The sequence below is a fragment of the Haliotis rufescens genome, unplaced genomic scaffold (genome assembly GCF_023055435.1).
Source record: "Haliotis rufescens isolate VD_foot unplaced genomic scaffold, xgHalRufe1.0.p SCAF_8, whole genome shotgun sequence".
NCBI classification, from domain to species: Eukaryota; Metazoa; Mollusca; class Gastropoda; order Lepetellida; family Haliotidae; genus Haliotis; species Haliotis rufescens.
In genome coordinates this window covers 45,752,810-45,824,898 of record NW_025964372.1, presented here as the reverse complement: position 1 = coordinate 45,824,898, position 72,089 = coordinate 45,752,810, and the positions used below count along the sequence as shown (strand labels likewise).

The 72,089-nt window shown below is 40.7% G+C and overlaps 4 protein-coding genes across 6 annotated transcripts; 1 reads left to right on the top strand and 3 right to left on the bottom strand.

Moving 5' to 3' along the window:
• Window positions 1–18,297: 18,297 nt before the first annotated feature.
• Window positions 18,298–25,484, bottom strand: LOC124143571 (monocarboxylate transporter 12-like). 3 transcript variants are annotated; one of them, XM_046512593.2, is made up of 7 exons: window positions 25,218–25,484; window positions 23,790–23,891; window positions 23,217–23,312; window positions 22,752–22,895; window positions 21,706–22,569; window positions 21,008–21,058; window positions 18,298–18,963 (listed from the first exon to the last, which is right to left on the bottom strand). In XM_046512593.2, the coding sequence occupies exons 2-7, from the start codon at window positions 23,887–23,889 to the stop codon at window positions 18,749–18,751; spliced, it is 1,470 nt and encodes a 489-aa protein (XP_046368549.2). In that variant the 5' UTR covers window positions 23,890–23,891; window positions 25,218–25,484; the 3' UTR covers window positions 18,298–18,748. The 3 variants fall into 3 exon arrangements, with proteins under 3 accessions (XP_046368549.2, XP_048245629.1, XP_046368550.1); XM_048389672.1 differs by lacking the exon at window positions 25,218–25,484 and having other exon boundaries at window positions 23,217–23,301; window positions 23,790–23,892; XM_046512594.2 differs by lacking the exons at window positions 23,217–23,312; window positions 23,790–23,891.
• An 8,301-nt stretch (window positions 25,485–33,785) lies between these two features.
• LOC125376964 (monocarboxylate transporter 12-like) lies at window positions 33,786–36,606 on the bottom strand. Its single transcript, XM_048389660.1, has 4 exons — window positions 36,468–36,606; window positions 35,404–36,282; window positions 34,820–34,870; window positions 33,786–34,028 (listed from the first exon to the last, which is right to left on the bottom strand). Exons 1-4 carry the CDS (start codon window positions 36,583–36,585, stop codon window positions 33,829–33,831), a joined length of 1,248 nt encoding a protein of 415 aa, XP_048245617.1. The 5' UTR covers window positions 36,586–36,606; the 3' UTR covers window positions 33,786–33,828.
• Window positions 36,607–43,198: 6,592 nt separating this feature from the next.
• LOC124143608 (monocarboxylate transporter 12-like) lies at window positions 43,199–49,312 on the bottom strand. The gene is made up of 6 exons (XM_046512634.2): window positions 49,249–49,312; window positions 48,026–48,121; window positions 46,767–46,910; window positions 45,703–46,581; window positions 45,117–45,167; window positions 43,199–44,325 (listed from the first exon to the last, which is right to left on the bottom strand). The coding sequence occupies exons 1-6, from the start codon at window positions 49,271–49,273 to the stop codon at window positions 44,135–44,137; spliced, it is 1,386 nt and encodes a 461-aa protein (XP_046368590.2). The 5' UTR covers window positions 49,274–49,312; the 3' UTR covers window positions 43,199–44,134.
• Window positions 49,313–54,011: 4,699 nt separating this feature from the next.
• LOC125377034 (polycystic kidney disease 2-like 2 protein) lies at window positions 54,012–68,554 on the top strand. Its single transcript, XM_048389830.1, is given in 3 exon segments — window positions 54,012–54,078; window positions 67,709–67,992; window positions 68,276–68,554. Coding segments are annotated over 3 exon segments (630 nt in total).
• The last annotated feature ends 3,535 nt before the right edge of the window (window positions 68,555–72,089 follow it).

Here is a 72,089-nt window from a genome sequence, read left to right as displayed (position 1 = left end):
TTGTCAGCACGATGTTGAACAATGCATATGGAATCCCGTTAACGCACTATTTTTGTACCCATTCTTGGGTAGTGAAATGCATTGGGCTTGCATAAAAGTAAACTTTTGCATGGAATGCATGCTTTTCTGTAGCAGTTGTGTTTTTGTTACATGATTGCATACATGTACTACAGTATTGAAAACCAAACGTTACTTGTTTGAAAAATACACTAAAATATTGGTGTCACAGGAACCTTTGTTGTTGAGTATATTTTCGACCACTCGCAACTCAGGCGCCATATCAAACAAGCATGGATTCATTGTGCAATCGCGCAGACCGCTTATTCATACTTCGTATCTTATGACGATTTGTTTAATAGTTTAAACCTAATTTATAAAAAGCTTGAAACGTGATATAATTGGGCAATTTTAATTCTTGAACTTGAAAGCTCAAGACGTGTGAAGTGGGCTTTATTTAAAATTTTAATTAAAACAAGGAAACAACAGGCAAACCTTCACAGGTGAAAGTGGTGAGGTGAAATTGGGTTTAACGTCGCGTCCAAGATTATTGCACTCATATAGCGACGTACATGTACATGTGTGTGTTTGTGTGGCTGCTTGTACTAGTCCGGACTGATGCCGATTTATAGTGCTAGCCCACTGAGATACCAAGCCGCAGTTTAACATGAATACCCCACTCAGACACAGTATACTGACTCCGAGCCGACCAGTCCTTGTTTTAGCCCCTTAATGTCGAGTGCCAGACAGCGTAACAACAAGTACCATCTTTTAACGTCTTTCGTTATGACGCGACCGGGGATTAAACCCCGGACCTTCCGCTCTCCGGGCGGACGCTCTACCACTAGACCACGGAGGCGGTCCACAGGTGAAAGAAGGAAATATTATTGTATTAAGAGTACAGGTATCATGCAGATCAAGAGACAGAATTACGAAAATATGAATTACCTTATTTAATTATTGTTAAAAAAAGACATACGTGATAGTTTATTTCAAGGAAAGTTTGTGAAAAGGAACAGGGAAAGTTTGATATAAATAATGATCATAGATAAATAAAACTAAAGGAATTATTTGTCATACTTCAGCAGTTTCTGAGAGAACGTGTCCCCATTTCACGCAGTATGCACTCCGTTGAAAAGCACTTCGTGGCCGTGGATAATTAGATATTACTAAAAACGTATATTAATGATTGAACTAAGTAAAAAAGAAAATAATTAAAACTTTTTAAAACAGCAAAACATTTTGTCATTCAGAAATCGATTATCTAAACTAGTGTCCAAAAGAAACGATACCACCTGTTTGCAACGACATAAAAGAAAAACTAAACAATGCAGAAGTTAAGGATTGGTGTTATGCTTTTGAGAAATCCTTTCACAACATCTGTACAAAAATTTCAATTCAATAACATCTGTACAACCAATATGACAAGCCTTTAAAGATGGGTGGGGTCGAAAAATGAACATTTCGTTAGAGCACTGATCACGGAAACAACGAGAAATGTCACACCACACGTCTCAAAGTCAAGTCAGTAGCGGGTATGTCCACCGTGAGCATCAATACATGCCAGAACACGCCTACGGACTGATGACGTCAAACGTCTGATGACGTTGGGAGTGATGCGTTGCTATTCCTCGAGGAGACATCGTTCCAAGTCCTGTACGTTGACTGGAGGCACACGGCGACGTCGGATTTGCCGATCGAGGTGGTCCCATAAGTGCTCGATGGGATTCATGTCCGGTGAACATGCGGGCCATGGCAAAACCTGTACGTTGGCGTTGGCAAGGAAGTTCTGTGTCAATCTTGCTGTGTGTGGCCTTGCATTGTCATGTTGGAAAAGGAGTCCACGAGGCTGTTGCTGAATAAAGGGCACCACAACAGGCCGTAGGATGTCATCAAGATAACGCTGTGCATTCAGGTTTCCACGAATTACGACAAGCATCGTTTTGACGTCACCACATATGCCACCCCAAACCATTTACCCTCCACCTCCAAACGGCCGGACCTGTTGGATACAGTTAGGCGCCAAACGTTCACCAAATCGTCGGTATACAAGCTGCCGTCCATCGTTTCTGAAGATGAGGAATCTGCTCTCATCAGAGAACATAACACGTGCCCAGTCCCGCCGTTGCCAACGTCGAACTCGCCTGGCCCAGATCTGTCTGTTGTTCCGGTGTCGAGGCGTCAGGAGCGGTCCGCGGTAGGGATGACGTGGCCGGATACCATACTGCCGTAGTCTCCTGTAGACGGTCTGTCGACTGATCCTGTGTCCCAGTGCTGTAGCCGCCGTGGACGTCGCTGTTACGGTGCGGTTCCTCAGGTGTAATACCCGGATGTAACGATCTTCACGGGGCGTGGTTACTCGTGGTCTTCCACTCCTGGGCCTGTCCGACGTCTGACCTGTCTGACGTAACCGCTGCATCAACCTGGTGATAGTGATGCGTGCGCAGCCCAACCTTCTGGCGACGTCGACGTGTGACGCTCCTTGTTGGACCATTCCAACGGCTCTCTCTCTCTCGATGGCTGTCAAACGTGGCATATCTTGTGTTCTTTTTGTTGCTGTGATATCAACGTGTCTGATCAGCCGTTTTATACAGTTTTTCTGCACGTGCAGAACATGCTAGAGAGGGAAATGTCACTTTCACGAAATTTACGTTTTTTCCCGGAAGTGATCACGTGTTCCCGGTATTTTTTATCGACTATGCTGTGTTTGGGATGTGCAATACGAATTGGCATGTTTTCATACTTGACAATTCACTTAGTAAAAAACAATTTTGAAAATAAGTTGGTATCGTTTCTTTTGGACACTAGTTTATTTATTTAATTAATTTTGTGTAATAACTATTACTGTTTATGTTTTTAAATCAACAATTCGAGATTCTAATCTACATATATGGCTAGAAAATTAAAAAACGGTATTAGTCAAGCGACAAACAGTCACATTTCTTGCCCGTCGCTGTGGAAATCTTCCCAATCGTGATGTGCTAGATCTACGTTCGAGTTAAGATCAGTATTATCAAAGAGAATATTAATATTTAGAAACTGACACCACTTCTGTCAATATATACGACCACAACATTAGATCAGCTGTTTGATGTGACGTCGTCCACTTCACAACACACGGGGCGGTCGGGTAGCCTAGTGGTTAAAGCGTTCGCTCGTCACGCCGAAGACCCGGGTTCGATTCCCGACATGGGTACAATGTGTGAAGCCCATTTCTGGTGTCCCCCGCCGTGATATTGCTGTAATATTGCTAAAAGCGGCGTAAAACCGTATTCACTCACTCACTTCACAACACCCAAGGTCAAAACACGCGCACCTGTCTGGACGACAAATACACAGCGGCGGAAAATCACCGAGCGTCGGTTAGCCTACACAAATAACATTGCACACCATAACGTCATTAAACGAACAAAACTAAGCGTTTACTCATTGCTGAAAGTACAGGTCACTTATTAAATAAAAGTTAAAGACTTGCGATAGATTATCATACGATAATCGAGAGAAGGGGAGACCGGGAACAAATGTCGTTGTTGTTCTTGTTGTTTAACGCCACGCTCAACAATATTCCAGCTATATGACGGCGGTCTGTAAATAATCGAGTCTGGACCAGACAATCCAGTGATTGATACCATGAGCATCGATCCACGCAATTGGGATCGATGACATACATCAACCTAGTCAGCGAGTCTGACCACCCGATCCCGTTAGTCGCCTTTTACGACAGGCATAGTCGCCTTTTTATAGTAAGCATGGGTTGCTGAAGACATATTCTACCCCGGATCTTCACGGGTCGGGAACAAATGTAACACGGGACATTTGTAACAAGGGCCATTACTCTCAGGAGAAAAGCTATAATAGCAAGCGTTAGGTAATGTAGAGTTACTTCCCTTAGCCTTCCCACCAAGGCCATCTAGTCATGATGGAGCGGTCACCACAAGTAAAGAAGCAGTGAACAAAATTCAAATTTTATGCAGGCTAGTAAAAAATTCACAAATGAATACTATATCAGCAAACCAATCATAGCGCCATTATAACAGTTTCAATGAAAGGAGTGCGTGAGTATGGTTTTACGCCGCTTTTAGCAATATTCCAGCAATATCACGGCGAGGGATGCCAGAAATGGGCTTCACACATTGTACCCATGTCGGGAATCGAACCCGGGTCATTGGCGTGACGAGCGAACGCTTTAACCACAAGGCTACCCGACCGCCCTTCAATGAAAGGAATTAACACCAAACTTTACAGCACATCGTATCCATAAGCAGTTAAGTCAAATGCAAGAAGGCATTGCTGTCATCATTTAGAAGGCTTGATGATATTTTCAGTAATTGCATTATGTTTGTAAAGCGTGTACCATTGACAGAAACTGGGGCCGAGGTACCGCATTTGAAACCGACCTTGACACAATTTGTTTAACTTTAAGGCGTTAACGCCGCACTCAGCAAAATTCCAGCCATATAACGACGGTCTGTAAATAATCGAGTCAGGACCAGACAATCCAGTGGTTGACATCATGAGCATCGATCCACGCAATTGAGATACGATAACATGCATCAACCAAGTCAGCGAGCCTCACCGCCCGGTCCCGTTAGTCGCCTCTTACAACAAGCATAGGCATTCCTCGCTTCCTCTCGATAGGTTAACAAGATAACTCGGGAAACGAATAAAATGAATCATGTTTTTTTCAAAATGCACTCGAATTTAATGACAGTTGTTTAAAAAAACGACGAATGTGTTGAGGCATTTTATTCATGTTTTCACCAGTTCACCAGTTTTAAAAGACAAATTATTACAACCATTGCTAGTTTGGCTATCATAACAAAGCCCGTTACACAAAATACACCTGACAGGTACATTGCATGCTGCTCATTAACAAATTACGTAAATGAATGAATTATTACTAAAGATACCAAACTACAGACTAAAGTTGATTCTTCTCTCATGCTGGTGCCTCTCTATGGAACTCTCTTCCCTTCAGCCTCAAAAGTGCGGCTAGTATCACTGTGTTTAAGTCTGGACTCAAAAGAAACCTTTTTGAAAGCTACAACTGAATGTGTACATTTTTACTATCTTACTGTACCCTCTCTGTTGTATATATGTACATATTGAGCATTAATAACTGAAACTCGTAACAAATACTGGTACGTTTTTGTTACCCCTACCTGTGTCTGTCTGTCATTCGAAGACATACTGCAGACCGTTAGCGTTTCTGGGTGGGTTTTTTTTCAATTACACAATTGTGGCAGTACGATATTGAAATCCTACTTTGTGCGAGTGAGAAGGTTTTACGCCGCTTTTAGCAACATTTCTGCAATGGAGGAAGTGCATCAGAAAGGCTTCATCCATTGTACCCATATGCCGAAAAGGAGTCCTGGTCTTCGAGACACAAGGCAACATATAGCCCACAATATACAACAGAGAGGGTACAGTATATATCACATGCGTATTATGTCACCATGACCTGTGAACAACTAATGTGTCGAGGTGTTCTATGCATGTATACACCAGTTCGGGCAGGCTTTCAACAGACCCATTATTGCAGCAAGTATTGATTTGGCTATCGAACAGAACCTGTTCAATGAAAGAGTGAGCTGAAGAATATTTAACTCACACACATTTGACGGAATTAAATAAATTGTTACTATAGCTTGGCGGTGAGTCTGTAAGATTCGGACACAGCGATGGGCGGTGTGGGCAAGCGGTCTAAAGCGCCAGGCTAGCAAATGCGAGGTGCTGAGATCGTATCCCGCTAGTGACCACGTTGTTGTTCAACATTTGGACCAACAATGTTTACAGATCTTTATGGTGTTCTCACTACCGCGAGTTTACCGTACACCCATACATGTACACCCTGTGCGCCCAAAAGAACTCATTTATCCGATGGTAGGCGAACAGATGGTGGAAACACGTTCATACACCCGAAACACAAACATTAAACGCGTGGTGTCCCCCTGGGCAAGTCACTTCGTTCAAGTGTGCGTCTGTTCACCCAGCAAGGTTGGTTGGTTTGTTGTTTAACGCCGCACTCAGCAATATTCCAGCTACATGACGTCGGTCTGTAAATAATCTAGCCTGGACCGGACAATCCAGTGATTGCTGTCATGAGCATCGATCCACGCAATTGGGATCGATGACATGCATCAACCAAGTCCCACCCGATACCGTTAGTCGCCTCTTACAACAAGCATGGGTTGCTGAATATTCCACCCCGGATCTGTACGGGAAGGAATGGGTACCCGACATGTGAAGGGGAAATGAAAAACCCTCCAGCGCCCGTAGGCAGCTTGTGTGGTACAAAAGAGAGCTGAGAATGATAACTGGAAAACATACGGATCCACTTGTCAGGGAACAAATAGACCGCATTTCAGCAGATACTAGTATATAAAAATGTACACTAAAGTATATCAATAACATTGTGAGGAGTGAACATGTACCTTAAAACCAGGTGTCCTCAACATCTGCTTGATCCCGTAACACAGTATGAAGAACGCATTCTCCCTCCTTTGCCTTTTTACACCGGCCTCTTCACCGGCACATGTCTGCTACTAACTTCAAACCTATCTCTCGTTGTTATGAGTGTGAGTGAGTGAGTTGGGTTTAACGCCGCTTTTAACATTATTCCAGTTATATCACGGCGTGTCAGCTTAATGTGGGAGGAAAGCCCGAAGTGATGCAGGTCTAAGACGTTTACCATTTCGGTGAAACCCACGAGCACGGGTATGGTGCTGACAAACCTAGAAACATAATTGGGGCGAACCGGGATTCGAACCCACAATCATAGGTTTCTGGCGTGTCCAAGGGACGCAACTCTGCGTAGCGAATCGCGGCGCCTTAGACGACTGGGCCACCCGTGCCCCCTCGTTGTTATGAACATAAAACAGGAGAACAATGACATCTCACGCAAAGTACGAACCAACTGATCGTAAAAGGAAGCTACAATTATTTCGATCGGCCAAGTGCAAAGTATTTATGTACGAAAGGACTAATTCTGGTAAAGGCTATTATCATCTTCTTTTGACGATATAGCAACTCATTAAAATCAGAGTACAAGTTAGCGAGTCGTTAAAACGAAGTCTCGTTAAAAGAGACGATAAGCCACTTTAATAAGACACCAAAGGATCAATCATTTGATATGGGGGCGGTCGGATAACCTTGTGGTTAAAACGTTCGCTCGTCACGCCGAAGACCCGGGTTCTATTCCCAACATGTGAAGCCCATTCCTGGTTTACTCCGCCGTGATAATGCTGGAATATTGCTAAACGCGGCGTAAAATAAAACTCACTCACTCAGGGGATAATTGTTTTTGGAACAAAGTGTATTCCCCGCTGTTTTGTAAATATGTGTTTGTTCCTACTTTTTTAGAAAACAATGCGTGATTTTATGACCGCCTCTGTTATTACTGGCATATTTCCTAAGAAACATCATGAACAGTACTATTCCCATTATACGTCTTTGTTAAAGTTTTAACTGCCTTTATACTACAAAAGGTTCAATTAATGTTCAAATGTAACAATTTTAGATAACGATTTCCTATATGACGGCGGTCTGTTATTAATCGAGTCTGGCCCAGACCATCAAGTGATTGGATGTTTAGGTGATGTGGGAATATATACATGGATGGTTAGGTGATGTGGGAGTACGTACATTGATGGTTAGGTGATGTGGGAGTACGTACATGGATGGTTAGGTGATGTGGGAATATATACATGGATGGTTAGGTGATGTGGGAATATATACATGGATGGTTAGGTGATGTAGGAATATATACATGGATGGTTAGGTGATGTGGGAATATATACATGGATGGTTAGGTGATGTAGGAATATATACATGGATGGTTAGGTGATGTTGGAATAAATACATGGATGGTTAGGTGATGTAGGAATATATACATGGATGGTTAGGTGATGTGGGAATATATACATGGATGGTTAGGTGATGTAGGAATATATACATGGATGGTTAGGTGATGTGGGAATATATACATGGATGGTTAGGTGATGTAGGAATATATACATGGATGGTTAGGTGATGTGGGAATATATACATGGATGGTTAGGTGATGTAGGAATATATACATGGATGGTTAGGTGATGTTGGAATAAATACATGGATGGTTAGGTGATGTAGGAATATATACATGGATGGTTAGGTGATGTTGGAATAAATACATGGATGGTTAGGTGATGTGGGAGTACGTACATGGATGGTTAGGTGATGTGGGAATATATACATGGATGGTTAGGTGATGTAGGAATATATACATGGATGGTTAGGTGATGTGGGAATATATACATGGATGGTTAGGTGATGTAGGAATATATACATGGATGGTTAGGTGATGTGGGAATACGTACATGGATGGTTAGGTGATGTGGGAATACGTACATGGATGTTTAGGTGATGTGGGAATAAATACATGGATGGTTAGGTGATGTGGGAATATATACATGGATGGTTAGGTGATGTAGGAATATATACATGGATGGTTAGGTGATGTGGGAATACGTACATGGATGGTTAGGTGATGTGGGAATACGTACATGGATGTTTAGGTGATGTGGGAATAAATACATGGATGGTTAGGTGATGTGGGAATACGTACATGGATGGTTAGGTGATGTGGGAATACGTACATGGATGTTTAGGTGATGTGGGAATAAATACATGGATGGTTAGGTGATGTGGGAATATATACATGGATGTTTAGGTGATGTGGGAATACGTACATGGATGGTTAGGTGATGTGGGAATACGTACATTGATGGTTAGGTGATGTGGGAATAAATACATGGATGGTTAGGTGATGTGGGAATATATACATGGATGTTTAGGTGATGTGGGAATAAATACATGGATGGTTAGGTGATGTGGGAATATATACATGGATGTTTAGGTGATGTGGGAATACGTACATGGATGGTTAGGTGATGTGGGAATACGTACATGGATGGTTAGGTGATGTGGGAATACGTACATGGATGGTTAGGTGATGTGGGAATACGTACATGGATGGTTAGGTGATGTGGGAATAAATACATGGATGGTTAGGTGATGTGGGAATACGTACATGGATGGTTAGGTGATGTGGGAATATATACATGGATGGTTAGGTGATGTGGGAATACGTACATGGATGGTTAGGTGATGTGGGAATATATACATTTGCTCGTCAACGGTATAAGGATCTATACCGAAATGTCGCGTTTTACAGTATTAGAGAAGTTGTTATCCATAAAGTTGTATCCACCTTGTCATCCGTGAACTTCTAAGTAATGCCTAAGTAATGGATGTGCCAGACGAACTGGGGACATCTATACAATGGATGTGCCAGACGAACTGGGGACATCTATACAATGGATGTGCCAGACGAACTGGGGACATCTATACAATGGATGTGCCAGACCAACTGGTGACATCTATACAATGGATGTGCCAGACGAACTGGGGACATCTATACAATGGATGTGCCAGACCAACTGGGGACATCTATACAAGGGAAGTGCCAGACCAACTGGGGACATCTATACAATGCATGTGCCAGACCAACTGGTGACATCTATACAATGGATGTGCCAGACCAACTGGGGACATCTATACAATAGAAATGCCAGACCAACTGGGGACATCTATACAAGGGAAGTGCCAGACCAACTGGGGACATCTATACAATGGATGTGCCAGACCAACTGGTGACATCTATACAATGGATGTGCCAGACCAACTGGGGACATCTATACAATGGATGTGCCAGACCAACTGGGGACATCTATACAAGGGAAGTGCCAGACCAACTGGTGACATCTATACAATGGATGTGCCAGACCAACTGGGGACATCTATACAATAGAAATGCCAGACCAACTGGGGACATCTATACAAGGGAAGTGCCAGACCAACTGGGGACATCTATACAATGGATGTGCCAGACCAACTGGTGACATATTTACAATGGATGTGCCAGACCAACTGGGGACATCTATACTATGGATGTGCCAGACCAACTGGGGACATCTATACAAGGGAAGTGCCAGACCAACTGGGGACATCTATACAATGGATGTGCCAGACCAACTGGTGACATCTATTCAATGGATGTGCCAGACCAACTGGGGACATCTATACAATGGATGTGCCAGACCAACTGGGGACATCTATACAAGGGAAGTGCCAGACCAACTTGGGACATCTATACAATGGATGTGCCAGACCAACTGGTGACATCTATACAATGGAAGTGCCAGACCAACTGGGGACATCTATACAATGGAAGTGCCAGACCAACTGGGGACATCTATACAATGGAAGTGCCAGACCAACTGGTGACATCTATACAATGGAAGTGCCAGACCAACTGGGGACATCTATATAATGGATGTTCCAGACCAACTGGGGACATCTTGCAACATAATAAAGACATAACGGCTTCATAAGCTCATAAATTGAAAATAATCAATACCATCCATAAATTCTAAAGAAAAGGGGATCTATTTCACCATATTGTTCGGGATGCAATTGATTTTCTTGCCTTGAACTTTCCCATAGGCCTGCATTATTAGATGGCTCTCATAGCCTATCAAATTATTTGCAGACCACTGGGATCCTACCAATAGACTTGAAATGTAAGTCAATTAAAGGTCACACGAGAGTGTTCTCTGACCCTCTTCATTGCAAATATGGCAATGAGTCGCCATTTTGAAAAGTTGCTAACATCTGCTCATCATTGCCAGGGGTCCACAGTGAGTGATGTTTCTACTATAAACCCCCCTCTGCTGCCATAGCCTCATCAAACGTAACTGTTGCATCATGTCTGAGCACTACTGGCTGTTTATAGTGGTCTAATGTCAAGCCTACAACGTAACAGGCATAACCTGAAGATGCGAGTTTTGTCATTTTCTCCGTAGATGATTCTACCTGGAATGACATTACCGGTAAATATGCATAACCGAAATAGCAAACCTCGAGCTGTTTCTTGGTATCTCTGCAGAAGAGCCAGTAATTCAATTTTTTTTTATCAAGAGATTAGGAATATGGGAGATGTTCTTTTAAGAGGATCGCGTTGTTAAATCCATGAGTGTGAGTGAGTGAGTTGGGTTTAACGCCGATTTTAACAGTATTCCAGTTATATCGCGGCGTGTCAGCTTAATGTGGGAGGAAAGCCCGAAGTGATGCAGGTCTTAGACGTTTACCATTTCGGTGAAACCCACGAGCACGGGTATGCTGCTGATAAACCTAGAAACATGATCGGGGCGAACCAGGATTCGAACCCACAATCATAGGTTTCTGGCGTGCCCAAGGGACGCAACTCTGCACAGCGAATCGCGGCGCCTTAGACGACTGGGCCACCCGTGCCCCCGTTAAATCCATGAATATAGTTGGGACATACATGGGTCGGCATGATCCTCAAGCTTATTTTTTTGTGATTTGAATGGGGAAGACTTTCCCTTCTCATATCTAAAGATGTTAAGAGAAATATTGTTTTCGAATTCAAACTCGGAGACACTCAACTCTTGACAGGGATTCTGTGAAATCCAGGTTACCAATCTATTGTTTGTATTTAGCAGTGCGTTCATCATGGTTGTTCCATGGGTTCCATGGCTGCCAACGTAAAACAATTGTTATCCGTATTCTGAACGTTAAAGATAGCATATTTAGCTCTTAGATTCACAGTAATGTGGGTTAAACTAGACCCTCTATGCCGTTTGTGACAATGTGTTCAATCAAACTGTATAATTCCGTACGTCCCGATGTGCTTTAAATTGCATCCGAAATATATATAATATGCTCCCCAAAACAAGAAACGCAAAAGGGATAAAAATGGTTACTGAAATAGCATTTTAGATGATGTTGGTGTTTTCAGAAAAGATTTGGGAGATGAATGCCATGAAGAATGAGATGGAAATTCGATTCAGATGTTTTCAGGGAGAAAAACATGCAAAATTGACCACAACGCAGCCAAGTGCTAACCATGTCACCAAGACACACCCATTCACTGCACGTGTAACATGCTTCCATAGGCATTAAAAGCGCAGGGTTTTCACTCGAGTGGCAATTGTTGTTGACGCGCACTTTAAATGCAGAACTATGCCATGACTCAGCGAAGCAGAGAGAAACAAAGCGATCTTGAAGATGCTGCCGCACAATCTGACGATCCTGACGTCGGGTGGTGACCCTTGGTCTTCCACTACGTGGTCGGTCATCTGTAGTGTTGGTTGTACCGTTGCTGGAGCCTATATATGGTCCTTACGTGGACTTGAAATGCATTGGCTACATGCCGGGCGGTTTGTCCAGCTTGCAATCGTCCATGGGCTTGGTGTCGTTGATTTCTTGTCAATCTTGGCATGTGGTAGCAATTCAATAACGAATGATTGTTATCCGATCTTGGTGGACTTTTTATAGGGCAAGAAATGTGAGAACGCATGTGCATTTCAATTTGCACGGAGTAACCATGGCCGCTGCCGTGATGCGTTTCGGCGATCGGTTTTATCTTCATCTGCTTCATCTGCTGAACATACAAACAGAAAGTGGTTGTCGTTGTTTTGAGGTTATGGCAAAGTCTTTGAGAATATAGTTAATACCTTTGAAAAATTCCATAATAATAAGACCCGTGCAGAATATGTCTTCAGTAACCTATGCTTGCCGTAAAAGGCGACTATACTTGTCTCGTAAGAGGCGACCAACAGGATCGGGCGGTCAGGCTCACTGACTTGGTTGATGCATGTCATCGTATCCCAAATGCGTGGATCAATGTTCATGATGTTTCTCACTGGATTGTCCGGTCAAGATTCGATTATTTACCCAATCGCCGTCATATAGGTGAGTGCGGCGTTAAACAACAAACAAACAAACCATAATCATAAGAAATATCCGATAAATACTGAATCCATCGACGATTTCGACTGTATCATTGGCATGTTTTTATAGTTCACTATTAAATAGTGATGACGATGTTTGCGAATAGGTGAGCATATCCTGCTCCAACTGTTCACCTGACAAATTACAGGAACATCGAGGACTAGTCCATATAGAGATAATTTGTGTTACTGATTTGTGTTTGGGGAATGTCGTCCACATGTACATGTCTACCATTAAACGTCTTGAAGGGTTTACTAAGGCCTTGAATGTTGTAACCTTGATCAAATCTTTTTGAATCGTATGGCCTTCTTTGAAATCTTCGAAGAAAGAACATGCCCTCAAAAGATGACGAAGTGTAATGCAGACTCCAAAGGCTGCCAGACTATCGCTTGCCATAAAGGGGAAGTTGACCATTAAAACATTAAAGTCATCCCTCTTGTTGTGGATAGTTATTTGTCACACTGAATATTTATGCACAGATCTTTTGAAACCGATTAGGCGGTGAAGAAATGTTCCTGATGTGGAACAGATGACCTGCAAGTGTTTTGCATTGTTTTTTAAGTAACTTTGTTATTCAATAACCCTACGGGAATTAATCTGTTACATGTTTTGTCAACACAAAATAGTGGGCTTTTTAATTCTTTATAGCTCTTTTAATTTGTCAAAAAATCAACTATATTGTAACATTATAAAACGATGTGTCCATACTTACTACGATTTCAGTGTAAACATTATCTCAAATATAACCAGTCGTTATGTCCGATGAAATAAAGGAAAAGCATTAATAGCTGGAATATTGCTGATGGCGGCGTTAAAAAAAACACCAAAAAAAACAGAATCACTTGATAAGATAAAACAATGAATGATCGATTTCAGCTCCAAAGTCACCCTGTCGCTGAGTGGGATGCTTCACTGGCCTCAGGCCACATTTATTTTTCGTCTTTGCTGCCTACAATGACATGACAGACCAACATTATTAATACCTGTCCTAGGCTGTTCCCCTGTTGCATGCTGACCAATTGCAACATGCCACTTGTAACTCAAACCGCAAAGTATCGGTCTGGAACAAAATTTTGATTTCGCAGTAACCACTGTCCACAATGGTCACCGGAATAGCTGTGGAGAGATGCGTACCACGGACACGTCATAAACCTATGATTGTGAGTTCGAATCCCGGTTCGCCCCGATTATGTTTCTAGGTTTGTCAGCACCATACCCATGCTCGTGGGTTTCACCGGAGTAGTAAAGGTCTGAGACCTGCATTACATCGGGCTTTCCTTCCACATTAAGCTTACACGCCGCGATATAACTGGAATACTGTTAAAAGCGGCGTTAATCCCAACTCACTCACTCACTTTGTTTAGGCACCACACTGCATTTCAGTAAATGGTACTTACATTCAGACGTATCCTTATTCACTGTGATGCCTTTGCAGCAGGGCTTTCTCGTCGTGAATGCAGGTACGAGAAAGATATACGTGTACAGGATGATTTACGTATGGCCAGATGGTAATCGATTATACAAAATGTCACAACCAGATGTTACTAAACCTGTAATAGGAGATTGCTCGCTAATTTAACTTTATGTATATGCTTTATTTGTCGGTTAGAATAATTATTTACTGAGCAGGTCTGTTTAACAGAACTAATAAAACGTATACAAATTCACTGGCAGCTGTTTATGGTATTATCGCCAATATTAGAATCATGTTGTTTCAGCGCAACGTGTGTTTAGTTTGGGTCCACGTACGCTTGAAGCTTATGGCACAGAAAATAACACTATAAATGACAACTGTTTCTATAAATACACATTTATCAGTAGTTAAGAACACCAAAGCCTCATTGGTATAATTTTACCTTTTGGAATATTTACGTTTCGACAATTTAATAAAAGATTGGGGCTGTGTGTTTTTGACCACGAGAGTATATATATTTTAGTCAGCACAAGACATACACTATTTGTGCTTGAAAGGTGGACACAAACAATCATGTTGGGACCAACAACTTGTTATCATTTAGAATACCCAGTATGTCCCAAGCCACACCCAGCTTATCAATTGATCTGTCAGTCACCTTTGTCTTGTCCAAAATGAAGTTGATACATAGAATACAAAGGAATGGTGGTTGGGGAATTCGTTGCTGTATATCTTGTAGTCGTTAGACCTAACATTCTCACTACTGACGCCAATGAACTCTAACTACTCAACACAATGGAAGAAACAGCTTTCCGACTCCCGTCGTTCCACATTCTGGCTATTTGGCATGTCATGTATGTATCTGGTATTATATCCACTTCTAAGGAACCGACCATGTGATATTCTCGGAACTCCAGGCCAGGGAATTTTCCATAATAAAACATTCCAGAAAATGCCGGGGAAAGTTAATTCTCCTCTTGTTCTGTCGGTGTAAGATGACACATATACAATCAAGCACCCGATCCCTTCTGTCCAGAATAACGTATATGGGACCTTTTCAATTAAACGTTGTCCGATACGTGACACAATCAGCCAAGTCACACAACCTGACAATCCCAGATGGTTGAAATGTAACAATATGTAATTTATTTACAGCATGTATTTCACCATCCACACGGGTGGCCTAGTCGTCTCATTAAGCCGTCGCAATTCGCTTTGAAAAGTTCCCTCGTCCTGCCAGAAGCGCCGGTCGAGCTTTTGGTTTTGGATTCGCATTTAAGTGAATATGTCAACATACGACGACAACTCCCCTCAATATGTATCCAACTGATTATCAGCGACCGTCTACGGTAATCCAGACAGATCAAATATCCACACGCATGTGAATAAACATGTAATATGAATGTCACTGTAGACAACAACCAATTACAATATATGTTGTTGGGTTTTTTTATGAAAAGCGTATTTTCATTGAGTAAGGATAAGAATTTATGGACGAACAACTTTTTTATTACAATTAAGAGCGACGTCTCGGTGTAAGTTCTACCACCGTTATCAAGCAAGTGAGCGACGTTTCGGTGTAGGTTAGAACCTACACCGAAACGTCGCTCTTATTTGTAATAAAGAAGTTGTTCATCCATAAATTCTTATCCTTACTTAGTACTCCAACTTCTAAATGCCTATGAAAGAAGTATTTTCATTGGTTTTTACGAATTACATACGTTTTGTTAGAATGTAACTGTGACTTATATGAAGCCTGTATTCCGATGCTGATGACGCCCACTGCTTCTACGAATGTCCGTGACAATAGCAGCACGGGACGCCTGCGTGTTGTTGACAGATGCGAGAGGCAAACGAACGCATAAGGAATGGATCCGTGAAGATCCGGGGTAGAATAGGTCTTCAGCAACCCATACTTGCCGTAACAGGCGACTATGCTTGTCGTAAGAGGGGACTAACGGGATCGGGTGGTCAGGCTCGCGGACTTGGTTGATGCATGTCATCGATCCCAATTGCGTGGATCGATGTTCATGGTGTCAATCACTGGATTGTCTGGTCCAGACTCGATTATTTACAGACCGCCTTCATATAGCTGGAACATTGCTGAGTGCGACGTTAAACATATATATATATATATAGTATACCTGTTGGTTAAATGTTTATTCATCGATTGTGTTTTGGGTTACAGAACTAGTGATATAAAGAAAACTATACTGGCAGCTGCTTATTGTGTTATCATTCATACTGGAAATTGTTGCTGCAACAAATGGTATTGTGAAGAAATAGAAGAAAAGAAAATGATAAAACTTTCTTTACAACTACACCCAAAACATTGATCATGGACGTTTGTGCCTTGCTATTACATCCATATTGGTTTACGACATGAATATAAAAACCTCAGAGAATAATCACGCTCGATTATCCGCCGAAACAAAATCGATTGGGGTGTAAAGGCAAAATAGCCAATTGTATGAAAGGATGACTAAAACCAGGGGTTCGCGAAAAAGGTAAGCCACGGTTGCACCCGCCACTCACACAATTTACAGAAAAAAGTATCCGTTGCCATAAGCCAACACCGCAGTACTCCTGCCATGCGACGGTGACCTGCAAACAAAGCAGACACAACACACCAGACAAGTTTATATCCCAGCAGCTCCAGCCGCCTCCGTGGTCTAGTGGTAGAGCGTCCGCCCGGAGAGCGGGAGGTCCGGGGTTCGATCCCCGGCCGCGTCATACCAAAAGACGTTAAAAGATGGCACTTGTTGTTACCCTGTCTGGCGCTCGACATTAAGGGGCTAAAACAAGGACTGGTCGGCTCGGAGTCAGTATACTGTGTCTGAGTGGGGTATTCATGTTAACCTGCGGCATGGTATCTCAGTGAGCTAGCACTATAAATCGGCATCAGTCCGGACTAGTACAAGCAGCCACACACACACACGTGCATGCACGTCGCTATATAAGTGCAATAATCTTGGACGCGACGTTAAACCCAATTTCACCTCACCTCACCTCCAGCAGCTCCAGCCTTTGGTGTTTGCATTTCACAACTTTTGAGATACAATCGACCATGTTCTTTCTACAAACATTTCAAAGAGCGCCATACGACTCTTTCACAGAAGTTGTTTGATCAAGGTTACAACATTCAAGGCTTCAGTAAAGCTTTCAAAAACTTTAATGGTAGACATGACGGGTGAGTGAGTTAAAATTTAACGTCGCTTCGGCATTATTGCAGCCACATAGCGACGGTAGACATGTGGAGGATATTTCCAAATTTGACGCGTCAGTGACAAAAATGATGCCCGATGCTTTTCCCTTTTTTGACTTGTATCATATGATTTTTTTCAGGGTGAACAATTGACTCGCCTGTGCATGTGTGGGGCAGGAAACGCTCACCTTTTCGCGAACACCTGGTATCATCACTAATTGATAGTGATTTATATACGCATGCTCATGATATTGTGGGAATCGTACAATCGTCTGTTCTTTATGCAGACATTGGATATCTATTGGATATGAAAAGGGCTTTGTGTGTATATATATATACCAGATGAGGCAGTTTCACTGGTCTCTTAGATTTTCAGTTTCGGTGAATCATCAGTAGAAGGGTATTAGTTATTTGACTATTATTTAGCGATATCAGATAATCAAGACACCTTAAGTTTTTACCAATCCGAACAGAAATTCCAATGAATATGCGTATAGAATCAAATCATGGCAGTACATTTGGTGCCCATGGCAGTACGGATGCTGACTTCTTGCCAAATTGTCTTATTCTCAAAGTTCACCTCTTTAAGCTGTATAAAGTCCAGTATTTAGTTAGTCCACATTTAGTAAACTTCAGATAACATTTGCCTTCATTTTTGCCAAAATGTCCTCGGCCTTTGAGGCCAGAGATGTAACAATATCTGTGGTCACCATGTTTAGTGCCCAACTTGCCCGTTGGGTCAAAGAATGAATATTTTTCTGAAGTTTGTTGTGTGGGATAGTGCTGTGCTGTTTCAAATCGATACCAAGAACCATACTCTCAAGTCGATGCTGTCGGCTTTTATTGTTTGTAGAACCACCCATCATCAAAGGCTGGAGTCTTTCAACAATACAGAGCATGGTCTTGTTCTAACTCTGTGCAGTCCCAACGTTTGCTGACTGAGAGACAACAAACATTCCATGCCAAGGGTATGATTTGGTCTTTGTCTATTCAAGGGGCCAAGGCTGCTTCAACGTCCTTTGAATGCCGGAAACAGACTCAATACATCGTCATTGGAATTGTTATAATATGATGTTGGTGTGTGAAGGAAATTACACTAAACTTGGGCTTATCATTTTGTTAAAATGTCCACTAAACGTATCTGTATTTTGCATGTTGTTTTCAGACCCTGAGTTTTGAAAAAAATTGTAGATGTAGCTTAAACAAATATCTAATCTTGATATTATCCCTCACCCACAACACACCTTTAAAAAACAAACCCGAAAGTAAAAACAATATCAAATTGGCGGTCCCTTTGTACTCTCAGTAACATCAGTACATTCCTTGCTCCCTCGTATTAACATAGATGCTTTGCTTTTAATTGTAACCAGATGCTCCATATTCTCGGGTACAACCAAACATTCATTGTTCTCAGGATCCCCTGGAACTTCGACGTCTCTCCTCAGGATGGGGATCAGGAATAAGACCATGGAGCCAAGTAGAGACACCGAGCCTGGAAGTAACGAGATAGGCGTGCCAGCATTAAAGTCAGTATTACAATATGGGCAGCATAAGTAGCATAGTGACTAAAGCTTAAGGTTTGTAACACTCCCCGTCCCAAGTGCTATATCCCCAGGGCATCTACAGTCCTACGCTTGCAAGCTTTTGGATTAACCGTTTTTGTACAGTGTAAGAAAACGAACTGTCGCATGTTTGAATAATATATTTAACATCTTGTATGATTACTATGTGATATTGATTCATACACATCATATGCATGTGTGTATGAATCACTATCAGTATCACGTTGATAAGGATCACCCACTTGAAAGATAAGACATCCAATTATGTGCATCTGTTGAAATAACCAGTCTATATTGTGTGAACGCATGCTAATTAACAAAAGTCCGTTGCCATGTGCCACACAATACGGACAAACAACATGTAACCAATAATCAGTCAGGTCACCTGTAAAAATGAGAGTATATGACTATAACCGAAATGTCAAAAATACACATATTTAATGTCGTGTAAAAGCCACTCTTGGTAGCTTATGTGATCCAGTTATACGATCACAGCCTGGCACTGTCTCATGCTCCCAATGAGTGTCTGGATGGTTGCCCCTGCAACATTGAGCCACACTTCAGTAAGAACATTGCCGTGTTCCTTTAGAGTTTCTGGAAGGACAGGGAGTCTTGAGAGGACATCTGCAGCTCGTTCAACATATCTCGTTAGGGTTGAGGCCATTTGACCGGGCTGGCCGCTCCAAGCGGACAATTGTCTCCTGCTCCTAAGACCCTGGCAGGATGAGGTCGTGCGGTATCGTCCATGAACATAAAGTCCCGTCCGACTGCACCAGCATACGGTCTCACATACACATTTAGAATGTCATCCCTGTAGCACACACCTGTCATCGTGCCCAGCTGTCGTACATGGAGATCACATCCCATAGTAGTCATGTTGGGATATGTTGGAATCCTGAATCTTCCTCTTTGTCCACGTCACATTCGGGAAGGTTATCTGTGAAGACAGTATATCATCAGTGAAAAGTGCTGGAGCCCAGTCCTGGTCTGTCTAATTGACGATATCTTCAGCCCAATCCAAACGTGCCTATGTGTAGTGTCGGGTCAGTGGCAGCAAAGATATGCCCTCCAGAGGCCAGCCTGACAGAGACGATTACGCACTGAGTAGAAATGTTAACGCTAATGGCGTTCTGCAGTTAATTTCTGAGTGTGGTGGCAGTCAGGAAATGAAGATGTCTCACTGCTGTTAGGTGGAACGCTGTTGACCACCTGCATGTCGGTCGGTAGCTGATCCAAACGTCTGGTATTGATTCCATGCCCGGGTGATCAAAGTTCGGCTCACACAAGCATGCCTCTTCATCTGTCTAATTATTTGATCATCCTTGACGCTCAGCTAGGTGCAATCCTCAGCAGCAAATGTTGTACTCTCTGATACTGATGTGCAACGATTTTTCAAGAACAATTTTTCCAGAACCTCGTGCGCATCGTGCCAATGACTGCATGTCTAAGTCCGTTCATCATGAAATTGAGGCCCTTTTGGATGACCCAATCATTATTAAGCAGGACATTTAAATCTTTAGAAATTTAGATTTTTAGATATCATCGAAAGTTAATCCTTAGCAAACTTACTAGTTTAATTGCAATTGTTTTTTAATAAAATAATGATTTTTAGAGCTAATATTAGAAACGTTGTTTTTTTTAAATTGATTTCTTAGTAAGCAAGATATGGTTTCAGGTTTGTTGCGAAAAAGTTACTTGATACTAATTTCATTACTTACCTTGCTTGAAATAGTGAAATTGCTTTTAATGACGCCGTTTCTTCTTTTACATAATGATTTTGTTTTGAGCGTTCCTGTAAATTTTTCAACCAAAAATAAGTCTGGTGTAGATATCTTTATCTATGTGGAAAGGAATATGATATTCTATATTGCAAACATTCTACCATTCTCGATGCTGCTGTGAGCCTTTTTTTAGGTATATATGTATATCCCACTTGTCGTTAGAATGCAAATAGGGACAAACGGAAATGCTTACCACCAATGTGGAATCCCGCTGAGTAGGATGATGTGATGTCGTACAGTGCACCTAGAAGCAGTAGCAGGAGAAACAGGTGCTTGAAAATGTGCATGTAGGTGCAGTGATAAAGTAGGTGTGTGATGGAAATGTATTCATAATGGTGCTCCATATTAATTTAAACAGACGCCTGAGGACCATCATCCTTACACTGAGTGAGCGAATGTTGTTAAACGTCGCAGTCAGCAATGTGCATGTTAACGCACGGTCTATAAATAATCGAAAATAAACCTGGCGAACCAGTGATTGATTACTTGGAGTAAAGATCCACGCCGCCGTGAATGATGAGGCTGTATCAGTGCCTGACGACCTGATTTATTTCATTCGCCTATTAGACCCAGGTTCGATTCCCGACATGGGTACAACTTGTGAAGCCCATTTCTGGTGTCCCCCACCGTGATATTGCTGGAATATTGCTAAAAGCGACGTAAAACCAAACTCACTCACTCACTCATTCGCCTATTACGGCAAGGCGGTGGGGTGCTATCAATCCCAAATGAAACCTGAAAACTGTAAATATGTTTGCACGAAATAATTAAGAATAAGAGACTTTTATTGGACTTGTTATGCCAGCGTAGGTAAATGAAGGTACACGTGTGAGTACATGTATGTACTATTCAAGCACATCAAGTAGTACGTATTTTGGTAAATGAACTTACCTGCAATGGTTGGAGCAATGATGTAACTCATACCACCAATACACATGGTAACTCCAAAAACTGTTGCCAGACGTTCAACTCCGAACAACTCCACAACAATGGGCGTCAATAATATGAAACTAAATCCATAATATACGCCATATAGAACTTGGTATAGAACAAGTTGAGCAAAACCATGTGCGAACAGTGGCATGAACATCATAAGCAAAGCTTTGAGGCCTTGACACGATATATACACCATCAGCAAATCAATGTTCTTGTCGTTACAGATCGCCCCACCCAGAATCCGCGCCACTGTGAGAGTGAGGCCATAGGCGGTGAACAGTGATGGAACTTTGGTCGGTGGTACTCCAACCGAACGCACGTAAGAAGGCAGATGAACGATTTGAATGGAATAGCCCATCATTTCCATGAAATAGTTGAGAGCGATGATCAGTAGGATCTTGTCTTTCAGAACTGTAAATGCGCTGATATGTTTACAAGATATTTTTACATTTTCTCTTCTGCAATGTACGCATTTAACCTTACCAGATACTTCTCTTGGTTCTGAATTTATATCCTCATTTTCCGTTTCCTGGTATTTATTCCAATGGCAACAGAACATAGTCTCTTTATGTCGTTTTGTCCTTTCATGTGGGAATATCAGAGATCCTGTCACAACCATCTGGGCCGTGATGCATCCAAGTGTCGACATCGCAGTCCGCCACCCGAACTGGTCAATCAGCCAGCCAATCAAGTGTGGACCCGAGAGCATACCAACGCCGACAGAAGATAAAGCGATTCCATTGGCTAATACCCTCTTCTTCTGGAAGTAATGGCCGACAGCTATTACGGATGGTGTGTAAATGATGCCATATCCTAACCCTGAATAGGAAAGATAGGCAACTTCAGCCATTGCACTGAGTTTCATACGCATAGATTATTTACTTGCGTTGTGTCATCGATGATAGTAACGTAACAATTTCAGTGTGTTTGAAAGGCATTATTAACAAACGTTAGTCGCTTGCAACATATTTTTAGCGGTACGATAGAATGGCTTTTAATACCAGAGAGTATCCCGTAGCACCCCAGCAATTGTGGAAGAGTGTTGGTAAGGCTGGATGCTACAAGTCCGACAGATAGTATAGTTCCTCCAACCATTATAGATGTACGTATGCTGAACATGTTACAGATGACACTCGCTACAGGACCTGCAACAGATACGTGAATAGTATACCTTCTGGGGATCCAACTATCACAAGTTCATGTTACTGAACCTGTTCCAGATGTCACTCTCTACGGGACGAGCAACACGTAATTGGACATAGTGTCTATTTCCTCCAGGAATAACATCAGTGCGTTTACCGATAACATGTGGCAGAGACATGGACCTGGAAAAATGATAATAAAACCCTCATCAACATTTTCACTTGAATTCTTAAACAACAGTGAGTGTCCTCGTACAAATACCTGATTGAGCAAGCAATGGTTCAAAAGAGTATACAAGATCAAACCACGTGCATTGTAGTCACCTAGTGTTGACTGTAGGCTGATGAAGAGGGAACACACCAAGCTAATATACGCCGTGCTCCCACTGTAGTTCTGGAGAAACCGGTCCTGGAACATCCCTGGGAAATTATAAGGTTTCAGGTACTGACGGTGCTTGATAGTGAAAGTGTATTTCATTACTTGCGTTGTAGTGTAGTGTCTTTCATTACTTGCGTTGTAGTGTAAAGATGATGGGTTACATACATACGTAAACGTCATATAGGAGTGGAACATCCCTAGGAAATGTTTATCGTACTAACGAAAGTTTCGTCCATAACTTGCATCATACTATAGAGTGGATACATGTAGGTTGCATGCATTTCAAAAAGTCATATTTGAATTGATAGGCAAAGACAGAAATTAGCCATGAATGCTTTTCAATTTTCCATTTTAGTTGGACAAGCAATTTATCTAACAGATATAGTATTATTCAACTCTGTGTTTTGTTCACCAGTCCATCCATATCACGATGGGCAACACAGAAATTGGCTTTACATATGAGTCAATGCTTTGACCACTAGGGTAACCAACGTACCCATCACATGACGTTTACATACCTACAGAGATGGTGAGAGTCCCTATCACGAACATGTTGAACACCGTCGCCGCAAGTATCACCCACGCCCACCCACCGTCTGTGTTCCGTAGTGACCTCATCACTTGGCAAACAAACAGTTAAGTAGAAGAATTGTTTTAAAGAAGCCTTCTAACCACACATCAGCTCTTATTATGGTCCATAGTTTGTCAGCGCTATACCCTTGCTCGTTTGATTCACCAATCTGAGAAACATGTTCGACCTGCTTGACGTTGGGTTTCTCTTAACGTTAAACTGTTACACTGTGATATAAAAGACAAACTGTTCAAGGAGGCGTAAAACCCCAGTTGGTTTCAATTGAGAGTTGGGAAGGTCACATCATCCTGGATATGCTGCTGGAGCCTATTACCAAAATATCAACCTCTCTATGAAATGAGGTCCTAGTATTAACCACTTATCAATTATCAAAGGAGATGTACAACATTGAATGACCATTGGGGGCCAATATACAATATTCATGAGAGACCTACACCAATGTACAACAGTTAATGGTCTTTGAGCACCAGTGTACATCCTTGCATGAGCGATAAACAATGTACAACAGTGAATTCTTTTTGGACGTTAATGTGCAACAGTGAACGTTCATTGGACAACAATGTACAATAGTGAATGTTCATCGGGCGCCAATCTATAATAATGCATTATATAGTGATGTCAACCAGTGTTCAACAATTAATGGTCTTTATGCACCAGTGTACATCAACGCATGAGCGATAGACAACAAAGTACAACAGTTTATGCTCGTTGGGCATGCTTGATAGGCTAATTATGTACAGCGCATTAGAGAAGTAAAAAAACAGTATTCCAAGCACAACTTTAAAAACACAAAAAGCATTTACCAACGGATTACAAATGTGTAGGTTGGCGCCTTGAACCCTTGAAACGCCGGCAAATCAGCTGTATGTTTGTGTGCACATAGTTCAACGAATACATAGTAAACACAAAATTTTATATGCATAACCCTTCATAGCAGCTGTCAACTTGTCTATATGTATTGCAACAAGCACAAAGTAAACAAGGCAAATACCTTAAATCTATATCCACATCACAAATACAAGGTATGTTTTCAACAACATATGTTGCAAACCTGAGGCACTTTGTATGCATAGCCCTACATATAATGACACATATACGTTCAACAAACAACATCTGCTATTCAGAAGAATACAGATTAAGTTTATATTACAGGTTATGTATATTATTATTTTTAAATGTGAGAAGGACGTTGAACATGTAGCTTCATCCAGATAAGCGAATACACAAGCTAATAGGCGGCACACTACGACTTACATATTACATTTGAAGTGAGAACGTTTACATTTACAGATAACCGTACATACAGTTACTATATATATCAGCGTTTAACAATGACTGATGAAATATAACTTACCCTTAATCTTGCTGTGGTTTATCTGCTGTGCCCTTGAGACCGTGTCGTCGATGTTTTAACCCCAGCTCTATGTGCACACATCAGCTCGCCTTCTCCGCCAAATGGAATCTGCTTCGGAGATTATCGAGCCCGGATATTCTCTGGTGTTGACGTTTCAGATCTACTGGCTCAACTAGCAGATGTCCTTGTCATACGAGTGAAATCTAAAACCTACATGCCAGCCTCTCGTCACACGCCTTTGCGTCTGCTAGAAAACTGACTCACTGATCAGCTTTAGTTGGATAATGAACGCTTATAATGCTAGTGAATTATATATATACCTCGCTGGTGGTGAATGTCCTCTCCTTTTGTTTGAGGAGTTTCAACACATACCATATTTTTATCTCTGAAGATTTCTTCGATTAAAGAATTCGCATTAATATTTTCATTGGTTTTTTCATGCCAAAATATTTAAACGTTTTGGCAAGAGTCGTATCTCCTCGAAATCAACGTAGAAAATGCTTGTAGATTGTACTTCAAACGCTGTGAAACGTAGACACAAAAGGCTATAAATGAGACCAAAAAAGCCTTTCCATATTCAAAAGATTTTATTTTTTAAAGCAGGCATTCCTATTTCAGCATTTCACATTCAATAAACTTCAGACCATTAAATTGATACTTCACGGGGAAATGGTCTGATAAAAAATGTCATAAGAGTAAGCTGGAGGCCCCGCGAGCACTTAGAAGGTACAGCTAAAGTTCAGCTTTCTTAATAATGCTTAAGCAACTTCGCAATAAATATGTCTATCACTAGATTTAAATGTACTTCATTTGAGAGGGAGCCAGCTGCATTTCTTAGAGATATCGCTTGATGACAGTAAAATATTTTGGAAACAAAGTAAATACATGACTAATAATAGTCCTTCTCAAATAAATATTAGTGCAGTGTTTTAACGATTTGTTTCAAGTTTCACATCAGAACAAAGACGAGTTTAGTGAGTGAGTGAGTGAGTTGGGTGTAACGCCGCTTTTAACAGTATTCCAGTTATATCACGGCGTGTCAGCTTAATGTTGGAGGAAAGCCCGAAGTGATGCAGGTCTCAGACGTTTACCACTTCGGTGAAACCCACGAGCATGGGTATGGTGCTGACAAACCTAGAAACATAATCGGGGCAAACCGGGATTCGAACCCACAATCATAGGTTTCTGGCGTGCCCAAGGGACGCAACTCTGCACAGCGAATCGCGGGGCCTTAGACGACTGGGCCACCCGTGCCCCCAAGACGAGTTTAGACTTACAATAGATGTTTATGATGCTGTTGATGAAGCCGCATTCATCATGAGCTAGAGTCCATAATTACGGAACAAGAGATACTAAATGGTATACAATTTTAAAGAACGGTAAATCTTCAGGCTTAGATATGTTATTACCGGAAATGTTCAAATCTTCATGTAAAATAAGTATGCCATACATGCATGCCATATTTCGTCGGATTTATTCAACAGGCTAGTTTCCACGTGCTTGGAGTAAAGGTATAGTGGTGCCAGTTTAAGACAATGGCCTAATGATACTAATAACGACAGGGGCATACGTTTCAATAGTGTACTGGTATTCGGAAACATTGTTGCACCAATAATTAACTGTAGATTGAAGTATAGGCCGAAAATAATAACAAAATATGTGATGAACAGGCAGGTTTTAGGCCTGGATATACAACAACGGATACCTTGTTCACATTTTATTGCCTGTATACAAAAATATTTGAGTAAACGTAGAGGTAGATTTTATGTTCCCTTTGTAGACTTTCAAAAAGCTTTTAATTCTGTAGACAGGAAAAAAACATGTGTGTTCTCCAATGTGTCCTGCCTGTTTAAATGTTGAATACAATTCAGTCTATGTATTCGCATATGTGCGGTGTAACGCTGTTTTTACGGAGTGCTTCGACTGTCATGTTAGACTAAAACAGGGCTGTGTGTTAAGCCCAATATTATTTTCACTGTTTCATTAACGAGTTGGCCGTTGAAATTCTTGATACTTGTACAGTTATTCCCCAACTTACATGAATTATTTCTATTGATGTTTGCAAATGATGTTAATTAAGTTTCTGCTCGAGTACGTGGACAACAAGAGCAACTAACTATTCTAGATAATTATTGTTCACCTAAAAAAATTAAATGTTAATCTGTGTCGAAAACTAAAATAATTGAATTGTTAAAAAATGTGACAAATGGCATCATCGTAATGAACTTGTGAAACTTGTGTCAGAATATATGTACCTCGGACTCCACCTTCTACTTTAGCAAGAGCAATGTCACATTTGGCGTTCAATAGGAAAAGGTCACTTATAAATGTTTTGAAATTGATTTGGGTTAACAAATTAAACCCATCCTTCTTTATGGATGCGAAATATGGGAACATCAAAGATTAGAGGTAGTAGAAAGGGTCCAATATCAAGCATGTAAATATTATCTTGGTACAGGAATTAACACTCCCAATGCAATGTTTTTGGTGAATGTGGACGGTACCTATTGTTTATAAACAGCACTAAATACTGGCTAAACAGCTTCAAACGCCATCTAATAGACTTCCGCGTAAGGCATATCATACGAGATGTTGTTTAATCTTGATTCAGTAGGTAGACAGAACTGGACAAGTAGTGTTAGATTTATTCTGATTACTTTAGGTCTTGCATATGCTTGGGTGTTCTAAGATGTTAGATGTATAGTTAGTTTTCGTAACCTTTCCATGCTCGTTTGAGAGATATGTACCGCCAAGAATGGACCAATACATTATCATCTAATACTAGATATGAATATTATACAATTTTAAGATAAGCCTAGAAGCATAAAACAAGTTGACTACATTTGACCAGCAGCTGCAAGAGGAGTGGGACCCACTCCCTGAAATTACCATTGGGAGACTCATGCGCAGTATGCCTCGTCGAGTGAAAATCGTGGCAGTATTACGCACTACTTATCTAGAAAAGTAAACCTTAAAATTTCCTATCTTAGCCCTATCGTTCTAATTGTCGTCCCGATTATTGGCCATCATTCCATCTGCTGTCATACTTCACTACCGCATATACATGTAATGTGCAACCTCGCTAGGCATGTGTGATTAAAGTCACAGTAGACTTATTCATTGCTGGAAAGTTTACTAAAAGCAACTTACAGTGTTGAAAATGGTCATTTCCGCGCATTCCCTACTTTTTGGACGGGTTTACAACCGTGTTCTATTTAAAGTACCTCTTTGTATGTACGAGGTATGGCTTGTGTGTGTGTGAGAGGTGTATAGCTGTACAAGAGGTGACTACCTTTAATAAAGATAAGAACGTATATGTCTAGCTGTGACTTCGTTTACACCTGAAGAGGACATTGAACAAGGCAAAGAATTGAATAACACACCAACACGGTTACCAGAGCATAACACATGTGTACCTTGACGTCGTGAAGCCATTATCAAACGCTCGTCTTAGCGTAGGCATGGGTGAAATGCCAGCACACCAGTACGGGTACACAGTAGACAAAGGAAATACCTTGTAATCACATCACTCACACAAGGTACGTTGTACATACATGACCTGAGACATTTTGTATGCATAGCTCTTCATACAATGACACATCTACGTCCACTACACACGCTCTACTATTATGAAGAATGGAACTTAAGTTGGTATTAATGCACATTAATAGAAAAAGAACATGTGGGTATATCACTGAACTATTGAGTTGCGTGGTCTCCTACGTTTGCCTTCTACGCTCAATGGAATCTGCTTCGGTGGATAAAAGAGACTGGTTATTCTCTGGCGTTGGCGTTTTATATCTTCTACCTAAACTAGCAGATGTCTTTGCCATACGAGTGTATTCTGAACGTTACCAATAATCTGAGAGGACAGTAACTGTCTATTGTTTCCAGAATATGATCGCTGTCGTGCTCTTCTACGTTTGCCTTCTACGCTCAATGAAATCTGTAAGTACTTGCAGATGCAACTGCACGAACCATTTCACCCTGAACATTGTAAGACAATTCAGTAAAGGGAACTAACGTTTATTTCTCCTTGCTCTTTCTGGTTTCAATAATAGAAGTAATTTTATGTACTTATAATGTGGTAGATTGACCTCTCCTGAAGCCATTCAATCAGCGAGTTAGAGAGGCCATATACCTACCAGCCTGCTATTCAATTCTCCACAGTAAAGTTGCACGTGTGATGCCTCGATAAGCTAAAGAAGGTTCGAGTCCCTTCCATGTCTCTTTGTGATTCTGACAAATGAACGAAACACCAGAAAATACGTCTCCTTATTCCATCACTCACGTCTCATATTGGGTAATTACCCTTTGTTTGGATAGGCTTTCTGCGGTTGGAAATACAAAAGACGAAGCTGTAAGCTTGGTATCGTTCCTCTTATGAGATAGGATATTTTCATATCGTCTTATTTCAACACAAATTAATTTCTTCAAAATAATAATGTTATAGTACGGGACATGTTTAATACATGATGCCACTGTTGCCTTTTCAAACATCATTTGAATCTGAGGAATTTACATCGCAACCTAGATGTTAGCGGCTCTGTTATATATTTCTTATGTAACGTTTTGTACTCACCATGTAGCAGTTTTATCTCTTTTTATGTCTTATCTGTGTCGAGGGTCTTTGCGACGATGAAATTGAGTGGAATAAAGCGGTGAAGATGGTTTAAAAGGATTTATTATCTGTATAACGATATAAATGGCATCATTATGAATTGATGTTTAGTCGAGGGAGCAAGAAGGTCTTCCTCGTCTCAGAAAATACAAGTGTTTAGCATATAACAATGTTATCGTAATATATTGCCTAAATATAGTATTTTTATACACTTACGTTGATTAGAATGGTTAATATACTGAACCGCAAAAGAAACGTCACCATGCATATATATGTGAAACCTTATTTGTCCAAACACTGTAAACATACTTTGAGACTTATTAAAAAGATGAAACTTGGCAAAACTGATCATCAAGGTTGAAATTAAGGGACAAATGTTTGTAAAGTGAAACACAACACTAGTCTCTGAGAAAGTGTCATCACAAGTCATGATCAGTATCTCGTGTGTCCGCCATGTGCATTGATGACTGCCATGCAACGTCGATACATGGAATGGATGCGGCGGTTGATGATGGCCATAGCCACTTGAGCTCACACTCTAAGGGACCCCTGACGCAGTTCAGCTGCAGTTGTCGGCCTTGGTCGGACGTCATTCAGCCGTCTTTGAATCTCGTCCCACAGGTACTCAATGGGATTTAAATTGGGACGGAGGGCAGGCCAATGCTGCTGGAGGATGTCTCTCGTTGCTCTCGCAGTGTGGGTACGGGCGTTATCATGCTGAATCTCGTGTTTGCGGCGACGTGCCAAATGAGGTATGGCGTGTGGTCTCAATGTACCGAGCTGCTGTGACACCATTGCCTCTCCCTGGACCGATGTCCTGGAAGACCACAGGGCCGACCGTCTGTGCAAGACCAATTCCACCCCACACCATAATGCTCGGAGTGTGCAGGTGTCTGCTCGTCAATCGTCGACGCACGGTGTCCGCGCTAATGTGTCGCTGGTGTCCCCATGGTCTGTCAAGCAGTTTCCGCAGCAGTAACAAAGCGATCTTGAAGATGCTGTCGCACAATCTGACGATCCTTGGTCTTCCACAACGTGGTCGGTCATCTGTAGTGTTGGTGGTCTGGTACCGTTGCTGGAGCCTGTATATTGTCCTTACGTGGACTTGAAATGCACTGGCTACTTTCCGGGCGGTTTGTCCAGCTTGCAATCGTCCAAAGGCTTGGTGTCGTTTATTTCTTGTCAATCTTTGCATGTGGTAGCAATTCAATAACGAATGAATATTATCCGATCTGGGTTGATTTTTATAGGGCGAGAAATGGGGGAACGCATGTGCATTTCAATTTCCATGATGCGTTTGGGCGATCGGTTTTATTGTCATCTGCTTTGTTTTTTTATCATCAAATTTCATTTTTCCGGACAAGGTAATGTTAAATTTTAGAAACTTTGACAAAATTCCCAGATATTTAAATGACAATTTTTCATGCAATGTTACTTGGGGTGACGTTTCATTTGCGGTTCAGTATATTATATTCGAATGCTGTTACCTCACATTCGTTGAATGTAACAATGAATGCTTTTGGCGGCACAACATTAGAAAGTAATATTTTTATTTTATTTTTATTTTATTTTATATTATATATATATAGAAATGAAACTTAAACATACCTTTCACTCACAATCTTACGTAGGGGATGATGCTTTAACTTAGTATTTGAATTAGTAATGAGAGTGATAGATGAAACGTACGTAAAATGAATTAGAGATAACTCGTGGAAAATAACTTTAAATATATCCGGCGACGTCTGTTGGCAGCAAGTGAGTGAGTGAGTGAGTTAGATTTAACGCCGCTTTTAACAATATTCCAGTTATATCAAGGCGTGTCAGCTTAATGTGGGAGGAAAGCCCGAAGTGATGCAGGTCTCAGACGTTTACCACTTCGGTGAAACCCACGAGCACGGGTTTGGTTAATTTATTGCGAATTTGTGAAATAATTCACATTTAGGATTATGTAATGAAAACTTCAAAATGCTCCAAAATCAGTGTATAATCGGCTTAGTAACTATCGTTAGCCGGTCAGTAAAATGATGTCACATGAAAAATGTCGCATATTAGTCATATATTCCTGGACTTTTCCGAATTGAGGAACGGAGCACGGGCCTCTTTCTAGCTATTCGACTTTGACAAATTCTGCCCATTCGTGAGTTCACTGACATGGGGCCTGTTACTTATTGCTGCAGCAACTTATTTGATTCATTGAATTCCCTTTTGTGATTGTAAAACTCAAAGTTCGTGCTTCAATATTATTTTAAATACTCATTGATCTTGTGCGTTAATTGACTGTTTTAACAATTTAGATCTGTACGTACCGATTTCTTGGTTAATCTTTGCGTTTCAATTTGGAAATCATCTCGTTACTTGCTGCCAAGGGGGGCACGGCTACCCAGTCGTCTAAGGCGCCGCGATTCGCTGTGCAGAGCTACGTCCCTTGGGCACGTCAGAAACCTATGATTGTGGGTTCAAATCCCGGTTCGCCCCCGATTATGTTTCTAGGTTTGTCAGCACCATACCCGTGCTCGTGGGTTTCACCGAAGAGGTAAATGTCTGAGACTTCCTCCCACATTAAACTGACACGCCGTGATATAACTGGAATAATGTTAAAAGCAGCGTTTAACCCAACTCACTCACTCACTCACTCACTCATCCCAAGTAGGGGAATCTGGTCAAGTTGCTGGTGGTCTATACTCTTGTTTTAATTGAAACTACTAGCAGTTAACATATTGAATACTGAAGTGTTTTAATGTGATCTGGTTTCATACATTAACTGTTATATTTACCTAATAATAAATAACAATAACGGATATTTGTGATGTGCTATAATTCATACGCTGGAGCATGCACGAAGCGCTACAATGTGACAATGTTTAAGAATGATATACAAAAGAAGAATGGATAGTTGATGACCATGGATTGATGAGAAATATGGAGACTGATGAAACTAATCTGACAGAAGGTCCTTATAAGAAGCATGTCAAAAAGTGTTTACCCCTTATTGTGACAAGGCCGATTTCCATTTAAAGATTTTTCGTCCGAGACATTCATTTTTACTGCCGATTAATAACAATAAAGTTGAACTCGTTATTTCAGTTACATTTCGCTTGATGTCCTTAAGCATATTTCCTGTGAACTTCATCTAAACAGGGACAGTGCAAATCCATATCCAACATGATAAGATATTTGAACTAAAGAGAAATTTTAAGTGTCGTTTATTTTAAATGACAGCATCCTATTCTAACATTTCCAATGCCAATGTATTGAGTCTGTTTCTGGTCCCATTGAAGAGCGACAGCCAAATGATACCATTGATTTGGAAGGTCGGTTGCCTCTCCTTCAGGAACCATTGGGACTGCACAAAGGTAGAACAAGACCATTTTGTGTGTCGTTGAAAAACTCCAGATACTTTTGCTGATGGATTTGTCTACAAACAGTAAAAGCCGACGGAATCGATTGGAGAATATGGTTCGTCTTATTACTTTGAAACGCTTGGCCAAACCAGACACAATCAGAAGAAGGGTGCATGTTCCTTAGTTTGATATAATTTGCAATCAACGGAATTGATGCGTTAAACGTTAATATCCTATCCAGACAAAAAAAATACAAGAACCACTAACAGTCTCATATTCCTGGACGTCACCGTCTTATCACAGTTGTTCAATTATAGAACCTGTTGCTGGAGGTGGTCAGTTCAGCCAAGACCCATCATATTGCCACCAAATGGTTGGTCATGTAATCACAGATGACTTCTCTATTTTTGCAACAACAACATTGGTCAGTTATCTAAATGGGAACCAAAATATAGTGAGCAGCCTCCTACCAATTGAGATAACAACCTTTAAGTAATCATGGATGCTGGCAAAGATCTGACAGCATATACATACATATATCTTTCAATGTTATAAATAACTGTGAAATAAAATTGTATAATACAACCATTCCCAAAGATAACATGTACCTCGGCCCTGTGGCCTTCAGGGCAAATCTTTTATTGAACTAAGTACCCTCAGTAATACTGATACAGTCACTGCTCCCTCGTCTTGACAGAAATTCATTAGTTTCGGATACAACCAGATGTTCCATATTCTCGGGAACAACCAAACATTCTTTGTTCTCTGGATCCCCTGGAACTTTGACGTCTCTCCTCAGGATGGGGATCAGGAATAAGACCATGGAGCCAAGTAGAGACACTGAGCCTGGAAGTACGTAGATATACTATAGTTTACTATATGAGGTAAGTCGCATAAAAAATGAATAGGATGAACCATTTTTGTACGATGTAAGAAAAAGAGCAAGCCTATGTTAAAGACATCAATTATTACAGAAACAATGAAACAAATTATACAAACACCTATGCCTAAGTGTGCTCCTCTGAACAATGGAAACTACCATTCACAAAAAAACACTTTAAATATACTTCAGTAGTTTGGGAAGAAACAACTTCGTTAATAATGGGATTTATGATGATAAATGCGATAAAACCGGTTCCATAGTCATAAGAAATCACTTCTAAAAGACAAGTCTGTTGTACGATTACGACTACATCTCATAAGTATGGATTTATGAATCACTATCCATCAGTGTTGATGCCAGGTACTAAGTAAGTGCAGTTTGTAAATAATTATTGTGAAGCAAATATTAGAAATGGTTTGATGAGTATTCCTAATTTTTACTTCGAAAAATATTGAGTACTGTGTAAGTAACTGATGGTTCAAGATAAATCCACGAAAACGTTACTGGAAACTACTTACAATGTACTCACCTTTCATGAAAAAGTGACATGGCTTTCGTTTTTGTTTTGAGCAGTCTTGTAAGTCTTTCAACCAAAACAAGTCTGGTTTAGATATATTTATCTGTGTGGAAAGATATATGGAATTCTGTATGTCGAACATTTTACCATTCTCGATAGTTGGAAGCCTTAAATTATCCATATATGTATAGCACCCGTTTGTTGGAATGCAAAAAAGGGATGAACGGAAATGCGTACCACCAATGTGGAATCCCGCCGAGTAGGATGATGTGATGTCGTACAGTGCACCTAGAACCAGAAACAAATGACAAAGCAGTTGTATATGTGCATGTAGGTGCAGTAATAAAAGAGTCCGAAATGTATCAATAATGGTATCATATATTAATTTGTTAAAAAAAAATTAAATTACGTTCGCAACAGGATTTTCATATTAAGACAGAGAGTGAGCGAATGTTGTTTAATGTCGCTGTCAGCAATGCATCGGTACATGCATGGAGGTCTACAAATAATGGAGAATACACAATCCAAACCATTGATTGATTCATTGGAGTAAAGTTCCACGCCATAGGGCACGATGACACTCTGTACAACAAAGTCTGAGAGCCTTACCACCTGATCTATTTCATTCGCCAATTACGGCAAGGCAACATGTACAGGATTTTCATATTTAGACAGAGAGTAAGTGAAAGTTTTTTAACGTCACTGTCAGTAAAGTTTAATGTATCGTTGCGCTAATGAAGGTAAATGGAGACACATATGTGTGTATGTGTATGTACTATTCAAGCATATCAAGTAGTACGTACGTTAGTAAATGAACCTACCTGCGATGGTTGGACCAATGAGATAACTCATACCACCAACAAACAAGGTAACTCCAAACACTGTTGCCAGACGTTCCACTCCGAACAGCTCCACATAAATGGGCGTCAATAATATATAACCAAATCCATAATATAAGGCATACAGAACTTGGTATAGAACAAGTTGAGCAAATCCATGTGCGAACAGTGGCATGAACATCACAAGCAAAGCTTTGAGGCCTTGGCAAGATATGTACACCATCAGCAAATCAATGTTCTTGTCATTACACATCACCCCACCCAGAATCCGCGCCACTGTTAGAGTCAGGCCATAGGCGGTGAACAGTGATGGAACTTTGGTCGGTGGTACTCCAACCGAACGCACGTAAGAAGGCAGATGAACAATCTGAATGGAATAGCCCATCATTTCCATGAAATAGTTGAGAAGGATGATCAGTAGGATCTTGTCTTTCAGAACCGTAAACATACTGACACTTGTTTTACAAATTACAACAGAAGCACTGTCGTGACTGCATCTTTTGCAATGTAAACATTTAGCCTTACCAGATAGATCTCTTGGCTCTGAATCTATATCCGTTATTTCTTCTCTCTGGTTATTATTCCTTTGGCAACAGAACATTATATCCTTACTCTGTTTTGTCCTTTCATGTGGAAATATCAGAGATCCTGTCACAACCATCTGGGCCGTGATGCATCCAAGTGTCGACATCGCAGTCCGCCACCCAAACTGGTCAATCAGCCAGCCAATCAAATGTGGACCTGACAGAATACCAACGCCGACAGAGGACAAAGCGATTCCATTGGCTAAAACCCTCTTCTCCTGGAAGTAATGGCCGACAGCTATTACGGACGGTGTGTAAATGATGCCAAATCCTATCCCTGAATAGGATAGAAAGGTAACATCAAGCATTACACTGAATATCATACGCATATATATTTCTAGTTGTGTTAACTATTTCAGTGTGCTTGAAAAGCATTATTAACACTCAATAGTAGTTTGCAACATGACATATAGAAGTATGATGGAGGGGGATTGGATGGACAGACAGAATGGCTTTCCTCACCAGAGAGTATCCCGTAGCACCCAAGCAGTTGTGGAAGAGTGTTGGTCATGCTGGTTGCAACAAAGCCCACCGAAAGTATAGTTCCTCCAACCATTATAGATGTACGTATGCTGAACATGTTACAGATGACACTCGCTACAGGACCTGCAGCACAACATGTTGTATAGTTCCTCCATCAACAACAAAAGTGCACATATTCAGAACATGTAACCTCAGCTTCATCAGCATTCATTGGAGTTCCTGAGCAACAGAGTCCTATCATAAATACCTGAATTATATAAAGCAAGAGACGTGCGTGGCATTTTGTGCTTCTTGAATTATAATTGTTAAAGTTATGAAGAGATGATATACAGAGGAATAGAAAACTTCAACAACAACCAGTTCTGATTCTCATATAGCATTGAGCATAAAAGGCAGAATAGCATTGAAAATTCTATGAAAGGATCATAATTTTGAAAATCTGTGATGACACTAAGTCTTTACAATAAGGGAAGGATGTCCTGTCCTAGATGTAGCACCCGCCACACATTTCATGTATATATACTCTTCATAAAGAGAATCTTGACATAGATGTATAACCACTTTTTGCCAAATATCTAAAATAATTACATGAAATGAGAACCAAATATGTCAAACAGAAAGATGATGTGGCTATAATTCGCGAAAACACATGCAAAGCACATAAACGTAGCGTTTGGGGATTAATTTTACAGCTTCATCGAAACGCAACCACCTGTAAAAAACGTGCAGCACAGGATCCTGCATTTAGGCATGCAGGCCCCCCTGCTGAATGGGTATAAAAATCCACATTAACGGCTGTTCATACAGTCCTTATAACGGCAGTAGAGGCGATGACAGAATGCCAAGACTGAATGCAGCTCAACGGAACAACGCCACTGGGAGATTACACGCTGGAGCAACTCAGCAAGAAGTGGCCAGGCATTTTGGCGTATCCAGACATACAATCTCCGCACTGTGGACCAACAGAGTTGACGACAGACCAAGGTCAGGAAGACCAAGGGTGACAACCCAAGCACAAGATCAATACATCCGGCCGCGACACCTCCGAGACCGCACTACCACAGCCACGTCTACAACCACACCTGGGGTACGCAGGATATCAGATCAAACGGTACGCAACAGACTGAGGGAGGACTTTTTGTACGAAGACCTGTTCGACGTCATGTATTGACCCTACGTCATCTGGCGGACCGTCTGCTTTGGTGCCAACAGAGGGTTAGATGGGCACGTGCAAGGTGGAGAAATGTACTGTTTACTGACGAGTCCCGTTTCCTACTCACAAGCGCGCACGTGTCTACAGACGTCGGGGTGAACATTACGCCCCCAACTGTATGCAGCAGGTTGTCCCATTTGGCGACGGGAGTGTCATGGTATGGGCCGGAATTCATCACGGTGGTAAGACGCCTCTCGTGCATGTGGCAGGTGCATTGACAGGTGTGCGTTACAGAGACTTGATCCTACAGCCTTACGTTCTTCCTCACGTCAACGTTCATCGCGGACAGTTCCAGCAGGACAACGCTCGACCGCATATTGCACGTGTTTGTCAGGACTTCTTACAGCACAACAACATCCAGACATTACCTTGGCCAGCCCGGTCACCAGATTTGTCCCCGATTGAGCATCTGTGGGACGAGTTGGATCGACGCGTTCGCAGAAGGAATCCACCGCCTCAAACATTTCCGGCGCTTATTGACAACTTGATTGCATCTATGGGTCGTCGGTGTAAAGCGGTGATTGATGCACGTGGTGGGCACAACCGATACTGACATTTTCTGTACCCCTGTGACATTAACTGTATCGTGTACGTGTGTCTGTCTAGGTGACACGATTCATGTTTTGAACATTGTGTACATTGATCTTCAAACAGTGTTTCAATTATGGTTTCTGTGTCCTATTTTGAAACAATCGCATTATATTACATTTTGAAAGTCAGTGTCAAGTTTCTTTTTTTGAAGAGTATATAAGTATAAAATATCAACGACAAGTCTCGATTATCGGCGAAAACCAATTCCATTGTGCCTAAACGGATGTAACAGATGAAAAGACAGTGTAGAATATAAAAGTCTTTACCTTAATTTTTGTTTCGGCTATTGATACGATCTCGTCAACAGTTAGCTATTTCAAGCAAGGTGACAAGCACACTATACATTGTGAATAGGAATATTATTGTCAGCAAATTAATGCAATATAATGCATTTACAAAATTCATGAAGACATGATTGAATGATTTAAATTTGAGTTGTTGAATAAAAGCGACAAAACCATTTCCATAAAAATAAGAAATCTATAACTAAAGCAGAGTCCATGACGTGTTTACGAAAATTAGAGTGTCACAAGTGGAGGAATCTGGTTCAGGCTAACCCTTGAATTTGAAATGATGTCACATTTGCCGCGACGAGATTGTGCAGAAAGCATATTTAAGGATTATGGCATATTGGCAAAATAGATTGACTTCATCTGTAGTGGAACAGCATAGGCACACAAACACACTACCACATTGTAACACAGTCTACTAGAAACATACAGGATTGGGCAAGCATTAACTTACAAGAACATTAAAGATTGAACCACGTGCATTGTAGTCACCTAGTATCGACTGTAGGCTCATGAAAAGGGAGCATAACACACTAATATACGCCGTTCTGCCGTCGTAGTTCTGGAGAAACTGGTCCTGGAACATCCCTGGGAAAAATATAAAAAAATGTACATCGTACTAACTTTGCTTGATAGTGAGAATTTCCTCCTGTCATGCTTTATAGTGTGGAGTGGATGGGTTACATGCATTTTATACAGTCATATTTGAATATATACGTGTAGGTAAAGGTACAGAAATTAGCCATAAATTGTGTTCAGTAGAACATTTTAAATTGCGTGATATACAGTTTATTGAACAAAGGTAGTCATATTCAACATATATATACAAGTCCAACCATATTATGACGGGCGACACATGGTACCCATGCGGGGAATCTAACCCGGGTGTGTTGCGTGGAGATCCATTACTACAGGGTTACCCAACAAGCCCTTCACCACATGAAGTTTACATACCTAGAGTGATTATCAGAGTCCCCATCACAGACAAGTTGAACACCGTCGCCGCAAGGATCACCCATGCCCACCCGCCGTCTGTGTTCCGTCGGGACCTCATCACTTGGAAAGCAAACAGTTCATAATAATAATTGCTTTTAAGATACCTTCTAATGACATATTCGCTCAGATTATATTTCTTCATTTGTCAGCACCATACCAGTGTTTGTGCGATTCACCAATTATGAAGAATGGAACTTAAGTTGGTATTACAGGTAATGCACATTAATAGAAAAGAACATGTCCGTTATCACCGAACTATGGAGTTGCACACATCATCTATGAAGGACCGTGAAGATGTAGTTTCATCAGATACGCGAATATACACTACAATAGGCGACACACTACGACTAATATATTACATTCAAGGTGAGAAAGGTCACACATATACAGATATACGTGTACACAGGAACTATTAATCAGCCATAACAATGACGGATGACATATAATTTACCCTCAGTCTTGCTGTGTTATATCTGCTGTGCACTTGTGAGCGTGTCCTCGATGTGTCAACCCTGACAGCTTGTGTCCTGTGTCCACATCAGCTCGCCTCAGCCAAGCTCATATTCATATCACCTGCTGAATATATGTATAAAGTTAAATACATAGAGGTTATCACGCGAGTGTGTTTTGGGATGGTAAACATCCTGCATTAGGAAGAAACATTGTATTTGGCGAGCCTCGGCGAGCTAAATACATCGTGTTTGTTCCTAATAAAGAAAATTTACCATCCCCAAACACACAAGCGTGATAACCTCTTTATCATATAATGTCATTATTTAATTCTGTGCTTGAAAATTGCTTTCCCTCTCTCACAAACATTACCGAAACATTGCGAGTTTTCCTGGAATGCGCGCATTAATATTTATTACGTCACAGGGTAAGTGATGTGTCAGTCGGACAGTGACAGTTGCCAATATAGTTCCAACTGAAATCTGTTTCTTATACAGTGGCGAAGCAACATATACGCAAAACAACAATTGTCTTTACTTACCTTTCGCGGCAATCCATCGGTCTGTCCGCTAGAGTAACTGCCCTTTGTCAAAGGGAAGCTACTCTAACCCTTGTCTAGGTGGAGAGGCCATATACTTACAGAGTCTGCTTTTCGATTCAACACAGTAAAAGTAATGTTATATTACGGGATATGTTTAATACATGATGCCACTGTTGCCTTTTCAACATCATTTGATTCTGAGAAATATACACCACAACATAAATATTAGCGGCTCGGCGATATTTCGTATGTAACGTATTGTACTCAACATATGGTCTTTTCTGTGTCGCGGGTCTTTGCCGACTATGAAATTAAGTCGACGGAATGAGGCGGTGAAGATGGTTTAAAAGGATTCATTATCTGTAAAAAGATATAAAGGGCATCAATATGAACTGATGTTTAGTCGAGGGAGCAATGAGGTCTACCCTCGGCAATGGCGCGACAAAAAAATCTTAGAAAATAAGTATGTAGCATTATAACAATGTTATCGTTATATATTGTCTAAATACAGCATTTTAATACAATTACGTTGACCAGAAAGGCTATTATAATATTTGAACGCTGAACTTGAACTTTATATATTTTGAATGTAACAATGAATGCTTTTGGCTGCACATCTTAGGTGGTAATATTTTTAGGATATTTTAGTAGTAATAAAATATATATACATGACACAAAAGGAACTTAAACATACCTTCACTCACAATCTTACTTATGGGATGGTGCTTTAACTTCGTGTTTGAATTAGTAATCTAATCCAACGCGATGCCTTTTGACCAAAAAGAATATTCACATTTTATTACATTTATGATTTGGTTTCTACGATCGCGTTACCTATTCCATTGACAAGCTTACCGTAAAGAAAGCAGATAGATAAGGGTACATACCTGTAGAAAGATATTAATGGCATCAATATGAATTGATGTTTAGTGGTGGGAGCAAGAAGATCTTCCCTCCGCTATGGCGTGACAAAACGTGGCATTTGAAAGTGCCAATGTCAGACTCCAGCTATTTGCGCGAGATACTGCTGGTAAGACAACCAGATGCAAGAGTGAGAGATGAAGTGTACGTAGTTTGAACTGATATTAACTCATGGAAAATAACTTAAACTATCTCCGGCAACATCTGTTAGCAGCTTGTTTCGAGGTGATTTCCAAATTGAAAAGCAAAGAATAACACAGAAATCGGTGCGTACGAATCTAAATTGTGAAAATAGTGAATTATAACACAGGATCATTGAGTATTTAAAATAATATTGAAGCAAACAGTTTTAGTTTTACAATCACAAAAGGGAATTCAATGAATCAAATAAGGGCAGCAGCAATAAGTAACAGGACCCATTTTCAGTCTAAGTCAAAGTCATTGCCATGGAAAATATTTCTCGAAAAGATTTTTTTTTTCAATCCCACACTATCAAAAGGCACCAGTTCACCACTAGACCTATCTATGTGCCAAGTTTGGTAAAAACATCTATCATAGTTTTTGTGTTCTGCTCCGGAAACGAAATGTGACGGACGGACGGACGGAGGGAAAGACGAACGGACGGACGGCACCCATTTCTATATCCCCCTTCCTCTTCGTGGCGGGGGATAATAATATTGAAGCACACGCTTTTAGTTTTACAATCACAAAAGGCAATTAAATGAATCAAATATTCATTCAATTTATTTGATGATAAAACATACACGATTGTGAACATAAATATCAATCAAATAAGATAAAGATAATAAATTAATACTATATTTTGCATATTTAGGCATGTATTTGATATTGTCGAATGTTTGTCACGATAGCTGGTTACTGCGTTATGGTTACTGGAATTTGTCAACATCTATTGATATCAGCAATAATGAACACACGTCAACTCTCAGTGGCAACAGCTACAGTCGATGCCAATCTCCATCGAGACGATACATAGAATCTGTTTACTTCCACTATAAGTGAGTTACAAAAGAGTATACTTTAAATAAAGGATACATGACAAAAGGACAAGAGTGATTGCAAGGCTTGACTGAAAGGCTCCTTTGGAATAGCGAATTAAGTCAGAGCTGGTGATGGCACGTGTCAGTCGTGTATGTATTGCATTCCTAAAGACGAGGTCCGCAATCATTGTCTGACAGAGTGAGTGAGTGAGTGAGTGAGTGAGTATGGTTTTACGCCGCTTTTAGCAATATTCCAGCAATATCACGGCGGCGGACACCAGCAATGGGCTTCACACATTGTATCCATGTCGGGAATCGAACCCGGGTCTTCGGCGTGACGAGCGAACGCTTTAACCACTAGGCTACCCAACCGCCCCCAAAAGGTAGTGAGAATGCACATGAGATATATAACCGGCTCTTTGCAATTCAATATCTATGACATTCACAGGAACGTGATAAAGCTAGATACACGCAAATTGTTGTGGACGATAATGTTCGTTCTCTGTTTTGGTTTGTGTTTTGTTGGTTTGTTGTTTAACGCCGCACTCAGCAATATTTCAGCTATATGACGGCGGTCTGTAAAATAATCGAGTCTGGAACAGACAATCCAGTGATTGATATCATGAACATCGATCCAAGCAATTGGGATGACATGCACCAACCAAGTCAGCGAGCCTGACAACCCGATCCCGTTAGTCGCCTCAATTTTACTGCCGACTAATAACAATAAAGTTAAGTTCATCTTCTGTTATTTCAGTTACATTTCGCTTGATGTCCTTAAGCATATTTCCTGTGAACTTCATCTAAACTGGGCCAGTGCAAATCCATATCCAACATGATGAGATATTTCAACTAAAGAGAAATTTAAGTGTCGTTTATTTTAAATGACAACATCCTATTCTAACATTTCCAATGCCAATGTATTGAGTCTGTTTCTGGTCCCATTGAAGAGCGACAGCCAAATGATACCATTGATTTGGAAGGTCGGTTGCCTCTCCTTCAGGAACCATTGGGACTGCACAAAGGTAGAACAAGACCATTTTCTGTGTCGTTGAAAAACTCCAGACACTTTTGCTGATGGATATGTCTACAAACAGTAAAAGCTGACGGAATCGATTGGAGAATATGGTCGGTCTTATTACTTTGAAACGCTTGGCCAAACCAGACACAATCAGAAGAAGGTTGCATGTTCCTTAATTTGTAATAATTTGCAATCAACGTTAATATCCAACCCATACAAAACTCAGGGATGCACCAACAGTCCAATTTTCCTAGACGAACATCATTGTATAAAAAGTTGTTCAATTATAGAACCTGTTGCTGAAGGGGGGCAGTTTAGCCAAGACTCATCATACTTCCACCAACAAATTGTTGGTCATGTAATCAGAGATGACGTCTCTATTTTGACCTTTGTCAGTTCTTTAAATAGGTACCAAAACATAGTGAGCAGCCTCCTGCCAATTGGGATCACAACCTTTAAAAAATCATGGATGCTGGCAAAGATCTGACGGCATATACATGCATATATCTTTCAATGTTATAAATAACTGTGATATAAAAGTGTATAATACAACCTTTCCCAAAGATAACATGTACCTCGGCCCTGTGGCCTTCAGTGCAAATTTTGTGTTGTACTAAGTACCCTAAGTAATATCGATACAGTCACTGCTCCCTCTTCTTGACAGAGATTCATTATTTTCCGATACAACCAGATGTTCCATATTCTCGGGAACAACCAAACATTCTTTGTTCTCTGGATCCCCTGGAACTTTGACGTCTCTCCTCAGGATGGGGATCAGGAATAAGACCATGGAGCCAAGTAGAGACACTGAGCCTGGAAGTACGAAGATATACTATAGTTTACTATATGACGTAAGTCGCATAAAAAATGAATAGGATGAACCATTTTTGTACGATGTAAGAAAAAGAGCAAGCCTATGTTAAAGACATCAATTATTACAGAAACAATGAAACAAATTATACAAACACCTATGCCTAAGTGTGCTCCTCTGAACAATGGAAACTACCATTCACAAAAAAACACTTTAAATATACTTCAGTAGTTTGGGAAGAAACAACTTCGTTAATAATGGGATTTATGATGATAAATGCGATAAAACCGGTTCCATAGTCATAAGAAATCACTTCTAAAAGACAAGTCTGTTGTACGATTACGACTACATCTCATAAGTATGGATTTATGAATCACTATCCATCAGTGTTGATGCCAGGTACTAAGTAAGTGCAGTTTGTAAATAATTATTGTGAAGCAAATATTAGAAATGGTTTGATGAGAATTCCTAATTTTTACTTCGAAAAATATTGAGTACTGTGTAAGTAACTGATGGTTCAAGATATATCCACGAAAACGTTACTGGAAACTACTTACAATGTACTCACCTTTCATGAAAAAGTGACATGGCTTTCGTTTTTGTTTTGAGCGGTCTTGTAAGTCTTTCAACCAAAACAAGTCTGGTTTAGATATATTTATCTGTGTGGAAAGATATATGGAATTCTGTATGTCGAACATTTTACCATTCTCGATAGTTGGAAGCCTTAAATTATCCATATATGTATTGCACCCGTTTGTTGGAATGCAAAAAAGGGATGAACGGAAATGCGTACCACCAATGTGGAATCCCGCCGAGTAGGATGATGTGATGTCGTACAGTGCACCTAGAACCAGAAACAAATGACAAAGCAGTTGTATATGTGCATGTAGGTGCAGTAATAAAAGAGTCCGAAATATAGCAATAATGGTATCATATATTAATTTGTTTGAATTGTTTTTAAATTACGTTCGTAACAGGATTTTCATATTAAGACAGAGAGTGAGCGAATGTTGTTTAATGTCGCTGTCAGCAATGCATCAGTACATGCATGGCGGTCTTCAAATAATGGAGAATACACAATCCAAACCAGTGATTGATTCATTGGAGTAAAGTTCCACGCCATAGGGCACGATGACACTCTGTATCAACAAAGTATGAGAGCCTTACCACCTGATCTATTTCATTCGCCAATTACGGCAAGGCAACATGTACAGGATTTTCATATTTAGACAGAGAGTAAGTGAAAGTTGTTTAACGTCACTGTCAGTAAAGTTTCATGTATCGTTGCACTAATGAAGGTAAATGGAGACACATATGTGTGTATGTGTATGTACTATTCAAGCATATCAAGTAGTACGTGCGTTAGTAAATGAACCTACCTGCGATGGTTGGACCAATGAGATAACCCATACCACCAACACTCAAGGTAACTCCAAACACTGTTGCCAGACGTTCCACTCCGAACAGCTCCACATAAATGGGCGTCAATAATATATAACCAAATCCATAATATAAGCCATACAGAACTTGGTATAGAACAAGTTGAGCAAATCCATGTGCGAACAGTGGCATGAACATCACAAGCAAAGCTTTGAGGCCTTGGCAAGATATGTACACCATCAGCAAATCAATGTTCTTGTCGTTACACATCACCCCACCCAGAATCCGCGCCACTGTGAGAGTGAGGCCATAGGCGGTGAGCAGAGATGGAACTTTGGTCTGTGGTACTCCAACCGAACGCACGTAAGAAGGCAGATGAACAATCTGAATGGAATAGCCCATCATTTCCATGAAATAGTTGAGAAGGATGATCAGTAGGATCTTGTCTTTCAGAACCGTAAACATACTGACACTTGTTTTACAAATTACAACTGAAGCACTGTCGTGACTGCATCGTTTGCAATGTAAACATTTAGCCTTACCAGATAGTTCTCTTGTCTCTGAATCTATATCCGTTATTTCTTCTCTCTGGTTATTATTCCTTTGGCAATAGAACACAGTATCCTTACTCTGTTTTGTCCTTTCAAGTGGAAATATCAGAGACCCTGTCACAACCATCTGGGCCGTGATGCATCCAAGTGTCAACATCGCAGTCCGCCACCCGAACTGGTCAATCAGCCAGCCAATCAAATGTGCACCTGACAGCATACCAACGCCAACAGATGAAAAAGCGATTCCATTAGCTATAACCCTTTTCTCCTGGAAGTAATGGCCAACAGCTATTGCGGACGGTGTGTAAATGATGCCAAATCCTATCCCTGAATAGGATAGAAAGGTAACATCAATCATTACACTGAATATCATACGCTTATATATTTCTAGTTGTGTTAACTATTTCAGTATGCTTGAAAAGCATTATTAACACACAATAGTAGTTTGCAACATGACATATAGAAGTATGATGGAGGGGGATTGGATGGCCAGACAGAATGGCTTTCCTCACCAGAGAGTATCCCGTAGCACCCAAGCAGTTGTGGAAGAGTGTTGGTCATGCTGGTTGCAACAAAGCCCACCGAAAGTATAGTTCCTCCAACCATTATAGATGTACGTATGCTGAACATGTTACAGATGACACTCGCTACAGGACCTGAAGCACAACAAATGGTATAGTTCCTACATCAACAACAATAGTGCATATATTCAGAACATGTAACCTCAGCCTCATCAGCATTCATTTGTACTTCTTGAATTAAATGTATTTACAACATGAAGTCAGGATCACAGAGGAATAGAAAACGTCTACGAGTAGCCTAGATTCTCCGCCGAAACATATTACATTGAGTGTAAAGGGCAGAGTTACGGTGAAAATAATATGAAGGGATTCCTGAAAATCTGCGATGACACCAAGTGTTTACGATAAGGGAATGATGCTCTGCCCTACCGGTAGCACTCGCAACTCACACAGTTCATATATAATATATATACTAGTATATTTACGCCAGAGAATACCAACTCTTGATTATCGTCGCAACCAATTCCATTAGGCGTAAACGGATGTAACAAATGAAACAAGAAATAGAATATAAAAGTCTTTACTTAAATCTTTTCGGCCATTGATACGATCTCGTCAGTAGTCAGCTATTTCACGCAAGGTGACAAGCACACCAACATTGTGAATAAGAATGATATTGTCAGTAACTTAATGCAATGTAATGCAATTACAAAATTTTATGATTTGGATTGAATGAATGAAATTTGACTTGTTAATAAAAATGACAAAACCATTTCCATAAGCATAAGAATCTATGAGTAAAGCAAAGACCATTGAAAGATTCCGATGAGCATGTGAATCACTATGAAATTAGGTGTTTGCTGAAATGCGACTCTATCACAGATGGAGAAATCTAGTTGAGGAATATCCATGAATTGGAAAGGATGTCACATGTTGACGCGACGAGATTGCGAAGCAAGACATCATTGATGATCGTGGCATACTGGACCAAAATAGACCCAGAAATCCAACATTGCAACATGATCTACGCACACACACTACCACACTGTAACACAGTCTGCTAGAACTATACAGGATTGGGCAAGCATGATCTTACAAGTGAGTGAGCAATGGGCTTCACACACTGTACCCATGTCGGGAATCGAACCCGGTACTTCGGCGTGACGAGCGAAGGCTTAAACTACTAGGCTACCCGACCATCCCTGATTGTACAAGAACATGAAAGGTTGAACCATATACATTGTAGTCACCTAGTATTGACTGTAGGCTCATGAAAAGGGAGCACAACACACTAATATACGCCGTGCTGACACCGTAGTTCTGGAGAAACTGGTCCTGGAACATCCCTGGGAACAATAGAAAATATACATCGTACTAACTGTGCTTCATAGTGAGGAGTGGATGGGTTGCATGCATTTGATACAGTCATATTTGAATATAAAGGTAAAGACACATACATTAGCACATTAGCTATAAATGCTGTTCAATAGCAACAAAATTTGCATCTTAATTTGTGTTACAAACAATTTATTTAACAAAGGTAGTCATATTCAACACTTGAGTTTTGTTAACCAGTCCAACCATATCATGACGTGCGGAACACACTTTCTGTACATGTACCCATGCTGGGATTCGAACCAAGAGTGAGTGAGTGAGTTAAGATTTAACGTCACATCGGCAGTATTTCAGCCATATCGTGACGAGAATTACATTAATAATACATATATTTATACAATATAAAAAGCTGTCAACGATGGACTGTACAATAACTAGAATATCACAGAGTCTATTTAAAACTAGTTGAGAATATATAAAAGTCATAATTATTAGCGAACAACACAATATAAAAATGGGCTAGAGATCGTCAGTGACTAAAGGAAGATCACCATACTAGGGACCATGGGGGCTTACAGTGCCTTTGCCTCCTGTATGGACCCCGGCAGGATTTATATCATCCCTTCAGTCAATGGCGACAGTGTACCAATTTAGCCAAAGATTAAAATGACGAATATTATACGTTTAAAAGCCTGGCATGCAGAAAAATACTTCGAATGATATGGGACTTACATACCCTCTTAGGGGGACAATAATTTTAGGCTACTTCAACCCCCTTCGAGGGTACAGCCACTAACAATCTAAGTTATTAATTAGCACTACCAATTTTTAAAACAACATAGCAACTACATCAAAGTTTATGTATAAGTTCTATTTCGTTTAAAAAACATAGTATTAAATGAGAGTTAACTTTACTAAAAAAGGTCCTTCACTGTTTTTACATTAAAATATTTATTCCTTGTGATGGTCGAGCCAAGAGAGCCAATTCTAAAAAATACTGTTAAATGCTGTTCAATAGAAAATATTTTGCATTTTAATTTGCGTGAGAAACATGTGGTACCCTTAAATCGAGTCTACTCCGTGGAGAGCCAACTGCTGGGTTACCCAATAAACCCTTCACTACAAGAAGTTTACATACCTAAAGTGATTATCAGAGTCCCCATCACAGATAAGTTGAACACTGTCGCCACAAGGATCACCCATGCCCACCCGCCGTCTATGTTCCGTTGTGGCCTCATCACTTGGAAAGGAAACAGTTCAGAAAAATAATTGCTTTTAAGATACCTTCTAATGACATATTCGCTCTGACTATTGTCTTAAGTTTGTCAACACCATACCAGTGCTCGTGTGATTCTCCAATCTGAGAAACATGTTCGACCTGCTTGACGTTGGGCTTACTCTCAACGTTAAGCTGTTACGACGTGATATAAAAGGCTGTTCAAAGAGGCATAAAACCCAACTCATGCACTTGCTTGCAATTGGGAGTCATCAAGGTCACATCATGCTGGTATGTAGCTGGAGGCTAGATCAAAAATATTAATCTCTATTTGAAACGTGGTCCTTGCAAAAACTACCTAGCAATTATCAAATGAGATTGCAATTGGGCACCCCTTTACAATGATGCATGAGCGTTGACACCAATGTAGAGCAGAAAATGGTCAATATGTGAAATACTTAAGCGGGGGAAAACAATGAGTATTAGTGAATGGCCATTGGACACCAAAGTGCAACAGTGAATGGCCACTTGGCACCCATTTACAATGGTGCATAGCGGTGGACACCAATGTAGATTAGTAAGTGAATGCACGACAATGAACAATACGTGACTGGGGACACCAATGTGCAATAGTGTATCGTTAACTACCAAAGTGCAACAATACGTGAACGGGGTATGGCAATGTTAAACAATGACTGATCTTTGGGCACCCATGTACAACAATGGTTGATCGTTGGATATCAATGTAGAATAATGCATGAGTGATTGACGGCAATAATCATTGAGAACCTGTGTACAATAATACATGCTACACTGTAGAATTGCATCAATGTACAACAGTACCAGGGCGGTGGACATCAATGTACAACAGTAAATGGTCATTGGCCGCCAATGTACAACAGTAAATGGTCATTTGCCGCCAATGTACAACAGTGAAGGGTCATTGATCACTAATAGTGAATACTAACCGGACACCAATGTACATCAATACATGAGCGGTGATATCCCAATATAGAACAATAGATGTCAGTGTACAGTTTACAACGGTAAAGGCTAATTGGTCATCAATATACAGCAACACTTGAATGCACAACAGTGAGTGTTCATTAAACACCAATGAACAACAATACATAAGCAATAGGCAACAATCTGGAACGTTGAATGGTCACTGAACACCGATGTATAACACTGAACGGTCATTGGACGCCAGTGTACAACGATGCATGAGCAATAGGCAACAATCTGCAACGTTAAATGGTCAATGGACACTAATGTAAAACAGTGAACGGTCATTGGACGCCAGTGTACAACGATGCATGAGCAATAGGCAACAATCTGCAACGTTAAATGGTCAATGGACACCGATGTATAACAGTGAACGGTCATTGGACGCCAGTGTACAACGATGCATGAGCAATAGGCAACAATCTGCAACGTTAAATGGTCACTGGACACCGATGTATAACAGTGAACAAGCATTGGACGCCAGTGTACAACGATGCATGATCAATAGGCAACAATCTGCAACGTTAAATGGTCACTGGACACAAATATACAACAGTGAACGGTCATTGGACGCCAGTGTACAACGATGCATGAGCAATAGGCAACAATCTGCAACGTTAAATGGTCACTGGACACCGATGTATAACAGTGAACAAGCATTGGACGCCAGTGTACAACGATGCATGATCAATAGGCAACAATCTGCAACGTTAAATGGTCACTGGACACAAATATACAACAGTGAAAGGTCATTGGACGCCAGTGTACAACGATGCATGATCAATAGGCAACAATCTGCAACGTTAAATGGTCACTGGACACAAATATACAACAGTGAAAGGTCATTGGACGCCAGTGTAAAACAATGAAATAGTGATGTACACGGACGTAATACAAATAATGGTCATAGGGCACAATTGTATGACAATCCATGAGCGGTGGACATCAATGTAGAAGGTTAATGGTCGTTGGGCACTACTGTACACTAATGGCCACCGGTCAGTAAATGGCCAGCTGACACCATTGAACAACAAGGTATGTTCAGTGGATACCAACGTGAAAAACTCATCCCAGCATCCGGTCATAATGTACAGCACAGTATAGTGAGTGAGTGAGTTGGGTTTAACGCCGCTTTTAACAGTATTCCAGTTATATCGCGGCGTGTCAGCTCAATTTGGGAGGAAAGCCCGAAGTGAAGGAGGTCTCAGACGTTTACCACTTCGGTGAAACCCACGAGAACGGGTATGGTGCTGACAAACCTGGAAACATAATCGGGGCGAACCAGGATTCGAACCCACAATCATAGGTTTTCTAGCGTGCCCAAGGGACGCAACTCTGCACAGCGAAACAATTCTATAAGTAGATGCTGCACGAACCATTTTACCCTAAACATTACAAAATAAAATTAGTAAAGGGAACTAACGCATTTTTCTTTTCACTGGTTTCAGTAACAGAAGTAATATTATGTACATGTTCTGTGGTAGATGGACCACTCCTGAAGTCATTCAATCAGACAGTCTTCATACAATTCAATAGAGATTCTGCTATTTAATTCTCTCAAGCATGTCATCGATTCAAATTGCGTGGATCGATGCTCATGATGTCAATCACTGGATTGTCTGGTCCAGACTCGATTTTTGTACAGACCGTCGTCATAATGCTGGAATATTGCTGAGAGTGGTGTCCAACAACCAGCCAGCAAACAAAAAGACTCATCAGGAATCTTATCTGCATCTGGGTTACAATTAGTCTTCATCAACCCATGTTAGTCACAAGAGGTGACTAACGGGATCGGGTCGTGAGGCTCGCTGAGTTGGTTGGTGAATGAATCGTGTCCCAATTGCGTTGCTCGATGCACATATCAATCACTTACTCAACAGACAGCCGTGAACAACAAAGTAACAACTTCTACCACAACAAACAGGTTATTTGATGAAAGAACATTGGGCGTTCTGCCCCAGGCTCGCACTCATTAACCCGAAGCACGGAGGTATCTGAATGACGTCACGCTAAAAATAGTTTACCAGCGTAGTACATTACAGGTTGTGTTGCAATCTGGGAAAACCCTGGCTTAAGATAGACCAACGGTTATACATTCAAATGGGGAAAGGTGTACATATCTATTAAGGTTGATGTAGTATGTTATGTGAACAATTTATGTTTTATGTTTTTAAACTTTCTTTCTTGGGAAATGTATTTACCTACGGGCGTCAGACAGTGTGGGATTCATTAATTCACCTTTAGCGAGGTGGACACACGCTATGTAAGCTGTTTTGTTTTTTTTAAATATTCACATTTTTGTTATGAAGACGCCTTGTCATAAAACTACTAGCATATCTCAAGTAAATGCGATAGTTTACATACAAACTGCTGCGTAGTTGAAATATTGAAATAATGTGTATCTATAGTGTTTTCATGCTGAGAGAAACTGCTTTGTTGATATGAGAGTGGTATGCGGGACGCTGCCCTTACATCTGTTCACCGTCTGTAGTGACCTAAAGAAGAGCTGTGTAGTGATCCGTTGAAGAGTGTTTAAACAAGCTCAGACATGTCAGGGGGCTTTCAGTCGAGTCTATGATGTAGGGGTGATTCATTCATAAAACACGCCAGAGGTTCAGTCTAAGGATGTATAGTGACCACACCTATCACCCCTCGCATGAATGCAATGGAAAATGTCATATGTGTGCATGGAAACGTTTATCATCTGCACACAATGAACTCATCCTTTTCTAACCTTTATAAACGGAAGAGCGGCATTGAAATTTCATATTGTTGTCTGCCAGCAACCGAGACGGACGTTTGACAGTACGCTATCATCTTTAGCCTTGACTCACGTACAGTTCGCGGTTTGTGTTTACAAAGGTAATTGAATGCCATTCAAGCACATACACCTTGCTTTCAAAGCTATATCTTAGACACTGTCATATTGTTAAATAATGAAGATGAAGTACTTTTTGGTTGAGATAACAAAATATAATGCTATCCTTATGATCCATTACTGGTTTAATTTGCAACCGAGACCACAACAACGAACTTACTATGCATTTATCAAGTAGAAAGTCTGTTGTTAATTTTAAGAACTTCTACAGGTAATTTTTATTTTATTTTGTTTGTAGAATGGAATCGAAACAAAACTTCCTGAACAGTGTGAAGATACTGTCTGAGTTGGAAACTTGGGCCACTGCTAACAATTGTACAGATGATCCAGAAGTCAATCTCAAACGAATTGAATTGTTAACATCCAGAGTGAATGCACAATCTGTATCTACACCAGTGTTGTCCATAGGTAACATTTGTCACATCTGCCAGAAGTCGTTTAAGCAGCGTCAAAGTTTGCTTAGACATATTCGTACTGTTCACGGCAATGAAAAAATCACATGTAAAGATTGTAAACACTCATTCACCAGACGGGATAACTTGGAAAATCACCGCTGTAACCTAAAACGGAAGTCAACACATACTTGCCCCGAACCGGAACGTCCCTGCTTACGACCACCTGCTAATACTCTACCGGCTGGAGTAGCAACCTGTAACTGGTGTGGTCACACCAAGTGTTTATTACCCGACAAGCTCTTCTGTCAGCAATGCTCGACAAGAGGTCGGGAATGTCTCAATGGTCGGCGACCTCTCCCTGAGCGGTTTTACAGCCAGCAAGTGAATCAATGTGACAGCTGCGTGAGATGTCGGGAGCGGTACCAGGTCAGGCGAGGGAGGTCATAGTGGGAGGTCAGAGGTCAGCTCTTGAGGGTAGTGTGTCAACTATAACACTGACTCCCACAGATGTAAACAGCGTTGACATCCTTCAGTTTTTAGCTGATGAACAGGTTAACATTGAATCAATCTTACAGGATTATTTGTCAAGTAAAAAAGGTATGAAATGGTTTCCGACGTTAAAACTCAAATTTATAAAGTACGACGAAAACAATGAAAGTATATTAGCAGAGCCCATTCTGAGAACTATCAACTTTTGGTCCACAAACGTTTCTGAAATTGAGCAACAGTTAGCAGAGGCTTATCAGAAATTATATACATCAACACAGGAATTTCAGGCTGAAGGGAGTGGGTGGGTGCTAGACCATATTATTCATGTTGAAGTGAACACAGCTGAGTATGTCCCCCTGGCCGCAAGTTCTTACATTCCTCTACCTGATTATCTCGTTGACAAGAAAGCCATTTTGAACATAAAGAATGATGATCAAAAGTGTTTCATATGGTCTATACTAGCTGCCCTGCATCCAGTAGATAGAAAAAATCATCCTGAAAGAATTAAAAAATATAATGCGTATGAACATGAACTTGACTTGAAAGGCATTGATATACCTGTACCCCTCTCCCAAATTTCAAAATTTGAAAAGCAAAAAGACATTTCTGTCAATGTATTCGGTTATGAAGAAGATGATGGCGTGTTCCCATTACATATAAGTTCAAATAGTTTCAATCCAGCAGTAGATTTGTTGCTTCTAAGTCAGGAAGACAAAAGACACTTTTGTCTAATTCGAAGCTTTAGTCGACTGATAGGAGACTAGACCAAACATCATGGTACCACATATTATTGTAAACGATGCCTCCATGGGTTTACTAGGACAGATTTATTGAAGGATCATAGTCTTCACTGTTCCACTCACTCTATTCAGAAAATTAAGTTACCTCAAAGTGAGAAACAAACATGGGTGAAGTTTAAAAGTATTTGCAAACAGCTGCGTGTACCCTATGTCATTTACTGCGACTTTGAAGCAATTACACGAAAAGTGAGTGGTTGTCAGCCTAGTCCTAACTCCTCTTATACTTCGGTCTTTCAGAAACATGAACCCTCTGGTTTCTGCTATAAGGTAGTTTGTTCACATCCAGACTATTATCAACCTGCTGTGGTCTACAGAGGACCCAGTGTCATTTCTCATTTCATAGATTGTCTCCTGAAGGAGGAACAGTTAATTAATGAAAAACTGAAAGTCCCAGAACCTATGTCTCTAACAGAAAGTGACGAAATGGCTTACCAAATGGCTGACACATGCCATATTTGTTAAAAACATTTTAATTCTGAGTCCATAAAAGTGAAGGATCACAACCATGTTCAGCCTGGCTACAACTTTCGTGGAGCAGGTCATCAGAAATGTAATCTCCAATACCAGTTCAAAAAGATAAAAGGTAAAACCCAGAATCGTGATAAAGAGTTTTTCATACCTGTGATCTTTCATAATCTCCGTGGCTATGATAGCCATTTGATGATGAAACAACTGAATAAGACTGTCAAAGAAAAACTTGACTGCTTGGCCAACAACATGGAAAAATACATTTCCTTTTCTATTGGTAACCTCAGGTTCATTGACTCTTGACAGTTTCTCAATGCATCTCTAGATACCTTGGTGGAAAACTTGGCGGATGAAAGTTCTGACAAATTTGTGAATTTAAGACAGGAATATCCCGATGAAACACAATTGAAGTTATTGTTGAGGAAAGGGGTGTACTTTTTGGATGACGAGTCTAAATTTGCAGTGTGTGAACTTCCCACCCAAAATCACTTCTACAATACTTTGACTGATAGTTCTATCTCAGATGAAGACTATGCGCATCCTCAAAACGTATGGTCTACCTTTGATCTCAAAACCATGGGAGACTATCATGATCTCTATATGAAAACTGATGTTCTCTTATTAGCCGACATTTTTGAAAATTTTAGAGACACTTCCTTGGAATATTGTCAACTTGATCCAGCTCATTATTATACTCTTCCTGGCTTGGGATGGGATGCCAAGCTGAAAATAGGCAATGTAGAGTTAGAATTGCTAACTGATTTTGACATGCATTTAATGATTGAAAAGGGGTTGACTAAGGGGTGGCATATCCATAATCTCGACCAGGTATGCGGAAAGTAACAATCCACATGTTAAGGAATATAACCCAAGCGATCCTAATTCTTACCTCATCTATCTGGATGCGAACAACCTGTATGGGTGGGCCATGTCTCAAGCCCTACCTGCATGTGACTTTCATTGGGTTGCTGATGATGATTTAGAACAGTTAAACATTAAAGATGTAGCTTCTGACTCTGACATAGGATATATACTGGAGGTAGATCTTGAATATCCCCAACAGTTACATGACAGTCACAATGATTATCCTTTAGCCCCAGAGTCTATGACAATCACTGATGACATGTTATCTCATTATTCAAAGAAAACTTATGTATCAAAGGACAGCCTGTCAGAAAACTCGTTCCAAATCTGTATGACAAGCAAAAGTATGTTCTGCATTATAGGAACTTACAGTTTTATCTGAGTCAGGGTATGAAACTGTCTAAAATTCACAGAGCTATACAGTTCAAACAGTCCACATGGTTGAAGCCCTATATAGATTTTAATACCCAGAAAAGAAAAGAGGCTAAGAACGAGACAGATAAAGCTTTCTTTAAATTGGCTAATAACTCAGTGTTTGGAAGGACAATGATGAATGTGAGGAAGCATGTCAATGTAGAACTAGTCAATTCATCCAAACGTTTGAAAAAATGATGTGCTAAACCCACCTTTGAGGCGTTCAAAATATTCAATGGAGATTTAGCAGCTGTTCACCTGAAAAAGACTAGCTTGTATCTGAATCAACCTGTCTATACAGGCTTTTCTATTTTGGACCTGTCAAAGATAGTCATGTATGACTTTCACTATAATCATATTAAGCTAAAGTATGGTGAGAAGGCACAGCTGTGTTTCACAGATACAGATTCCTTGTGCTATTTAATTGAAACACCGAACTTGTACGCTGATATGGCAGAACATCGGCATATGTTTGACACCAGTACCTATGATAAATCACACCCACTCTATTCCAAAACGAATGCCAAGGTGCTAGCCAAGATGAAGCATGAACTCGGAGGTGTCCCTATGGAGGAGTTTGTTGGTCTTAAACCTAAACTATATTCCTTATCATATAAGGGAAAAGAGAAGCAAACGGCTAAGGGAGTGAGCAAAACAGTGATCAAGAATCAATTAAGGCACAGCCTGTACAAAGACTGTTTGTTTGATCAAAAACAATTCAGACACAACATGAATCAAATTCAGAGTCAAAACCATCAACTCCACACTGTCAGTATAAACAAAATCAGTTTAAGCCCGTACGATGATAAAAAATTTGTTTTGAAAGATAAGATTCATACGTTAGCTCATGGACACTATAAAATTCCTTCTACCAATGTGTAAAGTGTGTTTTAACTACATAAAAACCTTCTAAGCCTTTCGCCTCCCATTCTTTATCAGCTTCACTGAATTTAGAGATCACTAAAGGCCGTAGGACATCGCTTTCATCAGCTGTCTCCATTTTAACTCGTTTCCTCAAAGGTTCCCCTCCATTCTCAGGGCACCACGATCTGACATGATGCTGAAGGTCATGATTATTTTCAAACACAATACCACACTCATCACAGGAAGGCATAGTTGTATCACTAGTGTCATCCTCTGATTCACTGTCCACTGGGGTGTCTACTTCTGAGATGTGATCTCTTCTGGTGTCTTGGCTTCAAATGATACTGACTGACAGTCTGCTCCTCTTTTATAGGCTGTGGGGTGATGACTGTTTCAAGTACATTAGGTTGTAGTCTTCCTGATTCAAAAGGTAGAAGGACGCAAGTCGATTGTCAGATTGCCATAGGGTTTTTCAACAGCTTCTTTATACACTGGCATAAACCGATCAGTATTGTTTGGACAGATGCGACTGGCAAACAAGTTGACTTGATGTCTGTCGACGGGGGAATTAAAGAGTGTCATGTAATGAGAATTCAAAGCAATGTCACGTGACTCCTTGCCTCTGGGAAACAGGTTTTGCAATAGTAGGACGATAATGACATTGTTATGGTGAGAGGTTCGGGTAAACAGGTGGGAGATGCGTTTATCATCTTTATCCTCTGACATGAGGTCATCCAGTACAATCATATTGTTATCAGAGCATCCAAGTAGTTTTCATCTTGTAAGTTGTGTAGAATCCCTTTGATAAACTTAACTTAAGGTATGATTTGATAGATAGTGTCATAGAGAGGTTGCCACTCAGCGTAACACCGTATGATATTGTTCGGTATTGGATTGATGAGTCCTCTCTGCAGTATGTTATAGACAAACAGACTTTCCACTGCCACTTGGACCTACAGTCACTGCATTAGAGGGGATGGTAAACTTGAACTGTCCTGCATGCTTAGGTGGTGGTAGTGGTGGTGGTGGAGGAGAAAATTGTGGTGGTGGTGGTGGTGGATGCTTATTCCTTCTATGTCTCAGCATAGCATCTTTCCTAGAAAACTGTTTCTCACACTCTGGACATGATGTGGACTCCATGACGATAGAAATGCAACTGACACTGGAACAAGAGGAAGACCCTTATATACTCTGCAGATCAGCCTCTGGCATCCAACTGTTAAACTTTTTATGATAGCCCATCCATTTCACAAACACCTCTTTTACGCCAGCTCGTTTCCTTTTCTTCAAAACTTTTTCCACTCTCCACACAGTGTCTGCAGGCTTGTCTACTCTCTGTAGTTCATTTGCATAGAAACTAGCTTGAACTTGATCATCCGCCATATCTTTCAACAGATAGATCGGTATACCATCGCGATAGTACCTTCTTCTGTAGATGAATATATTTCCTCAGTCCATTTTTCGTGATAGTCTCTTTGAAATATATGTCTCAAATGAGACAGTCTCACTTGATCGCCCACTTTAAACTTAAAGGGTTTCTTCATTGACTTCTGTTTGATTTCAGCTTTCGATTTGACTGGCTTTATCAAAGTGTCAATGTATTGTTCCTTCCATACTAAAGCTTCATTAGTTAGATTAATATCATTTGGTGATCGTTCATTCAGTGATCTGTGAGGTCGGTGGTTATAATCACGAACAAGATCTTGTAAAATGTCCAGGTAATGATACGTTTGTTTGTAGGTGAAATATCTGTACATCGTGGTCTTGAGGGTCCGTATCACTCTCTCGGCATAAGAAGCCTTGGTTTCATTCTGTGTGACATAGTAAGTGATGCCCTTGTTTCTTAAATAAGACCTCATTTTCTTATTATCAAATTCACGACCTTTGTCAGATCTTATAATTTGTGGCAGAGTAGCACGGGAAAATATCTTCTTCATGGCCTTAATGACAGCATCTGGTGTTTCATTTTTAATGGGCTCCACCCATAGAAACCGTGTAAATACATTTATAGCTATGAATAAGTATTTCACACCGTCATTGTCTGAGGCTATATTAGATACATCAGCCAAGTCAATATCCCTTCGAGCATTGAGGCCTGAAGCCACCACTCTGTTCCGCTTGAACTTGTAGCTTAAAGGTCGCTAAAGCGAATAGGCGTCTTGAGAACTTAGCCACTTCTTCATGTGATGTAAACTGATATCAAATTTACCCTGCTTTTTCACAATGTGATACAACCTAGCAGGGCCAGAAAAGGAGGCTGGATGTTTGGGATTGAAATAAATACCAGACAAATAAACTTTCCATCCGTCAGCAGGCATGGTTACGCGTGAAATGAAGCCTAAACAATGAGAATAGAGCTTTTATATTTACCCACTACATAGCCATTCATAACTATAGAGAAGGGGCTGGGTTACACTCATTCACAAAAGCATACTTGTATATGTGTATTACCTCATGGATACAGAGGACTGCCTTCCTCAAAGGTTTGTTTACACAACTGTTTACCTTCAGTGGACAAGACTGTTATGTGACCTAGTTCGTCACCGTGTTCACAGCAACAAAAGGATTCCATTATACCTATACAAATTCTGTATATATGAAAGAACTAACTACATTGCATCCTTTTTAAAGGAATTCCATACATACTGTTGTATAGTTTTAATTATACTGATTAGGCTATGTTTAAATGTATAACCGTTGGTCTATCTAAAGCCAGGGTTTTCCCAGATTGCAACACAACCTGTAATGTACTACGCTGGTAAGCTATTTTTAGCGTGACGTCATTCAGATACCTCCGTGCTTCGGGTTAATGAGTGCGAGCCTGGGGCAGAACGCCCAATGTCCTTTCAGTTATTTTCAAATTGTTGAAGAAACTATGTTTCCATTTTTATATGAAATTTCTGCCGAAAGCTTAAAGTATAAGCTGAGTGTGTGAGTGAGTGAGTTAGTTTTAACGCCGCTTTTAACATTATTCCAGTTATATCACGGCGTGTCAGCTTAATGTGAGAGTAAAGCCCGAAGGTCACAGACGTTTACCACTTCGGTGAAACCCACGAGCACGGGTATGGTGCTGACAAACCTAGAAACATAATCGGGATTCAAAGCCACAATCATAGGTTTCTGGCGTGCCCAAGGGACGCAACTCTGCACAGCAAATCACGGCGCCTTAGACGACTGGGCCACGTGCTCCCTCAAGATGAAGTTAAAACTGGAAAGGTTAATTCGAATTCGCATGCACACAAACACGACAAAACCCTTTCCATGTTGGTTGGTTGCTTTGTTGTTTAACGCCGCACTTAGCAATATTCCAGCTATATGTCGGCGGTCTGTAAATAATCGAGTCTGGACCAGACAATCCAGTGACTGATATCATGAGCATCGATCCACCCACTTGGGATCGACGACATGCATCAACCGAGTCAGCGAGCCTGACCACCCGATCCCGTTAATTGCTTTTTACGACAAGCATAGTCACCTTTTACGGCAAGCATGGCTTGCTCTAAAGAAACATGATCGTTCTTCAAATTGCTTTTAAAACGAATTCTTTGAGGATTCATTCACATCAGATCCCATCCTCATAATAAGCTGCAATAATATTCAAATGTCTGTGTTGATGCATGCGTGGATCATCTTAATCACTGGATTGTCTGGTCCAGACTAGATTATTTACAGACCGCCGACATACAGCTGGAATATTGCTGAGTGCGGCGTTAAACAACAAAGCAACCAACCAACATGGAAAGGGTTTTGTCGTGTTTGTGTGCAACAACCAACCAAATGTCTGTGTAAAGTGTGGTTGTTTCCTTGAAAGCATATACAGCATAATTACATCATTCTGCTTTTGATTAGCTTATAAAATGTGAAAGTGCATAGCATTAGGATAATATAATTAAACACATGGAATTACAGTAACGTACAAGGAGTAGTTTGACCAAACCACATTTACACCTCACACCACCGAAAGACAGTGTACCTAAAAGCGACAAAGGTCCTCAGCCGTAAATGGCGACCATGCTTGTCGTAAGAGGCGACTAACGGAATCGGGTGGTCAGGCTCGCTGACTTGGTTGATGCATGTCATCGACCCCAATTGCGTAGGTCGATGCTCATGATATCGTCTGGTGCAGACTCGATTATTTACAGACCGCCGTCTTATAGCTGGAATATTGCTGAGTGCGGCGTAAAACAACAAACCAACCAACAACCAACCTTTCCATATTCATCAGAAATATCTGCCGAACAAACTCCAAATGCTGTTGCCATGTATAAGTTAAATTTAACTGACTCCAAACCGTAAGCCAAACAAACTTACCATCACTTTCCAGACATTTCTTCCAGCAAAATAGAAATCTTCCATATTCCATTGGCTAACATTGGCCGGAATATTGCCAAAATCGCTGTAAAAGCATACTCATTCACTCTTAGTCAAAAGCTGTTAAACAGCTCCAGTTTGCCAACCGCGGCAAAATTGCTGGCGCAATTGCGACATAGGTACAACCTCCCTGTATCAGGCACGATAGTGATTAAGACATAACACAATAACAATATAAACATACACAGATATTTTATAGATAACTTCTTTATAATAGAATCAAGAAGCTGTCAATCATAAAATATCTTGTCTTTATTGTTAATTGTCAATTAAACAGCTCATATTGATAAACAATTGACAATACATGAACAAATAATACGTTACCTTAATGCTGCGGTGTCCTTTTTGGTTTAACTGAACGATTTTATAGGACAGGTGGGATAGGAGAACTATAACAATTACTCACGGCCTAGTGTTTGCGCTTGTAATGAACGCATGCACACATCTGAGCATGCGCGTACATATAATCATTCTTTCAAAACAACTTTCCATCAAACTGACACAACCTTCACAGCAGTGTGGCCAACAAATATGTAAAAGCACATTTTCTACGCACGTGTACCTCTCTTAACCAAAAAATGTTAGGAATCGTATTTTCGTTAATGTACTTGTTGGAAGTAATTCTTTGAAAGATTGGTTGGTTGGTTGGTTGGTTTATTGTTTAACGCCGCACTCAGCATTATTCGATCTATATGACGGCGGTCTGTAAATAATCGAGTCTGGACCAGACAATCCAGTGATTGATATCATGAGCATCGATCCACGCAATTGGAATTGATGACATGCATCAACCAAGTCGGCGAGTCTGACCACCCTATCCCATTAGTCGCCTTTTACGGCAAGCATGGGTTGCTGAAGACCTATTTACAGACCACCGTCATAAAGCTGAGTGCGGCGTAATATAACCAACCAACCAACCTTGCTACGAGCCCATTGTAGCTATACCCATGGCCAGTACCTCATGTCTAACGAATTGGCCACATTGTTTTAAACACTTTGATAACAGAATTATTGAAGATAAATTACATTTGTTTAATATCATGCCCTTTTTCTAAATATATAAGACACGTAATTCTTAAAAAGTGTATAACTGACTAATGTATGACTTTTAAATATTGTATGACCTCAAGAAATCTTTACAAACGTACAAGATATCTTTAAGACTATCATTAATTTTTTTTCAATTTAAGAACCAAATCTCAAGTTTGTTTAGAAGACGGTTAAGTGGCTGGTAATATAACGATACAAGTGGCTGACCATGTTCATCTTTTCAGTATCAGATAACTGCATCAAGGGAACCATCTTCCCGAGGCAAGAGAGTTAACTGACTATAAAAATGCAGTTTCCACCCTTGCCGAACTTGGCTGGAATTACTGGGCTCGATCGTAGCGCCACCAGTGGCTATTACCAGTCATGTCCCTTCTAAGCCTCTCCTATGGACCAATCAGATTCCACCTCTCGTATCACTTGCGTTTGCTTCACACAAAATGGTGGCGCCCGGTCAGTTAGATCTGATCGACAATCAAGATATATATTCTGATAAAACGGGTCTTACATCGCGAAATGCATCAAATCACGTGAGCACCTTGATTAAAAACATGCAAAGATTGGGACAATGAGTTGGCGGTGAACATGCTTTGCAAATTCTGCAATCGACTGAAATCTGTACGACAGTTGATTTTTATTGGACTATGCATAGACTCGTAAGTCCAGCCAAAATGTAACTCCATAATACTAGCCTAGTTCGGCAAGGGTGGAAACTGGACTTTTATAGTCAGTTAACTCTCTTGCCTCGGGAAGATGCAAGGGAACTGTCCCCTGGAAAACAACTTCCCAAGAACACTGAACCTCCACAAATACTATACTCCTGACACTAGTGAGTGAGTTGGGTTTAACGCCGCTTTTAACAGTATTCCAGTTATATCACGGCGTGTCAGCTTAATGTGGGAGGAAAGCCCCAAGTGATGCAGGTCTCAGACGGTAACCACTTCGGTGAAACCCACGAGCTTGGGTATGGTGCTGACAAACCTAGAAACATAATCAAGGTGAACCGGGATTCGAACCCACAATCATAGGTTTCTGGCGTGCCCAAGGGACTCAACTCTGCACAGCGAATCGCGGCGCCTTAGACCACTGGGCCCCCGGCCCCCCGGTCCTGACAATAAACTCGGCAACAAATATTATTTTGACATTTATTATACTCCTAACATGGAGAATCAATAACACACCAGAGATCACGGGAAACGTCACCAGTAACCCTAGAATATTTTGCGCCGGAAACAAATATCATGGCATGAAAACGGTTAAACAGGTGGCTTTGGTGTGATCTGTAATCCTTGTGAATCACATCAGTTTCAAAAATCATCTATAAACAAACATGAAATACATTTGTAAATATGAGTATTCAATTGTCCCTTTTGTTATACTTTGCGCTGCAATCATTTAAGGCGGGGCGCGGGTGGCCCTGTCGTCTAAGGAGCAGCACATGTCCTGCAGCACTTGTCAGAGCTGTGTCCTGTAGGGCATGACAGAAACTTATTATCTTGTGTTCGAATCCTGGCTCGACATACTTATGGGTCTTGGTTTGTCAGCCACATGCCTGTCGTCATATGCTTCACCAAACTGGTAAACGTCGAAGACCTGCATCACCTCGCATTACCCTTACCAAGCTGACAAGCCGTGAAATAACCGAATTAAAGCGGCATTAAAATCAATTCACAGTCAGGTATTTAAAGCATTATCACACAGCGCGAAGACAGATGGATTATGAAACGGCTGAGTCTCGATACGATGAAGAAGGCGATTCCGGAACTGCTCGCAAACGGCTTCTTTCTGTGGCTTATCATAAGCATCAGTTTCAGCGACCCAAATGGTTACCTCATTAATAAACACATACGGAACATCTTCGTGGAGCCTTTCAATCGCACACGGACGAAGCATGTACCTTTTGTCAGTTAGACGTAACATCAAAGCCACAGACATTTCAGTCATTATTCTGAATGCTACATAAATTTAAGGAACCATTTCACTTGTTAGCAAATTTCAAATTCAGAATCTTTGTATGATTTTGTGTTGTCTGTTTCTGGTTTGGCCAAACGTTTCAAAGCAACATCAAGAACTAAACTATCACTATCTTGGTGTTGCTCTGGGTTCTTACTCTTTGCAGCATTAATCAGAGTTGTTTGATTCATTCAAGGACACGATTATATTCTTGTTCTTACTTTGTGCAGCCCCATTGGTTCCTGAAGGAGAGGCAACAAAACTTTCAAATGAATAGTGACCATAGCTGCGTCTATGTTTATTGGGTGCCGGAACCAGACTCACTACAGTTCCTATTGAAGACTTTGAAAACATCTTTAATTTTGTCCTACGCATTGCCGTACATAATAGTCTAATGTGTCTCTGGACATTTAATAATGCTGAATGCGTTTAAGATTATCAGAGGGATGGGATATCTTCTCCAACCTGTCGAACAATAATCGGGGATACTGCCCAAAACTCTCCTCAGACATCATTGAAAACCGGGTTTTGGTGCGCATATTACAACCTTACACACTGAAAAAAGACATCAGTTTGTATATCATTGAGGCAAAGGTACTCACCATACTATCGCAATGGTGTTGTAAGACTAAAACATATAAGTTCTTGTTTCTCCTCACAAGTTGTTTGAACCAAAATTGCTTTAACTTACACACAGGGATAGAAAAAAGGTTGAATGTTTAAGTGACAATATTAAACAATACATCAAGAACGTCATTACTGATCGCCATTGTGGGTAAAACTGAATGGAAAATACGTATAACAACGTGAAATCGGAACTGAAATTAAAACGGAAAGAAATAAAACATAGTTATTTTACGTAGATTATGGATGTTTTAAGGCAGTAAAAATTACAAATAATATATTATTGTCTTTATAAGTCACACCTATACCCACTGATTTCGCTTTGTTCTTCAGATATTTTGTCAGAGATCTGTTAACCGTTGATCCTGACATTGATCATGTCGTGCACCTTACTCAAATGTGCTGGGATATGTAACTGCCTATAAGAAAAAGTGTTTACTCGTTGACACAAATGCTAGAATATCAGTCATTAATTGGTAGATACAGAGCTGTTACCTCGTTAAAATCGGATATTTCTATGGGCATTGATAGATCAGCATAACACACTGCGTTGCGAGATGACGAACGTCAAATAACGCCGACGTGAGTTCTTTGCTAAGATAAATAATGTGTAAATGCGGATGTAATATATAGATCTAAATATTAATTTCATTTTCTCATGTTGAGCTATGATTGAACGTGCAGGTCAACACCAATGAAAACTGCGTTCAATGGCTCGAGGAAACTGTTATCCCTAACCTCTTCCCAACAAAGAATTTTAATGGAACGAAACTACAGTACAACGAAAAGCACATGCTTAGTGATCTGGCTAATTATCGAGGAGGGTCCGCCAATTGAGTGAATATTTATAGTCACATCGGCAATATTTCAGCCATATCGTGACTAAATCAAGTTAGACAGCAATAATACATACAATTTGATCATAAAACCTGTCGTCAAAGGACAGTAAAATAACTAGATTATCATTTAAAAACTATATTTTGATGTATAAGATGTATATTTTAAAACTAATATGGAACCATAATACATTATAAAAACGGGGCTAGGGATCGCCAGAAACTAAAGGTAGGCCACCATGCAAGGAACCGTTGGGACTGAAAATACTTCTGCTACCTGCACGGTTCCCCAGCAGGATTTACACCATCCATTAGCTGCTGGCGATTATCATCAAGTTTAGCCAAAAATAAAACAAACAAGTATACCACGACTAAAAAGGGTAACAGGAATATACTTACTTCGAATGATGTGGTCTTACATACCCTCTCAGGAGGACAATTATTTTACAGTACTTCAACCACTTTGAGGATACAGCCACTTACAATCTCAGTTACAAGTTACACTACTGATACAGTAAAATGTTAAGTATGTACACAGATTCCTAATTTATCTAACAGTTTAATTTCTTTTAAAAAGCTAATTATTAAGAAGATCCATTAATGATGTTGCACTGAAATATTTATCTCTTGTGGTGGAGAAAGAAATAGAGATAAGCAGGACAGGTCCGCCAAGTGAGGCTGGCAGACAGTAAGTAATTGACGAAGAAATAAGGGATTGTGAGAGTGGTTGAGTGAGTGCTTGCTGCTGCTTTCAACACAATTTCAGTTATGTCAGGTGATGCAAGGTAGAGTGGGGGAAACAAAGGACACAGGCCATATACATTAACCAGTAAGTGCGTGAGTTGTGTCTTACACCAGTCAGCAGTCTTTCAGTAATATCACGGCGGTGAAAACCGGAAATGGGCTTCACTCTAATTACTAGTGTAGGGAATCGAACCCTGGCCTTCGGCGAGAGAAGCGAACGCTTTCATCACTAGGCTACCCCACCACTAGAGTTTGTTTGTTTGTCGTTTAACACCGCACTATTCAATAGCAATATTCCACCTGGAATGGGCTGTACTCATTGTAGCTATGTCGAGAATCGAACCCGGGTCTTTGGTCTGATGAGCGAACGCTTTAACCACTAGGCTACCCTAGGGCCCCTCCTCACCACTAAGATGTTAGTGTTAACATTTACGTTAATACACCGATGCCCTGAAGTCAAAGACCCATCATGACTTAGACCATTATGTTCATGTGATAAGCAATTGCATCAAAAGTGTCTTCTTAGCAAATCTGAACTACAGATACACTGTTTGGAATATTTCTATATTAAATATGACTTAATTCAGGTCTCAAATTTAACCTTTGACCAATGATAATTTTGTATTCCAGAAACGTGTTCCATACCCTAGATCGGCGAAACAACATGTTTCCTTGAATATTTCCTACCAACAGAGGAGAGCAGGAACTGGTGTCCCAAATGGAAATTGAACTCATGTCCTGACGATAACAATGAACCATGGACATTCACATCAGCCTAGGACACATGGGGTCTCCCCATGGTAGGGCAGAGAGAAGTGTTTGGGGTTGGGGGCTACATAGCTGTCATGAAAGTTGGCCGTGAAAAAGCTGAACAAGACATGAAAAAGCTGTTGACAGATCGATGGATTGATAGAGTGAGTGAGTGAGTTAATATTTAAAGTCACATCGGCAGTATTTCAGCCATATCGTGACTTGAACAAGTTATGCATTTATATTATATATTAAAGCTGTCATCGAAGGACAGTACATCGAAGGACAGTACAACAACCAGCCATATATCACAGATTATAGTTTTAAAACTAGTTTTAGAACAATAGAATAATCAGATACAATACAGACGATACAATATAAAAACGGGCTGTAGATCGCCAGCAGCTGAAGGTAGACCACCATGCTAGGGTCCATGGGGACTTACAGTACTTTTGCTACCTGCATTGGATTGATAGGAAAACACGAGGTATTTTCCTTGAATTCACTGTCTATAATGCCAACAAAATGTTGTATAGCTTTGTGAGTATACGTGTCGAGTTTCCGGAAACTGGTGGTGTGCATGGAGTCTCGAACATATTTCCGTTTGGAAGCTACAATCATAAGGGAACATATGGACAATGCATTCTGTTCTGTGAAATCACTTTCACTATCTTCACGGCCGTCTGGCTAGTATACATCTCCTTCGCCATGATGAAAGAACGATGAAGCTTCTTTAAATCTTTCTGGAACATTGTCCAGTTGGGCGGTGGTGTATGTTCTGCGCTGCGGCAGTCGGTCTGTACTCCCTTCGTCTGTCTCGTATTAATGAAGCCTTGGCATTACTCAAGAAGGAAACAGGTCTTTATCAACTTCTACCATATTATAGTCTGGGACAACCTCTTTGTATGTATCCTTGGCTTCCTGGTGGACACAGCAACAATTCGACTGCTGAAAGTATTGGGCACCTCACGATTCACCAACGTCGTGTATCGTGTTCTTAAGGGGAGTTCAAAGACATTTCCAGGCTTCTTCTTCTCTATTGTTCTCGTCCTATCTGCTTATGGCGTTTTGGGACAAGTCGTGTTTGGAAAGATCTCTGCAGGCTACAGGATATAATCACTTCCATGGAGACCTTATTTTCAGCAGTGCTTGGACATGCAGGCTTTCGGAACACCAACGTACCTGTCAGCGACTCTTTGGTAACCCTCATCTACTTCGTCTCTTTCATAATCATTGTTATCTTTGCGGTGTCCAACATATTCATGTTATATTCTGATGGATACCATGTCCAGTGTCTCGCCCCTAAGAGGCAATATTTTACGGATGCTTCTTTTTCTATCTAAGTCAATTAGAGTTATCTTTTCTTACCTTTTTTTTCATACTTCCGGAAAAAGCACGTGTTTGAAATCAGTGGTTTCTAAGCCTACTAAAAGGTCTTATCACCATAACTCAAGTGCAGACATGTACAGGTTTTTTACCCTTTTTATATTTCGGGATTATGACAATTAAAGAAATAAATACAAACATCTTTTCGAAGTCGTTATATCCAGTGTTAGAGAAGATCCAAAGAACCTGAGCTACACAGCAATGGAACTGTTCACATATGTGTTGGAGTCGGCTGGAGACCTCATTACACGAAGAAACATAGTACAGGACGTGGCGCTCAAATAGGTGAAGGTCAGGTGAAATTCGGTTTAACGTCGCGTCCAAGATTATTGCACTTATATAGCGACGTGCATGCACGTGTGTGTGTGTGTGTGTGGCTGCTTGTACTAGTCCGGACTGATGCCGATTTATAGTGCTAGCTCACTGAGATACCATGCCGCAGTTTAACATGAATGCCCCACTCAGACACAGTATACTGACTCCGAGCCGACCAGTCCTTGTTTTAGCCCCTTAATGCCGAGCGCCAGACAGGGTAACAACAAGTACCATCTTTTAACGTCTTAAGGTATGACGCGGCCGGGGATCGAAACCCGAACCTTCCGCTCTCCGGGCGGACGCTCTACCACTAGACCACGGAGGCGGTCCGCGCCGCTGTGCCGAATGATCGTCCAAAGGTAAAGGACTACATAGGTATGTGCTTGGAGGCATCAGTACTTTCCATATTTACTCCTTGAAGACGCGCACAGAAGGTTATGTTTTGAGATCATACCAGGCTATTAGTCCAATACATTGTAGAAATATAGCTCTTGTTTGACAACATTTTAGAACTATATTGACTAAATAACTTACTAGTGTCATTTTGCAATTTGTGTTACTAACATACCTCTACCAATGTTTACTGAAAACTAAATAACATGTCATGTTTTCGACCTCGAAAAAACATATTTCGGGATGGGTCGTTTGAGTCGTTATCACTCCTTTGTGTAAACAATTGAACTTAAAGATGTGATTTTAATTCTAACAATGTAACCACCGTACTTTCTCGCTAACGATGGGCTGTTTTGCCAAATTAGGCATAATTTTATTCTTCTAAAAACAAGGAACCATGTGTGACCTTTCCGTGACTTCTGTGAGAAGAGCTCATTCTGGACTCTTTGTCCGTCATTTATTTATATACGTTTACTTTACAAGTCAGCCACCCAACATCTACTTGCCACTCAAAGATCCTGTTATCTAGCTAACACGATGTTACAGATGATCAACGTCTTTTTTGTTGACTCGACCCGTGAAGATTCCGGGGTAGAATAGGTCTTCAGCAACCCATGCTTGCCATCAAATGTGACTATGCTTGTCGTAAAAGACGACAAACGGTATCGGGTGGTCAGGCTCGCTGACTTGGTTGATGCATGTCATCGATCCCAATTGCGTGTTGGTTAAGAAGTTGCAGTACCAGGGTTGGATCTTGGTCTTCTTTTTAGATGACGAAGGTATCTCCAGGTAACGTAGGTAGAGGAGATACAGGCGCGGGTGAGGGTGATCATAAATTCTGTGGATAGGGTGGTTTCAAGAGGAGTTTCAGTGATGCGATGGCGGAGAATTGACAGAGTGTCATCTATGGGTAGGTTGGTCAAGAGGTCTACTAGTCGTAACTGACGATTTGATCTGGATCTGTTCTTGGGCTTGGAGTAGAAGTCCGTGGAGTCAGAGATGAAGGAGTCGGCTGTTTTTTGTAAGGTGCAAAGATTCTGGTGAGGTGTTGGGTCGTTTTGTAAAAGACAGTATCTAGCGAACACGGGCGAACGAAGTAGACGGGCTTTAGGAGGATTCTTGTGGATTGTGATGGTGGCTCTGGCATAGGGTTGTTGGGGGTGATTACCCCAAGCCCATATCAAATGCAGCATCGCAAAAAATAGTAACTTCCCAACACCTGTGTGACATTTATGCAAAGTTATTGCAAATAAATAATGCATATGGAGCTGTGTGTCCAAATTCAGTTTAACGCCGTTAAATCTACAGGTAACCCAGCTCTACATTGAAAACACAGTATGTTTAGCTCCTAATTTTAACCCGGATCTTCATGGGTCAACTTGCTTCCAAACAGGCTAAGAATCCGAGGGATTTCAAATGACAGCTCAAATATTTCACCAGAACTAAATTCAGCATGCGGAATCTCACGGAGAATGCAGTTCAGTTTGTATATCCCGTAAACCCGCTGGTGACACATGCTCATAGATCAGTCATTCTATGTACAAGGCACGACGGACTCACCTATAATGTTGACAAGCAATACTATTCTGAACAACAAAAGTTCCTGTGACATATTGAAGATTAAATGCAAAGTTATGTTTTTTACCAAATATGAAACAATTTCGGTTTGCAACTGATATAAGACTTCTGTAAGTGTTCAAATGGTTTAATTTGCCATACTGACTTAAGAAAATGAGTGATTTCATAAATAAAATGAACATGCCAAACTGTCAATTTACAAATCAATAGCGTGTGTGTCCACCTCTGGTTGCGATGCAAGCAACACATCTTTGTCTCATGGAATGGACCTGGCGTCGCACAAAGTCCTGTGGGATATCTGTTCATATCTGCTGGAGCATGTTTCGAAGTTCCTGGAGTGTCTGTGGAACACGTGGTTAACGTCGAAGGCGCCGATCCATCTCATCCCACATGTGCTCATTTGGTGAGAGATCAGGGGAGCGAGCCGGCCAGGGGATGACATTCACAGGAAGAGAATCCTGAACACGTCGAGCAATATGAGGCCGGGCGTTGTCATGTTGAAAGGTAATGCCTGGGCCATGACGACGCAAAAACGGTAGAACAACAGGGCCGATGATCTCGTCGTGGTAGCGCTGTCCATTTAGATTTC

Bases quoted from the DNA above. Each gene is read 5' to 3' on its own strand.
- LOC124143571 (XM_046512593.2), bottom strand. From the start codon at position 23,889: ATGAGGTCACTACGGAACACAGACGGTGGGTGGGCGTGGGTGATACTT. The intron at 22,896-23,216 runs GTGACTACAATG...TATCTGTTGCAG, and splicing joins CAGCCTACAGTCAACACTAG to GTCCTGTAGCGAGTGTCATC. The intron at 21,059-21,705 runs GTAAGTTCATTT...TACTGCTTCTAG, and splicing joins CATTGCTCCAACCATTGCAG to GTGCACTGTACGACATCACA.
- LOC125376964 (XM_048389660.1), bottom strand. From the start codon at position 36,585: ATGTTCAGCATACGTACATCTATAATGGTTGGAGGAACTATACTTTCG. The intron at 36,283-36,467 runs GTGAGGAAAGCC...TATCCTATTCAG, and splicing joins GTGCTACGGGATACTCTCTG to GGATAGGATTTGGCATCATT. The intron at 34,029-34,819 runs GTACGCATTTCC...ACGTACTTCCAG, and splicing joins GGCGGGATTCCACATTGGTG to GCTCAGTGTCTCTACTTGGC.
- LOC124143608 (XM_046512634.2), bottom strand. From the start codon at position 49,273: ATGGGGACTCTGATAATCACTTTAG. The intron at 48,122-49,248 runs GTATGTAAACTT...TATTGTTCCCAG, and splicing joins GACTCTGATAATCACTTTAG to GGATGTTCCAGGACCAGTTT. The intron at 46,582-46,766 runs GTGAGGAAAGCC...TATCCTATTCAG, and splicing joins GTGCTACGGGATACTCTCTG to GGATAGGATTTGGCATCATT.